The 71,877-nt window shown below is 36.6% G+C and overlaps 3 protein-coding genes and 1 non-coding gene across 5 annotated transcripts; 2 read left to right on the top strand and 2 right to left on the bottom strand.

The window, feature by feature from the left end:
• Positions 1 to 221: 221 nt before the first annotated feature.
• Positions 222 to 30,238, top strand: LOC103704778 (dolichyl-diphosphooligosaccharide--protein glycosyltransferase subunit DAD1). The gene is given in 7 exon segments (XM_088712355.2): positions 222 to 572; positions 12,223 to 12,319; positions 12,458 to 12,505; positions 29,548 to 29,610; positions 29,612 to 29,636; positions 29,724 to 29,767; positions 29,848 to 30,238. Coding segments are annotated over 6 exon segments (348 nt in total). The 5' UTR covers positions 222 to 572; positions 12,223 to 12,235; the 3' UTR covers positions 29,932 to 30,238.
• A 10,437-nt stretch (positions 30,239 to 40,675) lies between these two features.
• Positions 40,676 to 52,506, top strand: LOC103723966 (dolichyl-diphosphooligosaccharide--protein glycosyltransferase subunit DAD1). 2 transcript variants are annotated; one of them, XM_039114723.3, is made up of 6 exons: positions 40,676 to 40,848; positions 49,093 to 49,189; positions 49,328 to 49,375; positions 51,854 to 51,941; positions 52,029 to 52,072; positions 52,152 to 52,506. In XM_039114723.3, the coding sequence occupies exons 2-6, from the start codon at positions 49,106 to 49,108 to the stop codon at positions 52,233 to 52,235; spliced, it is 348 nt and encodes a 115-aa protein (XP_038970651.3). In that variant the 5' UTR covers positions 40,676 to 40,848; positions 49,093 to 49,105; the 3' UTR covers positions 52,236 to 52,506. The 2 variants fall into 2 exon arrangements, with proteins under 2 accessions (XP_038970651.3, XP_088568541.2); XM_088712415.2 differs by lacking the exon at positions 40,676 to 40,848 and adding an exon at positions 46,066 to 46,183.
• A 1,071-nt stretch (positions 52,507 to 53,577) lies between these two features.
• LOC120104162 (uncharacterized) lies at positions 53,578 to 58,845 on the bottom strand. The gene is made up of 4 exons (XM_039114719.3): positions 58,565 to 58,845; positions 55,689 to 57,155; positions 54,077 to 54,169; positions 53,578 to 53,725 (listed from the first exon to the last, which is right to left on the bottom strand). The coding sequence occupies exons 2-4, from the start codon at positions 56,847 to 56,849 to the stop codon at positions 53,639 to 53,641; spliced, it is 1,341 nt and encodes a 446-aa protein (XP_038970647.2). The 5' UTR covers positions 56,850 to 57,155; positions 58,565 to 58,845; the 3' UTR covers positions 53,578 to 53,638.
• A 12,476-nt stretch (positions 58,846 to 71,321) lies between these two features.
• LOC120104364 (small nucleolar RNA R71) lies at positions 71,322 to 71,430 on the bottom strand. The gene has a single exon (XR_005506771.1). It is a non-coding gene; the product is annotated as a small nucleolar RNA R71 (small nucleolar RNA).
• Positions 71,431 to 71,877: the final 447 nt, after the last annotated feature.

Here is a 71,877-nt window from a genome sequence, read left to right as displayed (position 1 = left end):
GGATTTTAGGGAGGGTAGAGTTTTCTCTCTATTATCTATTTTTAATAGGTACGGAAATAGAGATGTGAGAGAGGAAATATATATTATATGCAAATTTTGAAAGCAACTCTAATTCTTAAATGAAGTATGCCGTGACGCTCTAGGTGTATATTCTTACCATACGTCATATAATGTAATGTGTAACCAATAAAGTTGTTGCAATCCATATCATACATAGGAGTTCAATAAGAGAAATTATTTCTATTGTGGCGGCTCATAGAGCATTGGTATTTCTCCATTACTTAATTATTAATTACAAATTTTGGTTTCGCCCAGACCTCAGTTTCTTATCTCTCGATCTCTGCGGATAGCCGCCGTGGATCACCATCATCGGCCACCTCGTCACCATTCTCTCTCCTTCACTAATCGCCACCAGACGTGGAAGCCGCCAGCCATCTCCTTCCGCCTCGCCACCGGACGTGGCCGGCGTTGCCGTGGTTTGAAGCTTCGAAGGTCTCCGTAAATCTCTCACCTCTTTTGTTTTCCAGCCAGCCATCCACAGGCTGAGGCAAGCGCTTTTGCCCGGCCCTCAGGTATTGTCCCATACCCAAACCCCTCGACCTTTCCTCTTCCCCCTCTCTTGTTTTCCTTGTTTCCATCCTTATAACTGATAAAAGTTTGATTTTTTACCCATTATTTTATGTCCGGGATCGAATTTTGCCTTTCCTCTAGTTCCATGAACAAATTTCAATGGTAGGATTTCCGTAAATCTTTCTTTGTAGTTGACAGGAACAGTTTGTGCTCTTTCGAATCCCGTGCTGTTTGTCCGCTAATAGTTTGTGGAAATGACTGGAATTTTTTTGGGTGTTATTGTTTGCCTGATATTTGGGAGTTTTAGGATGTTTTTTCTGTAATGGTGTTAACTGAAATTCTGTAACTTGATAGTGGGCGAAGAAAGTGATAAAATGTTCTAGTCTATAGTAATGCTGGTAACTGAGAAGTCCAGGAATTATTGCGGAAAAAAAACCTAGAAATAGTCATCCATCGGAGGAAGGAGCTACTATAACCAGATTATTGCTATTGTGTCTGAAAGGTAAAATAGTTAAGTTTAATCAGGGTGGTGATCCTACATGTCTTATGAGGAGTATCACAATGCCTGGAAGGGAATCTGAGATTATATAGACTGGTTGTTGAACAAGTTCATTTGAGGTCTAAGGAAACTCAGAGACCTTGGGTATAAAAATGATAATTATATGTTAAGAGAATAACTTTGCAGGGAAAATTTCCGGTTCACTGGAATAATGAGGATAACTAGAAGGATAACTAGAATGACTTTGCATCGAGGAATTTAAGCATGACTGTTATGGGTATGGGACTATGCGAGTTTTTCAAAAATTTAGGCTTTTATATATAATATTGGTCATATTCCACCTCTCTGTAGGCGTTGGTAGCGAAAGTTTTCTTTTGGGGATATCTGGAAGAATCTCATTCTTAACCACATTGGGAATCTGTTTTGGGTTGATTGGCCATATCGACATGGAAGATGAACAAAATGGAATGCATGGGTGTCTGTATACGAAGAAATAGGCCTTTGCTTTTACCAAAATGATTGATGTGCTAAGTTGATCTGTCATCTTCTTTGATATAAAACGATCATGATCTGATTCTGAAATGTTTGGCCCTTCTTGCATCGAATCTGAATGGCTAGAGCCTTCAAGTTTGGATGATTCTCTCCCCAGAATTTATTTGCATTTCACATTCAGTTGTTTTGTGATGGTGAATGTTTCCTATCATGCTACAGAAGAAATAAAACAAAGAAGGTTTGCAGGGATTCTCATTTGTATTCATAAATGGTTGATATTGGATGTCATGTGCTTCTGAAGGGTTAATTTGATGTATAATTGTTATACATTTTTGTGGGTTAGATTCAAATGCTCGAATCCAGATGGAGCAAAATAGCTTCCTTTCAGGTTAGGCAGGATCTGAATTCAAACTTGATAAATTGATCACATGCAAATTGGAAGTTAGGATCGTATGTTGAGTAGATGGAAAGAACCTTTCTATCTTTATGATCGAGCCAAGTTGGAACCGGCCCCTACTAGTCCTGGTATATGATCCATCCATGCAAGCAGTATAAGCAAATCGGAGAAAAGTTGCTGGTGCTTGAATTATATCAAAGGAACAAAGATGAGGATTACTTCTATCTTGCTGGAATATGACATGAAGCTTTGTCTCAATCAATTGGTAGAGAAAATTATCCAACTCACAGAGCTTGTAACTTGACTAGTACCTTTAGCTTCAACGTCTGTAACTCTAGTCACAAACTGTCTCCAACATTTGGTAATGATGAGAAGTTTGTTAGCTAACTCTCAAAGAGATAAGTACATCACAATATTGGATGAATTTCAAATTAGAAAGCTAAAAGGTTTAGCCACATGATGGGAAAACAATCATTTTTCCAAGTTTTCATTTAATAGCAGCTACATTTTGCAAGCAAAGGGAGATCTGGTCTAAAAGGAGCACCTAACTTGCATGAACCATTTTTCTGATTCAAGTAGGTCTAGACAAGAGGTGGGAGCAAGATCTACCACAACTGGGACTTAATCATGAAGAGAAATATTAGGAAGTCATAAACTTTAGTACAGGATAAATTTGGTAATATGATAGAAGGACAAATTGATGTAGGAGTCAAGTCTAGATTCTTTCAAAAGTTAAACATACTTTTGTTTTGAAAAATCGGTCTCATTTAGGAGAGGAATCCAACTTGGAAAATGGTAGACTTCGCTAGTATAAATAGAGAGATTGGACCATAATATTGAGGAGAATAAAGTAAAAGAAATTTAACTTTCTTTCTACTCAATTCCTCTTTTTAACTAGAAGAGGAATCCAACCCAAATTCAAAAAGGTGGAACTTGCTAGTGTTGAGGCTTGGTGTATCAAAATCCTACATTTATAAATTATCTTAGTTTATTATTATTATTTTGAGAGGTTTGAGTTAAGTAGATTAAAAAGAAAATTTCTTCTCTATTTGATCAAATTACAGTACTTCTGCTCTTTTTCTCCAAAAAAGCTGTTTAGATTTCTGGCAAAGCTAAAACAACTTTCCGAAACTTTTACCAAACACCTTTACTTATCTAAAAGTGCTTTTTGGCCCTTCAAAAGCTCTGCCAAATGGAGCCTTAATCAATAATATTAGGTTGAGACATAAATATTCAAGTTTAAGTTCAATCTATTAGCATATTAATACAACTTAGATCACTATCTTTAAAACTTCACCTGACAGCTTAGTCCGCTGAATCAAATGATGATACTTGTCTAATGAACTCAACGACCCATCAAATCTCCAAATAGGTTACAACTTGATGTGAATTCAATCTGCCTCAAAATGAATATCTTAACCAACTAATAGATAACGAAAGCGCTTAATCACAGCACACCTGAAAAAGAATATACTCATTACCCCGATCAGCGAATATGGAAAGAGCTCAACTGCTCGTCCGCAAATCTAGAAAAGCATTTTCTCATCCTCTTCTCTAATAATATCAGGCTTAGGGATCCCCAGGTATGATGAAGGAAACTTCATCACCATATTCTAAAACTTCTACTTCTCTTTGATCTCTTCTATTTTCTCTCAAAACTTTGCTTGACTTAACCATCGAAGGGTCCCTAGCCGAATACGTTTCGACAATCTCCTGATCATTTTCTGTAGTTAGAGATAGCTCTAGCGTCGTACTTCGCTTCTCCAACTGCATCGAGCAAAGCAGTTCATCTGTCAGTTTGTCCGTCAGTCAGATCGAGTTTTAACCGGCAACACATATAACTGAGATTACTTTGCCATATTGTTTTACTACATATGTGCAAAGTCATGTAGGAATTTTTTTTTCTATTTTTCCAAGATATATGATCCAAGATGTTTGGCCCATCGGTTCTTTTAATGCATAGTTGTTCATACATTTAATATTTTCTTTTAAACTTATGAGTTTAACTTAGGGTTTAGTTGTATGTCCAAGAATTTTATGGGTTTTTTAATTTTCCTCACTAAATAGGATTAAAGATTTAACATGTGATTAATGGGTGCAACCATAATGCGTATTAATTTGATCTCCAGACATTTTATTTTTTTGGTCCATAATTTGATATCATCTTTTCATATACTCTTTTAAATGGTAAGGCATGGCTCTAAATAATTGTAACATGATTTAATATTATTTATAGACTTAAAAAGAATCTAAAAGCATAGTAGTTGAAAGATAACAACATGAAAATGAAATAAGAAACTTCATGAGATGGAGAAGCCCTCTCTGATGCAAAATTCTAAGTCATAGCTTGTGTTAGATGTTGTTGCACAAAGGTTTTTCATCTGATAGCCATCTCCAGTATTTATAGAGAGATTTATTGGTAATTTTATTTCCACAAATAGCTAACTTTAGGTAATTTTTTTAGCAAAAACTACTTTCAGATCATTATATTCGGCAAAACCTACCCTTGCTATATTTCTTAGTAGTAACTCCATATTTGAATTATTTAGATAGTTTTCTTAAAGAGAATCTTTATGGATAGCTTTTTTGCATCCATAAATTTACACCCTAATATTGTCAACCGATCAACCAAACAATTTATTGATCATAGATTGAAAATATTCTGATTGACTATATTGTTCATTGATTAGTTTATCATTTATTTGGATGATCCATTTATGTGACAAGTGTCATTTCTAGAGTTTGAGAAGCAGTCTACACGTAAAAAAGATATTTTTGGAAATTTTCTACTAGAGATTTTTTTCATAAAACCTTAATAAATTATTGAAATAATAATATATGTTTACAATATGGTTGTTATAAATAATTTTGTTATATTACTATAATAAATATGTTTGATGATTACTATGCAGTAATTATTATATAATAGTTATTGCAATATAATTTTGAACTTTCATAATATTATATTCAGATTATAAGAAGGATCACTATGATGAAATAATAATTTTATTAGTATATTATAATCATAACAACCATATTTGTATTATTATATGATTATTTTATTAAATATATTTTTATAATAATATGACTATAATAGTTAATTGATATCTAACATATCAATATTTTATAAATTTAAATTATAACTTTCATCTTCTCTTTTTTAGCAAAAGTATTGAGAATTTATTTTGCAAGTGCAAGGAGAAATGAATAGGAGAAAGAAAAACATTAGCCAGTACCAGTACCTGAATAAGCAGCAGTTGTTTTGACAGCTTGGATTGGAATCTCAAATTCTCAATGGTAATCCCCCTCTATTTTCATCTCGACATGAAAAGTCAGAGGGACTGAAAGCGGAATCCATCGGCTAATTAACATTGCTGCATATGAAGAATCTTTCATTCCGTGCTTTGTCCCTCGAGGTACCTGCTAATGCTTATGGATGGAAACTAGCCTTTCGGTAAGCTTGGTAATTGAGGGAGGAGAATCCACTCTTTACGTTACGGCTAGCAGTATCTGTTTCTGTATCGGCTTTATCTAGCGAGTGGATAGGAGTTACAATTGGGAAAGATAAGTTGGTGAAAGAGTGAGAGCATATAAGATGGATAGCACAGGATTTACAACTTAAGTTTGAATTGAATTGGAGGCAACCAAATAGTTGTATTAGCTACTTTCAATTGTAATTGCTGCAATTGAATTTGCAATTTGTCTAATTGCAAAAAGCCAACCAACCCTAAATGATATATATTTGAGGCTAAGTAATTTGGAATAGTGAATGGCATTAGATAAGTTACTTTGTCTTTATTTATTTGAATGAAAATTTACAAACTATCTAATTATAAGATGCGTAAATATGTCAAATCTCAATGTCTAAAAGAAAGAAGTATGGCTAATTATAGTTGTTATGCCCCTCTACTTAAGAACCAGAGATTTTGGTTAAATTCTCGAATGGTCCACATAGAAAAAATAGACAGGTAATATTTAGGGGTGGCAATTTTAAACCGTACCTATCTAGTCAGCCAACCTAACTGTAACCCAACTTGTTTGGTTAGTAGGTCAAGTAACCCTGACCCACTTATAGGTTAGGTTGGGTTCAAGTCAAGACCATTCAGCATGTCGAGTTAGGAGATATTTGTATATTATAACTTAAGTACTGAGTAAATATGAGCCATTTGGGAGAGAGACTAGTTTAAACATTGGATCGAGATATAATATTAACTTAGGAGTATGTAGTTTATATTATCGTTTTGCTTGATTTGTTAAATTACTAGTTCATGTAATTAGTTGTTAACTACCAAATGATTTTCCTATCTTAGTTTTGTCACCCCTATTAATAATTATAGTCCATGTGGGTCTTCCTCTATTTCTCAACAAAAGATAAAGTTACAGGAGCGCTCTCTCTACTTTGACAATTTATACTCTTATTGCCGTTTGGCTTTAAAATTTTTTAATTTGATCCTTTGAGTTATCATATCGACACATTGTGACCCAGTATGATCTAGCAGCCCATCCATCACTAAACATTGATAGTGTCTCATCCCAAAAAATGAAATTACCATCCTCAGCTTATTCGAAGTCCTTTCCATTTTTCCTTAACTATCCCATTCTATTTTGATCCTTCGCTCACATCTTTCATTCTCCAAATCATCCAATGTTTATTCACATTCATCCTGCCAAATGTCTGACAATTTGTAGTGATCTTCCAACTAATCATATGGCCATCCCAAGAGGCCATATGACCCCCTCTTCAAGATGTGAAGAGCGTGACACCATGCCTTCTTTGGGATAGAGGCAGTGGTGTTTCTTCAAGGCCTTTCTTCTCTTCTTCCTCTCTCTATCTTCCTTTTCTCTCACAAAATCATGAGACTTTCTCGCTTGCTTATAGGGAATGTCTCCTTGCTTGCCTTGTCCTAAAACTTTCCTACTATTTCTAGTGCTCCAGCACCGGAAGAAAGTGTCGTTTATGGTACCAGTGCGGTGGTTGGGGTTGCAGTGGCCTTCAAGGGATAGAAGATAAGTAATTTATATGCTATCTTTGGTCTCCAAAAGAAGTGCTCTGACATTGAGCTCCAAAATGCTTACAAGAAGTACATCATCGTATGATCTTAAACTCCAAAAATAAAATCTCTTTTTCCCCCTCTATCTTTCTTTCGACCTTTGTAGATCAAAGTTAAGAAAGGTCATAACTTTTGAAGAAATGGGTCGATTTGATTCATGGGTCCCCAAAATTTTCAATTTTTTTCTTGTTTTCGAAGTATTTCTTTTGATTGCTTTTAATAATTATTCCCTTCTGGAGGAATGTCATCCAAGTTGCCCTTTCTTAGATAAAAATTGAAAAAATTGAAATATTGTTGCTTTTCTTCCAATATCATTTTCTTGGATTCCTCAGCTTGTGAAAGCTCTCTCTCTTTTTTTTCTCTAGAATATTCTCATTTTTGGCCTTTTTTTTGTAAACAATCACTCATTTTTGATGGAAGTTTCTCAATTTTTATTCCTATTTGTTACTTGTATGAATGATGAAGATGCCATCCACGTAAGTGTTTGTCACTAGGCAACGCCTGATAGCTGAGGAAGAGGGCATGGGGGTTATGGTGACGAGGTCCTTGGATTGGAGGATGAGTGGACTTCAAGGTTGGTGACATTAAAGAGGAAGGATATGAAGGAGAGCCATTAGACTAGGGGTTGAGGGCCAGAACCATGGCATTGGCGACAATGGTTCAACCACCCATTTTGAGGAAGAGGGTGTGGGGGTTAGGGAAGCTGGCATGGGCAAAGATAGAGAAGGGACCGCATTGCATCAATTGAGTGCCAGGAAGCCATTGACCTTATCGGAGGCATGTTGCTGCCCTATCCATCCCATTTTAAGTGAGCCTAAGAACTCAAGTTTCTAGGGAATTCAGTTAGTTCATAGAAGGCGTGTTGCTAAGCTTGTTTGGGCAGGGGGTAGATGCATGCGCTAGCATGCTATCGGCGTTGAACTAGCCGAAATAATGTTGATTGAAAGAAAAAATAAAGAGTAGTATGGATCCAGATGCCTTGACCTCCAAGAACATTCGCCACCTTCATACTACCATTCAAAGAAGATGGAATTGGATAGGGGTGCAGCGCTAGATCACGGTAGAAGGATGTCTCGCTGGGCTATGGTAGAAAATATGAGTAACACCTACTCTTAGGATAAAAGATTGAGATAAAAATAAAGTAATTTGAATGGATTGATTATTGAAGAGTCTTTTTATAGAGAATCCATTTTTTTTTGCTGGCATGGATCGTCCCTTTGACCCTTCTTCTCCCTTCTTTTTTTTGGGTCCCATGGACATCATCATTGTCTTGATTAAGATCAGCAAGTCGTCGGATTATTCTTGAACAGGGCTCCCCTATTTTGGCTTATATTCCATGTTTTCTTTTTGTTTCTTCCACCACCAGTGATCACTACTTGTTGCCGAGGCTACGACCACCCTCGACTGCTCCTTAACGACACGGCAAGGTATTGGCTGCCGGTCATTGAGCTGACTGTGAGCATAGATGATTTCCATCCATCCCCTATTTTTCTACTTTTCTGTTTCACTTCCGCGGACCAATCACTATCACTAGTGATGCTACGGCCAAACGCCGCTCTAAGCCACTGCCATCGACAAACCGAAACTCCCATGCCCTTCCTCTCTATTTGAGAAAGAGAGAGACTCCATGGTCTTCCCTCTATTTGATTCTCTCTTCTCTCTTTCTCTCTCCTCTTTCTCTAGTTGATCCAAAGGATTTGTGGACAGAGATTTAGGGGGATCAATGGTGGACCCCTGGTGGATTTTAGTAGAAGGTTTTAGGTTGTTGATTTCCACTTTATGATTTTTTGTGTGATTCTATAGGGCAGCAACAATTTGAGTAAGAAGGTGTTGAGTAGGTTTCAGAGTACTCTGCACCATAGTTTGTAGATCGAGGTATAGTAGGTACTTATTGTGTGCCTGAATTTATCGTTTGGTAGAGATAAGAATTCTTGTACACTATCACCTATATCGATAATATGTATTTTGTAACATATGTCTATGATTTTGAGTTTCGCATCATTTACCGCATGACTGCTGATTGATTTCTGATATGAATATATAAATATATGTTTCTTTATTGTATAGACATATCAAATATTGAGTGATAAAGTTATTAGTTAGAGAGCTGATTTTTCTTCCTGATACCAAATGAATATTTGAATTTTGTAATTGACTAAACTTTTTTAATGATGGATCTATTTACTTAGGCTATTATGGTTAAATTTTTTAATTAATTTAATTATTTTGGAGCTATTAGCAACTTCATTCATCTTATTGGCCTTGCATGATCTCTAGGGCTTTGCTCTAGAGTTTATGCGGCCGTGTCATGTGATCAACCTGGGTGTTGTGTTTGAGGTATGACAAGTATAAGTATAATTCTTATATTTATATTAGAGACATAACAACTGAAGCATAACTGAAATGAAATAAATACAGTATAATCATTGATCCCTGTAACCATCGCTATCGCCACGATTTTCAATAGTTTCGACAGTTCGCTTCCATGATCTCTAATGTGATGTAACCGCAAAATGAGTTATTCCATGCCCTTCGACTTGCTACTTGTACGGATATATAATTTTATGCCTTTAGCCTGCTTGTCCATATTTTGGCCGAATCCTATTTATTCGATCTTCATCTCCATGCTATGCGCAATTCGTCACAACCAAACTCCATTCTGTTTGGCAAAGGTCACGTAACTTTTGCTTGCCTAGTTACATCAAATCTAATCCACATGATGATTGCTATTATTCACAATCTCGATTATTATGATGGGGTCTAAAAAAAGTGGTGGATGCTCCTCCAACTCAAGTTGGGGAGGTTCGAACTTAGGATCTCCATACAATGGATGCCAAGGATATTTTAGTTTTAAAAAATTAAATTAATTAGGTCGGTATGGCAGCTCAAAGGATGAGACATGTAAGTCCAAATCGATGGAAGTAAAGAGGTGTTCCCATAAATTTTAAAAATAAATAAAAACAAAGCCTTTATTTTAATAAAGCTCTAGGACCTCTCGGTAAACCCTCGATTCATCCGAACCATTAGGTTTCGACTCTCTCCACCCCAAGGCGGCTGTTGACACCTGGTAGGCGATCTCTCTCCCCCTCTCCCTCACTCTTTTCCACTCTTTTGATTTTTAGTTCTCTTTGGATCCCTGTTGGGGTTTCTCTAAATTATCGAGATGCTTTCTCTTCCCTTCACTCTGCTATCTTAGGATTTTGATTTGATATTTTCCTCTCTTCTACCCTTTAGATTAGCGAGGTAACACTGTTCATGAAATGATGCAATGAGGATGTCTTTCATTATTTGTGAGCGATCAAGCAAGGAGTATAGAGATTTCCCGGTTTATTTCATCATCACTCATTTGTTTCATGCAAGACTAGTTTCGAGGACCTCCGATCTATGGTTTCCATGCACATTGGATGAGTTTTGCAAACTGCTACCTTCCTAAACTTCTTGGAGAAATGTTGTTGACAACTTGACCAGCTACGCCCGTCTAGAGATTACAAAGACCTTTATGGCTGCGTTTGGTTGGAGAAAAGAAAAATTGGAATAGTGAAAGTTATGCCTGTTGGGATAGTTATTCCACAAGTTATGCCTTTTTTTTTGCTATAATTCTTATTCTTATCTATCATAAGTAATTGCGCCATTTGGTTGCAGTATGAGGAATGAGATTGCTTTTTGGCATAACATAGGTTGATGACATTTCTACCCTGATCATCTATTGCTCTCCTACGTATTTTTCTAGGTATTTTGTTCCAATAAATAAACATGCAATCATTGAATGTGCTAATAATATGGATGTAGAAGAATGAAAAATTATGCAATGCTCACTGTTCAACTGAAAATATAAAAATTGGCAATTACCTTTACGCAATCCCAAACTAAACTAGTGATGTTACTCTAATAGGATGGGTAAATGACATGATCACCTTTGTTGCTTGTCTTTTTTCACAAATTTATAAGACAAAATTTGGAAGGTGTTCAGGGGAGACTGAATCAAATACACCTTCAGCAAAAAAAAAAATAATCAAATTCACCTTTGTCATAAGAAAATATACTATTGCTTTAGGCCAATTAGAAATAACAATTGTTTTATGTATTGCCAAAAACCTAAAAGTAGTCTAATTAGAAGGAGAGGAGTGAAGGATACTTTTGTTCGTTGCAAAACATAGGGCTGGCATAAATTGAAGTATTTCTGGCAGGAATAGCTTATGACAAAGTTCTTTTGGAGTAGTTATACCTATCGTAAGGATCTTTGACCGGCATATCTACTCCTCATCTATGCTATTTTTTTTAAAGGTTGTTTGGCAGGCTTTATGCCTTATTCTGGGCTTTAGGACTGCCTTATGCCTCAACAATACACAGCCTATAGGAAATTTGTTTTTGATAGTGTCATTCTCCTGATTTTTCAAATGTTAGTAATTGAATAAATGCCCTGCAGGACTTCTCTATATCACATCTGACTGCTAGCCGTTTATTTTTTTAACGATCAATATACATATATAAATAAACACATTTTTATTTATTATGTCAACCTTCTCTTTTCATGTTCTCTCGGCGAAATATTTCATTTAGTTCTTTTATATGCATTTTTGCTGCTAGGTTTTCCTTCGGGGTTAAAAGCTTAGCTAGTATTGTTATGGGTATATCTAGATATGCTTCAGACTTTCAGCTGTATGTTGTATGATACCATCTGACAGTTCCAAACAATTATATCTAAATTTTAGCCTATAACCCACACATCATATTTTGATAAGTTTTCTGCCTACAACTCACAATGCCCAAAGTCCGCTTTATGGCTGGGTGTGTCAAAAGCCCCTTCTTAGCTTTTGTCCATGTTGTAGACTATCAGAACAACTCTAGGAAACGAATACTTTAGGTGCTGTGCTTGGTAGAATCTAGGTTTTCTATTTCTTCAACTATTGAAGAAAATTTCCACATGTCTCAATGCTGATAAGTTATTTGATTACATCACTTTTGGCCTGTAGCCTCTACCAAGTTCACCTGTTCGTATAATAAAAATTCAATATTATTGTTAACTTTTATGAATTTTGGGGGTTTTTATACTTCATTTTTGCTGGGTATGTCATTTGGTAAAGTTTTATATTTGGGTTGGCATGTTCGAGAACATAACATCTCACCTGCTCTTTTAAATAATTCTTGTCTTTTGCTTAAAAAAATCTCGGTCATTTTTATCTCATTACTTCTACTGGTTTTATCAAAAACAGAAAAAGGTTGAGAATGGCAAAGTCCACGTCTAGTGATGCTCAGATGCTCATTCGTTCTTTGCGTATTGCTTATGCTGCCACGCCAACTAATCTCAAAGTATGTATTTCTGTTTCTATACGTAAATTTGTGTCATTTGATGTTTTGTCTGTTGTAATTTATCTTGCTTTTCCTTTTTGTTTCATTAAGATAGAGGATTTGACTTGCATCTTCTCTCTTCATTTATAAACAATGCAGATCATTGATCTTTATGTGGCTTATGCTATTGTTACAGCTGTAATTCAGGTATGAGCGGATACCATTCCACCATATATGATATGAAAAGTTAGGCTTTGCTCTTCATTTCTCTCAAATCTAGGTCTTGCTTATCATTCTTTCCAAAATGGAAAAAGGAAAAAATGAAAACAAATCTTGATTCTAGTGTTGTATATTATTTCAAACTTAATAGAATTATCTCAGAATATTAAAATCAGATATGGTACATGATGCTGAGGTTCCTGTCAATAATCCCATTGAACTCATAAGGAAGTGTATACTATTTATGGTTCACAAGATTCATGAAAAATAATATTCAGTACTAGTTCTGCAATGAGGTTTTGAATGCCATGATAGTGGTACTCTTTTTACTTTTCTATATCAGTTTGTCGATACAAAGAGCAGCACCTGACCATTGAAGGCGGCATCTTTTTATATGTTTCAGGTAGTCCAAAATGACTATCTTCATCAAATAACATGATCTCTTTGTATGTTAATCATGGGAAACCAAGTAGGAAATTGCTGCTTTTATGAATAGGTTAGTATTCTTCAACGTACAAGAATATATGAGAGTAAGAATTATGGTAGGTACTAATTCCCTTGGAAAAGAAAGAAATAGCTTGTTTTCAGCCATGTTCTAATAATCAAGATAACAACTAAAAGTTGTTAGTGAGAGATAGCTACCTATTATTAAATGACTTTGAAAGCTAACACGAGAATAGTTTAGTGAAGATGTGATGTCATTAAGAAGATTAAGCACTTCTCTATTGGTTGGCTTCTGCATAATTTTAACAGGCCAAGTTCCTTAACTTTAGATCTATGAATTATTGAAGATCATTTTTAACTCTCTGAGAAAAGATTTGCCTGTTGTGATGAAAAAGACAATCTAGTGGCAGAGTAAATGATGCAGAACCAAATCCGGGAACAAACAGCTGCAGCGGCGATGATGCACTCTTGAAATTATTGCCGTGAGTTGTAACTTTAAAATGGAAGCAGAAGAAGAGGGGGAAGAGAAGGAGGAAGAAGAGAAGAAGGAGAAGGGAGGAGGAAGAAAGGAGAGGAAAACGTGGGGGAAAGAAATTCTTAATTATTCGTTAAAATCCTAATCATGAAAATAGTCCCCTATATATAGGGCCAAATACACAATTTGCATAAATCCCTGTTGCCCAAGGTGACAAGCCAAGAGGGGGGGTGAATTGGTTTCTTCTAATTTTCGGTGCTTTAAACGTTTTCTCAATATAAGTGCGGTGGATGCTTTCTTAAGCTATTAGAATGATTTAAACTAGTGCAAAGATAGAAGATGATGCAAGAATAAACGGAAACACAAGCACAACACAAACACAACAATATATAGTGGTTCGGTGCTCTCCTTAGCACCTACGTCCACTCCCCAAGCGTCCCCTTGGGAATTCACTATAATCTCTCGGATTACAGTTGGATTGTTTTCCGGGCTCACAATCCAAAAACCTTTGTTGGTTTTACGGGCTCACCAACGAACCTATACACTTTGGTTTTCCGGGTTCAACAAAAACCTTTGTTGGTTTTGCGGGCTCACCAACGAACCTTTACACTTTGGTTTTCCGGGTTCACCAAAAACCTTTGTTGGTTTTGCGGGCTCACCAACGAACCTTTGTACTTGGTTTTCCGGGTTCACCAAAAACCTTTGTTGGTTTTGCGGGCTTACCAACGAACTTTTACAAAGTGTTTAACAAATGAAAAGAAAAGATTCAAACTCCTAAATGAGCATATGAAACAATATAAACTACAAAGAAGAGTTAGAAGGTATTTATCGCTTTGAAGTCGCTTTGCTCTTCTTTGTCAAGGATGCTTCACTCTTCAAGGGAGGATGGAGCTCTTGATGACTCTTTGAATCTGCTCAATCCCTTTCTTTGATTCTTGAATGAAGCCCTTGGATGAAGCTTGCCTTGCTAGGGTTCTCTTTTGAATGCACTTAATGTATTTTCCCAAAAGCTTGCTTCCTCTGATGAATACTCCCTCTTAAATACTTCTCCAACCTCCAAATAGTCCTTTCTGACCGTTGGATTGAAGAAACTAGCCGTTTATAGCCGTTGGGAGTCCAAAAAGCATTTCTGCACAACTAGCCGTTATGTTCAGCCCGTGTTTGGGTCGGCTCAACCTGTCCTTGGGTCGACCCAACCTTCACTTGGGTCGACTCAACCATTTCTTGGGTCGACCCTCTCAGAAAACACAGAAACTTGAAATTCAGCCTTCTGTTGCCTTGGGTCGACCCAACCTTTCTTTGGGTCGACCCAAGGTCAGCTTCAGAAAATTCAGAGCCTTGAATTTCAGCCTTTCTTCACTTGGGTCGACTCAACCTTTCTTTGGGTCGACTCAAGCTTGGGTCGACTCAACTTCATCTTGGGTCGACCCTCTCAGTAAATCCAGAGAACCATTTTTCCTTCATGTTTTGAGGTTCTTGAAGTTTGGGTCGACTCATGCTTACCTTGGGTCGACCCAACCAACTGTTCATCTGTGCCATTTTTGCAGGAGTGTGCCAAATGATTTCTTGATGTGCCGGGGTCGACTCAAACAATCTTTGGGTCGACTCAATCCACACTTTGCTGCATTCTCAAGGTTAGATCCATTCAAATGAACAAGAACATATATATATTTTCAATTTAAACAAATATACTGAGAGTAATGAACTTATAAATGAAGTATCAATTTAACTTATAGCATGCTCTAGATAATTGCTTGTTAATCATTAAAATAACACTATCATCCTCAATCTCCCCCTTTTTGATGATTACAAAATAAAGAGTATAAGCCTATTGATATTTGTCTTTAAAATCAGTTTATAAAAGGGATTAAGTTGCTGAATTTCAGCTTTTCATATATCCTTGTGAAATCTCCCCCTATATCATTCAAATATTGCCAATTTGACTTTTTGAATTGCTCCCCCTTTCATTTATAATTCATTAGCAATGAAACTTCAAAAATTTGAGATAAAATATGAGTTTCAGCTTATGTATCGGGGTGCTAGAGGTGCGTGCCAAATTCTGAATTTTTATTTGTCAAATTCTGAATTGTGATAGAAATTTTTGATTTGATGATTTTCATTGTTACAAATTGCTCCCCCTTAAATGTATAAGCTTTCTTATATGATTTCCAATTTGTTTGCCCATTTATTCCTCTTTTCTTAACATACTCTAAACACTATTTTTACTTCTCCCCTTTTTGTTATACATATCTTTACTTCTCCCAAAATTAATACTCTTTCTTTACTTCTCAAATGAAGTGCTCTTTCTTTTCTTAAATTGAATACTCTATCTTTTCTTCTCCCCCTTTATATACTCTTTTCTTCTCCCCCTTTATATACTCTTTCCTTCTCTTCTCCCCCTTTTTGTTATCATCAAAAACATATATATGGGAAAGGATGCAATAAGGAACAAACTTCAGACTTCATTGATCAAAATAGGAACATTTTCATACATTGATGCCCAAAATAAAGATAAGTACAATGTTCCTCAATCAAGATTTAAAGATATAAGGGAAAAAACAAGATACATATGGGAAAAAGCAAGATACATATGAGAACTAGATATCTAGCCTAGGCTCTAAACATAGATCGTGAGACTCTCTCGGATTGCTTGGCTACGGCTCTCTCGGGTCCCATTTCTCCAAGATATTGAAGTAATCTACTGTTTGGAGATGATTGGAGAAGATTTGAGAGTGGGAAATAGGGTTTTCGGAAGAAGACAAAGGGTAAACAGTGCCCTAGATAGCTCACGGGTCCCCCTTTTAACAGTGGGATCCCGACGTTGGGTCGACTCAAGAAACTTCTTGGGTCGACTCAACGTTGGGTCGACCCTATTCTGGGTTGGGTTGACCCAAGTGCAGAATTTTTCTTTTCTCTTCCTTTTTGCTTCTAAAAATTTTTCTTGCTTCCGATCCTTATAAATTCTTTCTGGGACAATGATACATGAGTAAGGAATCTATAGATAACAAGTTTGACTCATGTTTCATAGATTTTTAGAAATTGGAGGAATGTATCATGAGACTACTTGCTCCCTTTTATATTTCTTTAATAAAAAGGATCACATATACCTAATTCTCTCCTTAGCGTGCAGAATCTATCTTCACTCAAGGGTTTTGTGAGTATGTCGGCTAATTGTTTTTCAGTGCATATATGCTCAACACATATGTTTCCATTTTGCACATGATCCCTAATAAAGTGACATCTTATTTCTCTTTGTTTGGCTTTAGGAATGAGATATTTACGATGTAAGCCGGAAGTGATCTCTAAATGTAGATTCCAAGGATAGTTTTGAAATCAAGTGTAGATGGAATCTTTTTCAAGTTATTTTAGGGAGTATCAAGAATAATATTCAAAGAAAGGCACGGATGAAAATCCAACATTTTTTTTTTTTAATATATTAAGTATATAGCAAAATGAGAGCAATCTAATTAATTTTCAGAGTATAGTATAAGATCAAATAAAGATCAAACCTTATATACTTGAAAAACATAAGATTATGTTGAATCCTTAATTCTTAATGACTTTAAAGTTCTTTCATGATATAAAAGTATTGGGGCATAGACACCAAGACATGAATTTATGCAATGTAGGATATATAAAATTCAGGGCTTTGAAAGTTCTTTTAAACCTCTCTTAAAGACTTTCTTTTACTCCTTTAAAGATCATAGCATCAAAATCAATTAAAATGAATTGGCTCATGATTGAAACACTAAAGTGCAAGCCAATAAGAACTCATTAGTAGATTCCAAAGTAAATTTCCAATACTAAGACAAATGGAATCCTTTTCACTTAGTTTTCAAAACAAGTGATTTACCAATTAAGTACAGATAAAAATCCAACTTTCAAAAGATATTCAACGAAGCACAAAGTTTAATACCACTTCACATTTAGTATTCTTTCTCTTATCTTTAGTTGAATTTCAGATTTTAATGATAAACGTGAATAAAACTGAACCTTTATGATATCAAGAATGTAGAGTGATCTAGAATTATTCAAAATTTATAGCAATTACTCTTTTTAATCTTTTAAGAACAAGTTATGCTTCCTCTTAATCTTTGAGAAAATGTACTGAAATATTAATCAGAAAATGATTCATTTGAAGCTCAAATTCTTTCAAAAGCATTTACATTTTCTTTCTTTTAAGAATCATTTGAGTGAGCTGAAATATTTCTAGACTTGAGATCATTCACTCTTTTAATAATATATATACATATATATTTTGATGAAAGTCTTTAACAATGTAGGAGAGGAAAAAATATATAGATGATCATTGAAGTATATGTATTTATAGAACTCAATTTCTTAATCAAGGTTTTTCAGCAATATAATATATGAAGCACAATAAATCTTTTCAATATCAAAATAAAATCATATATTAAAAATATTTGTTTGCAATCAAGATCATCAAAAGACACATCATTCAGACCAATATTAGTACACTTTGAAGATAAGAAATGATATGTTTCAGATGCGTATCGGGGCAAGCAATCAAGGCATCAGAATTATTCTATTTTTCTTAAGCTGTAATTTTATCTAGAAATTCATGTTGAGTTTAAGCTTTTATATAAAATCAGATTCTGAATTTCATAAAGATTCTCAAGGAGGCTTTCAAAGTTGTAATTTGAGATATGTATCTTCTCATTGTAGCTCATCTTAAATCATTACAATTGAAAATACATATTTCAAGAACATTAGAGCACATCCAGAATCTTTGTAATTCATATTAAATTTTGGTACAAATTGGAGGACATGATGTTCTAATGTTAGGCAAGATAAAAGATAAATCAGAATCAATTCATTTTGCCTAATTTGCAAATTCAAATTATGCTTTTCTTTTATTTTTCAAAATATATTCATTAAAACAGAATGATGTTGTTGTTGGTAGTAATATGTTTCAATCAAATTTTATAGGCATGAAGCATTACAAGTTATATTCAGGAAAGATCTTTGGTATTTGAATATTGAAGACACATAATTCAAAATATCATGTCACATGCAAAACATAATATGCATTAAGTCATAACATCATGTATTAAAACATTAAGAGCAAGCATGTCAAAGATCAAAATTTATTCTTTTCAAATAAACTCTCCCTATTTATATATAATTCTACACTGATTTTATCCTTAAGGTGTGTTTTCAAGTGATCGAAACTTCATTTGGCTTTTCACAAGCTTTATATATACTTTTATTTATCTTGTCATTCATTTCCGTATTTTTGAATTTCTTCTTTTAACCATTTAGTGAACATTCTAATCTTCATTTCTTTTGGTATTACTTTTCTATGCTCTATACTCTATTTGCTCCCTATCCGGTGGAGTTGGAAGGGGCACGAGGTACTACCACTAGCCTCCCTCTTGTGCCGTCCCTAATATGCCCTACACCGAATAGTTGGGTCAAATAGTGCCGGGTACTACCACTAGCCTCCCCATTGACACCATCCCTATAATGAGCAATGTAGAAATGTTCAACTGTTTTCTTTAGCAACAAGATATTCACTCCAAACTCTCCCTATTTAAATATAATTAATTACGGATTTTATTCCTTCCAAAAGAATGTTCACACAAGTCTCACAAATATGCTGAATATATTATGCTTGCGCTGCTTTTACTTAAGATTGGAGTATTTACTTAGCTTTTACTTCTTCTGAGCAATGTTCATTTTCTTTTTCTTTATCTCTCTCTCTTTTTGTTATTTTCAAGTAGTTACATGAAAGAGCAGAATAAAGAATTAATCTAATATGCTGCATATAAATATATATCATGCAAACAGCATTTTCATTATGCCCAATGATTCATAGCTTATCACAAGTTATTTTGAATTAGAAACTTGAGGCATAAACTTGTGTATTTCATGGTTATGCATTATACAGGCAAAAGTGAACTTCAATTTAATCATACCATGAAACAATTATCATTAGCATGAGAATGAAGCATGATATCAAGAAGATTAGCAATTAAATGTTTAATCATGCTACCATATAATTTCAGACTATTGATTTTGCTCAACTAACTCACAAGAGAAGAGTTTAGATTACCAGTGCATTTAGCATTCTTCAAGCCAAATACCTTTTAGATTCTTTATTCCCTTGGCTGAAGAAAATCTTCTTTTTTTTTTGTTTCCAAGGGAATGTTTATTGTATCTTTCATCGAGGTGTCCTTCAAGTTGAAATTTCTTGCTCACAAATTCTGTATCATTAGCAAAATCTTTTTCTTTTCTTGAAGGCAATTCATTAGGTTCTCTAGGATACAAAAACATTCATACAACATATTTCTTAACTAGATGACTCAACATGAGACATGACAATAATTGAATTTGAGTCACTTTACTCAAGAGATTGCCTAAATATAAGCAAGCACAAGTCACTTGAACTAAAGAGATAACTTCATTAAGTAAAATGGTTCAAGGACAAGCATGTGAGGCAATAGAAAGATTCATCAAGATCAAATCAATTTCTTATTGTCAGAAGCAATTTAGCTTAGATTCTATTTGCTTAAGATAATTATTAATAAGATATACCAGTTAAGTTTTAATCAAATTATCTTAAATAGTTGTGTCTATCAAAATTCTGATTGTTACATAGAATCAAAATGATAAACTATATTCTCAATAAAGGATCTAGTTTTAATAAGAATAGTATGAATTGATATCTCTACAGCTAGTATCTTTTCATTGAATATTCTATATGCATTGCTTGAAGAGTAATATCCAAAGGAATATTTGTTTTACCAGATTTGACATTATTTTCATAAGAATATATCAAGCATGACATGTATGACTGAAAAATATAAAAGATATACAATATATCATTTTCTATTTTTCAGACGATCAAAAGGAGTTTTCTAATAGAAACCATATGTATGACAAGCAATGATGATAGCTTTTAACAGAAATCATTTAAGTAGATGACTATCATACAACATTGTCTTTTTCATTTCTTCAAGGATTCTATCAACTCTATTTTATTTATGGTGTTCTTGGTGTAGAAACAATTGTATTCAATATTATTTTCTGTGCACAACTCAATAAGAAATTGGTTTTCAAAACTATGCCATGATTTCATAGTTTGCAAACCTTTTTCATTTGAACCCTTTTTGTGAGTTTGTGCCAATGCAGAAAATATTTTAATTTAAGTGCCAAGAACAAAACCAATATTAGCTTTGAGAAATTTTCCACAATTACAAAATCAGAAAGCTTATCTCCTGGGTTCACAATCCTAGAGATCCAAATAAGTTCTTATGAAGAGTTTTCAAAGGCTAAAAGGTGAAAACAATATTTTCAGATTTAGAAATGATTCTAGTTTGTTTTTCTAGATGACATACATAGCAAACTTTGACCTTGCAAAAATTAATCTAAGTGAACCAATGACAAGGTCTTTTGAGATTAAGTCCATACTAGTATGAGTTGATTTTATATGCCAAAACTAGACTCTTTAATCTTGGTATTCTTAATACATATATTTAAAAAAAATACCAAGTAGACATTCTTATGTTTATGATCAATAAAGGATAATGCCATGGATAACAACTCTCAATCAAGCATATAGATAATTCAAAGAGTTATTCTAAGAGTATTGATTAAGCAAATTATCCATCAATAACTGAAGCATAATATAGGAAGATGGAGTGATTTGGATATATTTTCATTTCATACCAAGAGTATCGCCTATATCACAGAAATGATTAATACTAGCTACAATTTCAATATGAGAGGATGCAAGGATTACTAATTTCATTATTTCTTCCATTTTGGTCACTCTTCTTAATTATATTTTAAGTTCTATTCTTTAACACGTGTCTAGAGAACCCATTGTCCAGATAACATCTTTCATTGGAATCTTGGGTAGCTAGACACATTTGCTAACAATGATCATGTTTTCAACTTAGAAACCCAAGCTCTTTTGGGTCCTTGCAGGTTAGCTATAATTGTTCCTTTTGGAACCCATATTCTCTTAATTACCATTTTGTCTATTAGTTTGCAGGTTTTAGGAGTACAAGTAATATACTTCTGCATACTCTTGCTAAATTTAAACAACATAGATTTAGCAAAAATAGATAATGAATTTTCAGTTTTCTGTTTTTGTTTATTAGTTTCACCAGATTTGTGAAAAATCGTTTTAGGATGAATAGTGGAGGATTTAAGAAATATATTCTCGAAAGATTTTTGAGTGTACCAAGGTTGATATCCCAATCCAGCTTTGTCATATACAGCTCTTGAGTTTTCTATCATTAAATTCAGTTTTTCAGAGCTGGGAGTGAATCTTTCAACAGTAGGTTTCAAATTATCAACTTCTTTAGTTAATTTTTCATTATCTTCTGAAAGCAATCCATTGTTTTTCTTAAGTTTATCATGGCTTTCAGTGAGAAGTTGATTTCTCTGATTTAGTTCTTTATTTTCTTTAATTAAGATTTCAATTTTATTATTTAGTTTTAGTTTTTCATCTATTAGAATTTGATTTTCATTCTTCAAGTTCTTGTTCCTACAAATAAGTTTCTTATGTTCTAAATACAAATCAGAAAAAGCATCATGAAGTTCATCGAATGTAAAATCATCTTCAGTTTTATCATATACTTCATATTCAGAAGAGGAGACACTTTGTGTTTCAACACATACCTCGTTCTTGTGTCCCACAAGGCATAGATTTTCAATATCTGCTTGCCTCTCATCTTCTTCAAAGCTAATTTTTGATTTGCTAAAAATGTTAGTGCTTTCATATTTAATCTCTAGCATATTCCATATGTCTTTAGCAGTTATGCAAGAAGATATGTAATTAAATTCACTATCATTTAATGCACAAACTAGCACATTCATGGCTTTTGCATTTTGCTGAGCCATTTTCTTATCATGATTAGTGCTTGTGTGTGGTCCATTGACTATGATACTCCATAAATCATAGTCATGTGCTTGAATGAAGATGCGTATGCGTGCTTTCCAATATGTGTAGTTTATACCATCAAATAGTGGTGGTCTATCAATTAGTTGTCCCTCACTCATAGAACATCCCACTTGGGTTGTCATGATCTTTAACTCTTGATTGTGAGATCAATGAGTACTATTAGAGCACCTCGCTCTGATACCACTTATTGCCCAAGGTGACAAGCCAAGAGAGGGGGGTGAATTGGTTTCTTCTAATTTTCGGTGCTTTAAACGTTTTCTCAATATAAGTGCGGTGGATGCTTTCTTAAGCTATTAGAATGATTTAAACTAGTGCAAAGATAGAAGATGATGCAAGAATAAACGGAAACACAAGCACAACACAAACACAACAATATATAGTGGTTCGGTGCTCTCCTTAGCACCTACGTCCACTCCCCAAGCGTCCCCTTGGGAATTCACTATAATCTCTCGGATTACAGTTGGATTGTTTTCCGGGCTCACAATCCAAAAACCTTTGTTGGTTTTACGGGCTCACCAACGAACCTATACACTTTGGTTTTCCGGGTTCACCAAAAATCTTTGTTGGTTTTGCGGGCTCACCAACGAACCTTTACACTTTGGTTTTCCGGGTTCACCAAAAACCTTTGTTGGTTTTGCGGGCTCACCAACGAACCTTTGTACTTTGGTTTTCCGGGTTCACCAAAAACCTTTGTTGGTTTTGCGGGCTTACCAACGAACCTTTACAAAGTGTTTAACAAATGAAAAGAAAAGATTCAAACTCCTAAATGAGCATATGAAACAATATAAACTACAAAGAAGAGTTAGAAGGTATTTATCGCTTTGAAGTCGCTTTGCTCTTCTTTGTCAAGGATGCTTCACTCTTCAAGGGAGGATGGAGCTCTTGATGACTCTTTGAATCTGCTCAATCCCTTTCTTTGATTCTTGAATGAAGCCCTTGGATGAAGCTTGCCTTGCTAGGGTTCTCTCTTGAATGCACTTAATGTATTTTCCCAAAAGCTTGCTTCCTCTGATGAATACTCCCTCTTAAATACTTCTCCAACCTCCAAATAGTCCTTTCTGACCGTTGGATTGAAGAAACTAGCCGTTTATAGCCGTTGGGAGTCCAAAAAGCATTTCTGCACAACTAGCCGTTATGTTCAGCCCGTGTTTGGGTCGGCTCAACCTGTCCTTGGGTCGACCCAACCTTCACTTGGGTCGACTCAACCATTTCTTGGGTCGACCCTCTCAGAAAACACAGAAACTTGAAATTCAGCCTTCTGTTGCCTTAGGTCGACCCAACTTTTCTTTGGGTCGACCCAAGGTCAGCTTCAGAAAATTCAGAGCCTTGAATTTCAGCCTTTCTTCACTTGGGTCGACTCAACCTTTCTTTGGGTCGACTCAAGCTTGGGTCGACTCAACTTCATCTTGGGTCGACCCTCTCAGTAAATCCAGAGAACCATTTTTCCTTCATGTTTTGAGGTTCTTGAAGTTTGGGTCGACTCATGCTTACCTTGGGTCGACCCAACCAACTGTTCATCTGTGCCATTTTTGCAGGAGTGTGCCAAATGATTTCTTGATGTGCCGGGGTCGACTCAAACAATCTTTGGGTCGACTCAATCCACACTTTGCTGCATTCTCAAGGTTAGATCCATTCAAATGAACAAGAACATATATATATTTTCAATTTAAACAAATATACTGAGAGTAATGAACTTATAAATGAAGTATCAATTTAACTTATAGCATGCTCTAGATAATTGCTTGTTAATCATCAAAATAACACTATCATCCTCAATCCCCTTACATAGAAATAAATCCTAATAAGCCCACAAATAACACAAATAACCCACAAATAAACCCTAAAATGCAAACAAGCCCAGAAATAAAATAATAAAATAAATATGTAAATAAACGGGTCTGACTCAATTTGGGGGCTCAGGATCATCTGGATAAAGGGCTCTGATGTCCCCATCAACTTCTCCCGGATGAGAAAAACTCGATCCCGTCGAGTACAGGTCTGGCCGGCTGTCGTACTGCTCCAGAAGATCGGGGTCAAGGTGCTGTAACTGTGCTCTGAAAATCCACGTCACATCAGACTTTGGTTGACCTTTCCACCGAACAAGGTAACGTTGGTAACCACCGTTCCTGGTTGAAATAACCTGCTCATCCAATATATGTTCTATTTATTCTCTGCGTGCATGAAATTTGGGAGTTGGTGGCTCAACAGCAGGTAATAGGTCAGGTGTCCAACATGGGCAGGTATATCAATAAAGGGGTCAGAAGGCATGAATATTATCTTTTTGTATGGGACTAAATCTTCAATATTAAATGTCGCACTAATCCCATAGTCATCAGGAAGATCCACAACATATGCATTCGAACTGATTTTCTTTAAGATTTTGAACGGTTCTGCACTACAAATTTACAATTTCTTAAACGTATCTGAAGAAAATCGTTCAAGCCTAATTCTTATCATGACGTAATCTTTTTCACTTAACTCTTTATAACGTCTGTGTAAATTAGCAAAGGATTTATATTTTAAGTTATTAAAGTGACTACAAGTGCTGATTTCTTAATGCAATGAATGTGGATGTGATGCAATTGATTGTGCAGACTCAAAGACTCTATACTGATGAGACATGAAAAACAGGTCTATGGATTGTCTAGGTTTGTAATCATGCACCACTTCGAATGGACTCATACCTATAGATTTGTTAACCGAACTATTACATCAAACTCAACTGTCGGTAACATTAAATTCCAGGTCATAGCAAATGCATTCGGTCTGAGCCTATGATGTAGAAGGTTGGGCAGAGATGCTTCGGGAACTAGATCAATTGCACGTTGGATATCACGCATTGGAGAAAGTGCATCCGAAAGATCATCAGGGACTACATCATGAAACTCCTCTAGAAGGGAAACTACTATAGGGGAATGTTCAAGATTGGACGCCACATGGATATCTTTAGCTACAAGTGCCAATTCAGGTGACTGGCTCTCAATATCTGTCACTACCTCTTCGATAGTAGTGATGTGAAGTGGCTTGGTTGTACTTAGATCAATAGTCTCCTTTTGGGAATCATTTTGGACAAAGTCTAATTCTGTGAGTTCGTCTTCAAAGTCTTCTATATTTGGTTCATAGACTTCTTTGACATATTCGACCTCTTGGCTCCTAACTTCTGGTTCAGTAATCAGGTAGGTTCTAATGGAATATTGGGATGCTATGTGGTCGAATTGTTGACACCTTGAGCATTGGGTTTGATGCCCAAGAAAATGGGGAATGATTACAGGTGGTGCAACCAAACCGATTTTAGGTTGGGCTGCAATAGGGGTTGGCGGCGTAGGGGTCCTAGAATTTTGAATGAGCTCACGGATCTCTTGTTTGAATTCCTTGTATGCAGCCCGCATGGCAACGATCTGTTCTAGGAGAGACCTCCAAATGTCGAAATTCATGGTAGCTACAGGGGTTTTAGGTTAATTGAGATAGTGCTCCATATCACTACAGGTTGGCTTGCAATAATGACACTGGGTGATGATGTAAAATGCAGTGTCACTAATGAAACCCTTATAAGTATGATGCAGGACCAGATTTGATGCAGGACAACCTACTAATGCAATCATGCAAGAGAACTAGAACATAATTAAATAAACAAATCCAAGAAAAGTGGAAACCTATCACCTGTCGTGAAGTAGACGACCAGAGTCGTTCGCTCGTGGGCGATGATCAGGAGTGCGGTTGTAGCTGATGGACCCTTCAAAGAGCTCCAATTGGATTTGTGTGTAGCAACTCGTCGGGCTTGCTGTGAAAATGGGCCTGTCGAACCCAAAATAAAGAAGAACGGCTGTGGTGGGGCCGGATGGGCCTGATGGGTCTTCGAGCCAACAAGAAAGAGGAAAGAGGGGGGGAACCGGGGAATGAGCCAGATGAGTGTGGAGAAGGTTTCACTGTTGGAACCCTTGATGAAATGAAAGAGGGAGGGAGAGTTGATGGGCAAAGTGCCGTGAGGAGTGGTCGGGACAGATGAAGAGGGCGGGGGGGGGGAAGAGAAGGCGGCGGCGGCGGGGTGAGGCGACGGGGCGGTCGGACTTAGGCGGCAGCAGAGGAGACGGAAGCGGTGAGCGGCGACGGAGGAAGAGGAAGGGGCGAAGTGCGGCAACGGAGAGACAAGGCGGCGCTGCAGTGGAGGCGAAGGCGGTCGCAGCACGGGGGCGGCGCTGCGTGCGGGTGGCAGAGGAAGAGAGCGGAGCTGCGTGCGGGCGGAGGGGCAGCGAGCAAGCGCGTGAGGCGGCGACGGTGAGTGCGGGGCGGCGGAGGCGGGAATGGCGACGGCGAAGCAGCGATGACAGCGGCGGCACGGGCGGCGTGCGGTTGGGGAAGATGAACAGAGGTAATGTTTTTATTTTTTTTTTTTGTCTTTTTTTTTTAACTTAGATCCGTTAGGATTCGGGTTATCGGGTTTGACCCGACCCGATATCCGTACGACCCGCACGTGCAACTCACGTGCACTGCTTTTTTTTTCAGTGGCGGATCCGGGCTACCGAGTTATGGGTTAACGGGTTTAGGCCTTACCCGTTAATCCTTTCTTCAACCTCCCGATGGGTTCGGGAGGATACGCCGATCTCCACGGCGGTGGCTGCGGGCAGGGGCGGAGGTCGCGGCGGCTGTACTGGCGACGGGAGACTCCGGCAGACGGCGCCGTTCGGTGGTGAGCCAACGGCCAGGCGGTCACGGCTTCGGCAGCGGCCCCTCTGCGGATCCGACGTAGGTGGCTGATGGTGGTGGTGGGCGCAGCGACGGAGGACCTGAGGCGACGGGCTGCAGCGATGGGAAGGAACGGTGGCGTTGCCCCTTCGGGTCCGGCCACTGGCGGTGGTCACAGAGGCGCGGCCGATGGCTCTCGTGGGGTCGCGGCGTCTTTTGTTGGCGGGCCAACGGCGGGACGTTGCTGCGAGGTGGAGGCAGTTGGCGCAGACACGGCGACAGGCAGAAGGGGAAATCTTCCGGCGGAGCCCTTCCTTTGTTCTCTGTGACAACCGAGAGGGAGGGAGGGACCTTCTCTCTTTTTTTTTTGAAGTGTGTGTGTGTTCTTCTGGTGAGCACCGAGGGGAAGAGACAGAAATGAAGTCTCGGGGGGGATTTTGGTGGAGTGAATGACTAGGGCAGTGGACCGTGGGAGGTTGAGAGAGAAAATGCTCGATCGTGGCTTTGGCAACGGGGGCAAAGCCGGGGCTCTGATACCAAGTTGATGCAGAACCAAATCCGGGAATAACAGCTGCAGCGGCGATGATGCACTCTCGAAATTATTGCCGTGAGTTGTAACTTTAAAATGGAAGCAGAAGAAGAGGGGGAAGAGAAGGAGGAAGAAGAAGAGAAGGAGAAAGGAGGAGGAAGAAAGGAGAGGAAAATGTGGGGGAAAGAAATTCTTAATTCTTCATTAAAATCCTAATCATGAAAATAGTCCCCTATATATAGGGCCAAATACACAATTTTTATAAATTCCTTTGCACAAAAATAAATCCTAATAAGCCCACAAATAACCCACAAATAAACCCTAAAATGCAAACAAGCCCAGAAATAAAATAATAAAATAAATATGCAAATAAACGAGTCTGACTCAATCCGGGGGCTCAGGATCATCTGGATGAAGGGCTCTGATGTCCCCATTAGTAAATCTCAAACTGGATTGGCCTTTTCTGGGAAATCTTTGTCCTTCTGATTTCCGTGAAGTTATGTGAGATGCTAATGGGGGCGATTTATGTTGCTTTCTTTGTCCTAGTTGAAAATTGAAAAGAAAAATCAAAAAGTGGATTATTCATTGAAGACATGGACTGCTTTTGTGACAGGTTTTTTCAATCATATATGGACATTGTGTGTCTAAAGTTCTACTCATGAAATGTTGATAGTAGTACTTTGTTCATGATTGATCAATAAATTGTAGATGCCATGGTTGAGTCATGTCAAAATTCTACTCATGCAGTTTTAATAATGGTGTTTTATGCATAAATTGGTCAATAAATTGTAAATGGCATTATTGTTTCAAGTGATTATTGATTTATGACATTTGCTAAACTTTTGTTGTGTATTCAGAACCAGGGCTTGAAAGTTAGAACAATACATTTGTAGTTAGCTTTGCTGCTACTTCTAAGTTCTCTATCCTAGGCATTCAATACTAGTGCTGCTGTGCTTGTGATTTTATTTACACTTGTTGGTAAGGTCCATAATAAAAATTCTTTCCTTTTAAAAGAAGAGGAAGGTTAGGTCATGGTACCTAACTGTTCATGTATTAAATGCGGGATTTTCATGACTTTTTTCCATAAAAAAGAAAAACCTTTTACTAACTGTGCTAGTTACCTTTGGTTGTCTACTACCCGTCTCCTCCCTTCCTATTCCTTTGATGTATCTTTTGGACAACTTGGTGTAGTTGCCTACCGATGCGTTTCTTCTTGCCTTTCCTTTTATCCATCTGCTGGCTGCACACCCAACCTGAGGTTAAACATATTGAATTAGGTCTGAATTGAGTGGGGCCTGATTCAATCCCAGTTGACCTCTTGGATCTTTTGTGTGGATCTTTTGTGTTCCAACGACACCACCTTAACTCTTCTGTCATTAAATGGATTGGGTTTGGCCCAGATACATGGATCTGTATCTCAAAAGGCGCTGGTTAGGTGCCTGATCTTGACTTAGCATTTCTTTTTTGGTCTCATTCATTTTTTTCTAGGGACGCATAATCCTGCAAACATGTTGAACATGACATACACTTCCGAACATAGAACATCAGACTGAATTTCAATATTCATCTTTCCTCCATATTTTGATTTTGGACTAACCGAGTTGTTCTTCAAAAGCCTATGTGAATTAAGCCCACTAAGGGTAACCCATTCGTGTTGGACAATGAGTCATTCTTAGGTACCTTGGCAATCTAGGATCGTAGAATTGATGCGTAACAGACAACTGGTACTGATAAGGCAAAGCAATCATCTGTAACAGATCATGCACTTCATCTTTTATAGGCTTTTCCCATGTATGATGACCCGTTTTCCATGTTCAAATAAAGGGCACAATGAAGTTTTAATAATTATCAACCATGAATTCATTGATCACACTTGGATTATCAAAACAAATGTACTGCATGATAGTAATGCTGACCGGTTCAATTCATATGACTGCTTATTATGGTGCTCTGTGATGCAACAGGTTGTCTACATGGGAATAGTTGGATCATTTCCATTTAACTCTTTCCTCTCTGGAGTTCTCTCTTAGTGTAGGTACAACGGTTCTTGCAGGTATGAAGTGTAACTCGGATACCTTTTTTCTTGCTACTCTATTTAAGATAATTAATTGTTCGAGCATTCTCGTATGTGATGATGCAGTTTGTCTCCGCATTCAAGTCAACAAAGAGAATAAGGAGTTTAAGGTAACTACTGCTGGTAACTTAAAACTTTCACTTTAAGCTTCACATCACTCTATTGACTAATCGGTAACGATCCATCTCAGGATCTACCACCAGAGCGAGCTTTTGCTGATTTTGTTCTCTGTAATCTGGTGCTTCATCTGGTCATCATGAACTTCCTTGGGTAGGAGAAACCATGCCTTGGTGCACCGAAGCATAGAATTATGTTTCTGGCGCTTCCTATTGAACTTCAAAGTGATAGCACAACTTACAGTTTTGCCATGTATAAACCGAATGATCTATATGCTCTATAGTTTGCACCTTTTGTTTCGTGAATTGATCATCGCTGCCTTCGAGAGGCTGTCCTTTTTGGGAGACGTTCTTGCATCAAAGTGGCGTCATGTGACAGCTTATTTATTCTGCTTTCAGGTGTTTTTACCAGAGTGAAGATACTTGAAAAGTTTGCATAATGTTGCTTAGCTTTGGAGATGATAATTGTGGAATCCATCGACAGACTTTGCTATGCAAAATATTAATCGTGGATATCAACTAATAAGCTTTGACTGATTTAATTGAAAGAGGAAGGGAAAGGGGTGATCTCCCTTGAGAGTTTGAGGACAGGAGAAGCAGAGAAGAGAGGAAGATGAAGGGACTTGCTTTCTGTTTCCAAGCTTCAGAGATATCCCCTTTCTCTGTTTCAATCTATCCACTGGGTATCCATGCAAGCATTGCCATCTCAACTGTCCCACTGAACTGTCCCATGAATTGGTTCAGCTAGCAGTGCTTGTTTATAATGGACAATAACCTTGTACATGCTGGTTAGCTGCATACAGAATATTTCTAACAAAAAAAAGGATAAATTGGTGAAGTTATCCCAAATTATTTCTAAAGTGTGGTGCCTTCGGTGATAATGTTCAACTCAAAAACTCGAGTTGATAGGTGGATGGGCTCATGAGTATTTAAAGGATCCCTACCACTTCTCAAAAATTCGAGTTGATAGGTAGATGGGCTCATGACTGCTTAAACACCACAAGGATCCCTATCATTTTTGGTATAGTTTTTCAATCATATTCCCCGTACTCAAGTGTGCTTACGCTAACCAACATACATGATCCCCATTACTAAGCACTAATCTAAGTGCGAATCGAACATGGAGAGGAATCAATATATGATGCAGTGCAATGCTATGGGGAGAACTTAGTTTGCCACCGCATTGTGAGTGACTAATTCTTTGGTTCAGTCCACCTTATGACTATGGTTAGTCCCAAGAGTTTGGTTTGGTGGATCTTTGAAAAGTCATAAGATTTAATAAAGATATGCCACTGGCTTTTTACAAAAATAAACTAAAACATACATTTAGTCAAAAATAATTAACCAACAACTAAAGACAGAAAGATGATAGGTTTATGGTTTGTACACCTTTTTTTTTTTTACTCAAGCTAAACACTACAGAGTTTGACAAGTAAAACACCTTGCAATTATTACTCTTATGAACGGCCTACACTCCCCACAAGAAGACTGGCAAGAATTACATGATGGCAGTTATTTATAGTGGCAACATCTCAGCACGGTAAGCTATTACAACGGCGGAAGGCATGATCAGTTTTTCCTTCATTGGTACTTTCTTGCTGGTCCATAGATTTTTGGAGCTGCTAGCAAAAGCATGAGAGTTGTGAGTTACTAATTTTGGGAACTAAAAATTGGTCAGAAAGGCAATAACTTAAATTCATAAGGAAAGATTTAGAGAAACAACCAAGATCCTCTATGGTGCGGTTGTGCATCCTTGCATGGCCGCTATCAGGAGATGGACGACCATCAAACAACGTAAGCCCTATATGACACAATATGTGTTTGTCGACTGTCTTGTTTGATGGCCATTCATCTTCTGATAGTAGCCATCTAGGGGTGCATAGCACCCTTTGGTACTGCATGTGAACCGCAAAGGATCCGTGCTCTTGAAGAAAAGGGATGGTGGTAAAAATCATACCGTTCTTGTTCTTAGCTCCTCGAGATCCCTCTTTAATTGGGTATTCTCATTATTAAGTTGATTAACCCTCCATTCCAAATCCATCTTGTAAGCCTACGTACATTTCGCAAAGTGAAGGTCAAAAACAAATAAAAAAAAGTACACAATTTTACTACAAAAAGGAAGCTTCTTAAGAAGCAGGCAGTCCCATAAGCCCTCTTGAAGAGCTTACATTCGATAAATTATTACTCCAAAAACTAAAGATATCTCGGCACTTACCTTTCCTTCGAAACTATTGGAATGAAGTATATGATGCAACAGCTCTAACAACTAATGATTAAAATATATACAACATACTATTTCCTGTATTTTTTTGCTCCCTTAATTAAGACTCTAAAAGGAGAAAGAAACCTCTTCTATTTCCTCATGAATGTCATCACATGAAGCCACGTCATGCAAATTATTTTTGGAGTAGCTATGCATTTGGAGACTCGTTCCACCAATGGGAGAGTGACCGCGCACAAAACAATTGGAGTGCATTGGCATTATATGTAGCTTATAGAACTAAGAACGGCGAGCAAGAGAACAAGATGGAGATCAAGGAAGAAAGCTTCAAAATTATAGATATGATAATGGGAGCTAGGGATATTCATAGTTGGGAGTTTTCTAAATATAGTGTAGTTTTGAGAAGAGAATTCATCTGGTTTGGTCTTGAATACATCCCATATTATTGACTGTGATATGAATAGGAGATAGCAAATGGGATAATGGTCAAGGAATGCTATGTGCTAAAATCTTTTAGATTTATTTAGGTTATAGCCTTTAAATGCTTTCAAATATAATAGATTTAGGAAGGTTGATGGATTCAAACCCCTTGGTTTGCTTTTCACATACATTCTTAATGCAAGTAGGACAGATTAGCTTCTCGTCAAGCCCCTCACTTTTTTCTGGAAAGAAAGATAAGAGATATATATGCTTTTAATTTAAGCACCCCATAAGATAAGTCTTCATTCTTGCCCAAAAATGGCAGTAAGAAAACACAATCCCACTTCAAAAGCTGGGCTTTGGTAGGTAATTAATACTTCTCCCTAGAAATATTAGATTTGGTCAATATATGCTAGGTCTCATGCTTGACAAGTAGGGGCATAATATATTCTAAGAATAGAGGAATCCGTATCTTATATATTATGAGTTCGATTTTAGAATCCAAATGCAAGTCCTTTCGAAATTGAATCTACTTCACTACTTGAGAGAATAATAATTTTCACTAGTAATGGTGTCATTGAACCCACCTTGAGATGCATCCTAGGAGGCATATAATCCATGCTAGTACTCTAATATAACAAACATGCATCTCGAAGTGTATCTACATCTCAAAATGAGCTAGGTAGCAATTATTTGTAGCAAGAAATTACTGATGTTATTTGTTGGCCAAATCAACCATATTTTTTCATTTAATTGAACAAGTATGGATACCGAACAAAAATTCTTGAAAATCTATTATAAACCACAGGGTTTGAGAAATTATGTTGGAAGTATGATTATGCAACAACATTATGTGTTATTAAACTGCATCAAGAAAAGAAATGTATTATTTTCTTGATTTATTAAAGAATAAGCTCATACCTCCTTTCTAGCGCGAGAGCGGAAAACAGACTCCCGATTCTTGATTTTGTCTTTCATCTTTTTCTCCATCTCCTTCTCTTTTGTTTTGTACACCATGCGCTTTCGTTTGCCACTCCTATCCCGATCCATTCCCTTATCATCATATGTTTTAGGCTCAATAATTAAACTATCTATTGATATTGGGGTCACTGATGATCCCATACTCAATTGTTGTTCCTCGATTCTTTTGGTCCCTATACTCCCTACCCCACTAAAGCACATCTCTTCTAGGGATATCCCTCTATGGCACTTTCAAGATGGCCTCCATTCTCCATCTTAGTTTGTTGTGCTCCAATCCCTGTGATCCCCATCATTCCTCCTGTATTATAGCACATTTTTGTTGGGCATGCCTTAGTCGTGATGTTTTCAAGATTTTGATGGTCCACATCCCCCACCCTTTGCTCATGCCCTTCGATCTTCGTCATGCCCATCCACCCTTTCTCATAAAATATCCCTCCTGGGCCCACACTACTCATAACACTTTCTGGGCCCCAATGGTCTCCATATGTCACCGTCTCTACTTGGCCAAAAACTGTCCATTCTAGACCCATTTGGAGGCTAGATGTATCATATATAGTTGGTGTTGATGGGTGAAAAGAGGTTTTACAGGAGCTTTTCCCTTCTAGAATTATCCCGAATTTCATAAGAAAATCCTCAAATGTTATCTCTTCAGGAGAGGATCGATAAGAGCTATTATGAGCATTCTCACGGTGTTGTCTCCATAAAGATTGTTGATCACCCTGATTTTCTACTAACAGTTCACCCATTTGATGAATTGGAAAGCTAGATATATTGTGCATATTTGGTGCTGATGACTGGCAAGAGATTGAGCAAGAGCTATGCCCTTTCTTAACTATCCCCCAACTCACAAGGAGATCCTCTAAGGTGATCTCATCAAGGGAGGATCGATTGGAGCTGTTCTGAGCATTCTCATGTTGTTGTTGCCATAAAGGTTGTTGATTACTCCAATTTTCCTCCAATATTTCATTCATAGTTTGTTGAGTTGGAAGGGTGAGTGAGCCATGGTGATGGAGCGGTGATGGGATAAAGTTGCTAATGGTGGTAATAGCAGAGGCTTCTTTATTAGACCAAAGGTTGGTAGAGAATTTGTTCATATTCATTGAATTGAAGGTCTTGCCAAGTATAAGTATGGTAATATCTAAATCACATCAACTGTATGGGAGAAGATGAATGATTATATCTTTAGACTCAGCACTTGTTTATGCACCTAGTCCTCTCTTTAGCTTCTCACTCTTTACTCTTTCAATGTTGCGAGGGCTTAGACTTTTTATGCTGGGATGATGCCTTTACCTTATCCAATGTGATTGTATTGATGCATTGCTAAATCAAAAGAAAGTGCGTGTGGGCTTCTACCGATTTTTTTTCTTAAGTACCTCCTTTTCTTAAGACAGAGAATTTGGTTTTTGCTGCATAAAAAGATGAAAGGAGAAAAGTATAAGTTAGTTTTAGGAGAAGCATAATTTTTGGGCTAATAAATGAGAGTAACTAGTTTGAAAAGCTATCATTATAACTTTCATTGTTGGTCAAATTTTCATTAGAGTAAAACTTTTAACAACCAAAAAGTAAAAGAAAAAAGCTAAATACTCACACTCTTTCTCTTTCTATGAAATATCCATTTAGTATGAATTAGGGAAGATCCATACATGAGCACTGAAGGTGAGAAAATACATATACATATTAGACTTGCACAATCTACCAATTTCATGGTGATATTTATAAAACAACTATAACGTTTGATATTGGACTCCAGCACAAGATAGTGCATACCAAAAGATTGATAGAACTGGGGGACATAAGAATGGAAAACTTATATTACTATACTGGTTACATGAACTATACTCAAAGTACCTTGAAACTTAGACTAGCTAAGACATTCATAAATGTATGTATAGAAATATTTTTTTATCTTATATATTGATAAATTATACGTGCAATCAATAATGTACACTTTATATTATCCAAAATCATGCATCATCCTCTTATACAGAATGTCAAGCCTAAAAAGTAACATTTATAAAGTCTAAAAATTATCTCAAATGGATGGAAAACATGTGGAGATCGGAGGACTGGCCATATTCTCATGAGAAAATGCTATTTGCATTCTTGTGTAGATATTTTAGATAAAATAATTATTTTTGGAATGGTTTAAAGGCGTAAAAAATACTAATATTTGAAAAATAAATAAATATAATATATCATGAGGAAGTTTAATCTTGTACATATATTTGAGCTCTAAGAAGGCCATGAACCTAAATTTTCTGGGTTTTTTTTCTCTCTACATTTTTTCGCTATAGAAAAGATAGTTGAATTGTTATAATGAAATATATGTTCTTGAACATAATAAAGCTTACAAATAAAAATAGCCTCTCTATTTCTGATTCTAGTAGAAGATAATCATAATATAACAAAAAATTTTGATCACTTCCTAAATGATTTGACATACTTTAGTTAACCAACCAATAATTGATGTGAAAAATTAAATTCAGGAATGCTCAAAATTGGAAAATCAATCATTCATTTCAAAAAGATTAAAATAATACGAGTGACAAAAATGTTATATGAAATCTAAAAATATGAATTGTACAATATATAGCATGAAATTTCGGACTTGTATGGATGAAGAAAAAAAATTCCATTGATTCACAAAAATAAACAAAATAGAAGACCTTAAAAGTTTAAGATAACAATAGTAGAAAGGGGTAACAAACTCTTGAAAAGTAGTACAAAACCTTGAATCCTAAATCTATAGATCCACATTTAAGAAATTTTGGAAAGCCCCATATGATTATTTGGGATTGCGTTTTTAGATCTAAAATTCAAACTACGCATGCAAAACTACAATTAATTGAAATAAAAATCAAACCTGTTAAAATAGCCTTCATTGCCTCATGTTGAACTTTCTTTGAAGAGAGTAGCATGAGATAGAGGTTAGTAGAAGAATGGAGGAAGGAAGTCATAGGTGGGGTGTGGGAGAGAGGATGGGGGGAGAGAGAGAGATAGAGCAGCTCTTACCTATACCTTTTTTGTTCACTCCCACATCGCTCCTTACCACGTATATATAAGATTTATTTCATTAATTGTCTTATTAGTTTAATTTTACTTTAATGAAACTGCCATTATTGTCATCATCTCTAATAGGACTACCCATAGATTGGAGCTCAACTTAACTGCTTTGAACAGATTTTTGAAGTCCGTGTGTGAAGCTGTTGGATATAAGTATGTATATGATTTAATTGTTTTGTTCTATACGTACTAACCTAATATTTCAACTAGTGGTGTTTTGGCACAGTATTTTCAAATTAACACCATATATATGCAAAGTTTAGGCCGTTACATCTTGTGAGAAATACTTGAAGTTTTAACAATATCTATAAGTGTGATTTTTCTTCTACACTTAGATTTAATTTATGGACTCTCTTGCTTTGTATTATTCTATTCAACTTTATCTTCATTAAATATTTTTCAGAATTAAGATTTTATTGTTCTATTAATAAAAGTCTATTTCTTTATTATTTTCTTCTTTGGTATGAAAGGTATTGATGGTATTAGATGAATCAGAGAAATTACTACTACCAATTAGAAAAAGATAATAAAATTCTTCTCTTTCAACCAAAAAGATGCATATGTCATATACGTGTAGATAAGCTATACATATAAACCTATTATTGAGAGCTCCTATATTGAAAGGTAATCGTTTGCTTCCTGTACTACTATTATATCAATATTATAAGGTAATCTATAATTAGTGTTATAAAATAAAAAGCCCAAGTTATTTTACTTGCTTTGATTTCTAGTGATTAAAAATTGAAGGGGACTTTACACATGCTTCTACTTATTTATCCTCAAGTTGTTGACTGTTATATATTACTAATATAGCATTAATCTTTTACAATTAATCAATTCAACATTTATTAGAAATAAGAAGTAAAAATATAAATTATCAACCGAAAAATCAAAAATTGGAGAGCTAACAACATTGTTATTAATAATTAGCAAGAAAATATTTTGATGGGATATAGATGCTAGTATTAAATATCCATGAATTTTTTTTCTAAAGATGACAATCAAATAGGTAACACACTTGTCATAGTAATATCCTAGTAAAAATGTGTTATCCATTCATGATAAGGGCAATTTATAAAAAATATAAATTTTTTTGTATGACAAGAGAAAAAGTAATGAAATTGAATTTAAAATGACTATTTAGTTTATTTTTCATTTGATTATACAATCATACATATCTTTTTTAACTCATGACCAAAAATCTAGTACTATATGGATGTGGTACGTTTTTAAAATATTGAGTCCTAAGATTTGTTTATGACCATACTATGCCACTCCATATAAAAATTAATTTCTTTGGTCAAGTGAATCGCCCTAAACAAATGCTAATGCATTGGTGCTAAATTAATAGGTTGATCAAATTTAGGGTCTTATATATATGTAGATCATTAATTTTAAAACAAAAAATAATCTAGTTGAAGGAGAATTAATTGAGTCAACATATTTAATAAATGTAATAAATATTTGCCAGTCGCCTTTTTTATAGGTTCTGAATGTAATCTAAGGGTTTCAAGAAAATAAAAAGTTAAAATTTAGATAATTATCTTTAATGAATATCTTAATTCTTTCTATAAAATTTTGACTTTGAACCATGACTTATAAATTGACCACGAATTGGTATTACGTGATACATTCAACAATGTTTATTTTTTTCACTATCTTAAATAAGAGGAACTTGTAGTGTGAGGACAAAGAATAAACACTTTTTATGATTTCTAATACGATTTTTATATTTAAATGTTACTTGCATTATTAAAGAGAACATATACTTAATCAATTTACTCAAATGAATTCTCTAAGAAGTCCTTGGTTGATAAATATACAAGTTGAATTTGACTATTATGCATCTAAAGAAAGAAGAGAATATTTGTTGGCTTATTTGTAAAGCAACATATAATGTATATATTTGTGCGGTTAAGTTTAATAATTTCTCCTTTATATGCAAAATTTATGTAGGGCGTTGGTTATCTTTAATAGAAGACTATTCCATTTATGGGAGCAAAATAACTTGATATTTTTTATATTTTTCTAATTCTATAAAAAAATACTTCTATTATTGAATGTGTTAATTATGTATGTTGTTTCTTTATTTTTATAATATAATAGTTGATATTATAATATAAGATATTTGAAATTTTCTTATTCAGGGTGCGTATTGATGGCATTAATTTTTTCCCTTAATGAAAAAGAAACATAGAACCTCTAATTTATTTTTGATACAAATAACCTAGAACTCTATACATAATTAAACTATCTATTAAGGACGTGTACACAATTTATATTTAATCCATTCTACATGGAGACTACATTTGTGGTCTTTACATGAAACTTTTAGTTTTAAAATGTAGTATATTATTAGATTTTTAATTAAAGATTGTTGCCCAAATATACAACCCAAGAAAGGGGGGGGGGGGGGGGGGGGGGGGGGGGGGGGGGGGGGGGGGGGGGGGTAAATTGGGTTTTGAATAAAGACTTTGGTTTCTTTTCGAAATATCAAATGAGTTTATAAAAGCTTTCTTGATTTTAATCTAAGTGATGAATCTTAACTATAAAGAAAGCAATATAAACGAGTATATGCCTTTTGCTTGGGATCTTACCTTGATATAAATTTTGGGTTGAGATAAAACAAAAATCTTCCTAGATTCAGGATTATTATGGCTTTATTGGTTCTGCCTACATCTAAGTAACATAACCACATCTACCATCAATATGAAAGAATATGAAAGATTATATTTTCCCAAAGCACAAAGAAAGTGGTAACATCTGACCCGGACCCGACTCGGACCCAGATCTGGACCCGACTCGGACCCGGACCCGGACCTAACTCAGACCCAAACCCGGACTTGACTCGAACCTGACCTGATCCGAACCGAACTAGATTCGACCCGATCCGAATGACCCATTGGGTCAAAAATTGTAGGCATGGACCCGACCCGATCCGATCCGATCTTCAACCAGATCGGGTTTGGGTCCAAAATTAGGATCCGAACAAAAAACCGGATCGAGTCGGGGTCACTCAGGATCCGACCCATTTGCACCCCTAGAGGGAGTGGCCATCAAATAGAGGGAGGAGCGATGGAGGACAATCTGAGTCATGGATAAGTTAGGCAGAAAGGGTGACTCAAGTTTGCAGCTTGTGATATGGTCATTTCTACCGCGATACGAGTTATAGAATTTTGTACTCGAGTTGTATAGATCCTACAACTTGACCTGTTGGCTTTAAAAGTGTTCAATGGGCTTTCCCTACAACTCAACCTGCAAATCGATTAAGTTGTCAAAATTCAAATAACATATAGAAAACTTTGCAATCCACTTTCAAATTAGACATTTACAAATAATTAAATACTCTAGTAAGCACCTATAGGTAATTTTTTACCAACTTATCCTTATAGTGTTTATAGGCTATCTATTATATCTATATGGAACTTGCAATCTAACACTTAATTAAGTACCTCTAGTTAAATTTTTTCTTAATTCACACCATATAGAGACTACAAAAATTTTGCCATTTGTATATAAAACTTGTAAGCTAGAAGCTTATAAATATTTAGTGATTTGATGAACTTTTCCCCTTAACTTACTCAATTATTATATATATTATAACTTATCCAATAATAGTTTGCTCTTGTATTCAAGTAGGCCCTTTATCATCACATAGGACAAGCATTGATAAAGACTAGAGTTGAATTCAATTTCCTCAAAAATGGATCCGAGTTCAAAGATGAGTTAATAATTGGATTTAATCTCAAAGTTAAGTTCAATTATTAGTTTGTAATGATTGTTAAATAATTCCAGTCTCTCGACCAACCAACTCAAAATGCACTATAGTGGTGGTCAAATTATAAATTTTTTTGTGAAAACTTTGGTCTGATTTAGATGGAATAGCGCTATGCACAAGTGGAATGACATTATAAATCCAAGTTGTAGCTCGTTAGATCTAGTTGTAGTTTAGAAAGGCTTACTTTTTGTGTTTCAAATTTCGGAGTTAATAAGAGGCTTTTTGGATGGCCAATTTGCCATTTCTTGTTAACTTATGGTCAAAGTTTATCTCTATTTGAAGAAGGTGAAAGAATTTTACACCAAGTAAAAAAAAAAAAAGAATGAACTAGTGAACCGGAAGAAGAGTCCAGCTAATTTGGAATTCCTGACATGGTTTATTTTTATAATTTTTTTAAATAAATTTTAGGGGCGCAGAGCTTTCTCACTCCTATCTATTTTTAATAGGTTAAGAAATAGAGATCTGGGAGAGGGCCCCCGTCTCCTTCCGCCTCTGCTGTGGTCGACGTTGCCGTGGCTTGAAGCCTCGAAGGTCTCCGTAAATCTCTCTCCTCCTTTGTTTTCCAGCCAACCACAGGCTGGACGAAGGCAAACCCTTCCGCGCGGCCCTCAGGTCTTCTCCCATACCCAACCCCCTCGACCTTTCTTCTTCCCCCTGTCTTGTTTTCCTTATTTCCATCCTTATAGCTGCTAAAATTTTGATTTTTTTCCCGTTATTTTTATGTCTGAGATCGAATTTTTGCATTTCCTTTTGTTCTATGAACAAATTTCAATGGTTGGATTTCCGAAAGTCTTTCTTTGTAGTCGATAGGAGTTTAATTATGGGATATGTGCTCTTTGAAATTCCGTGCTGTTTGTCCACTAACAGTTTGTGGAAATGACTGGAATTTCTTGGGGCGTTATTGTTTGGCTGACATTTGGGATTTTTAGGATGTTATTTCTGTAATGTTGTTAACTAAAATTCTGTAGCTTGATAGTGGTGAAGAAAGTGATAAAATGTTCTAGTCTATAGTAATGCTGGTAACTGAGAAGTCGAGGAATTATTGCAAAAAAAAAAAAAAAAACTAGAAATAGTCATCCATTGGAGGAAGGAGTTGCTATAACCAGATTACTGCTATTGTGTTTGAAAGGTAAAATAGTTGAGTTTAATCAGGGCAGGGGTGGCCCAAGCCTTAGGCTACCGCCTCGGTCGCCTAAGGCCTCGGCCCAAAGGAAGGCCTCCGGGAGTCTCCTACGAGCCAGCATAGCTGCCTACGAACCGAGTCGAAGTCGGAACTCGGAAGCTTACGAGCTGCTCCAGCATGGCAGCATAGCTGCCTGCTGCCTACGAGGCTACAATCTAGACGTCTTAGCCCGTTCTCTGTCCTCCTGCCGGCTGCTGTCCATAGCCCATGGGACCACCATAGCCCGTCTTCTCCATCCGCCATAGTCACCAGAATCCCAGTCTTCCCAGATAACCAGAGTCCAGGGCCCTCTAAAGTTCTAAACTCTTCTTCTTCAATCTTCGGTTCTTCCTTCCTGTTCCTACTATCTAGTTCTTCGGTTCACAGTTCACTTCCTCCTCCATCCTCCTTAGTTCTTCACTTCTTCCATCCTTCGCCCGTTCGCCGTCCTCTCCAGCCTCTAGGTGGCAGGTGCTCTTCAGATATTTCCCTGTAAAGACTTCAGTACATGCTTTCCTTATTGTGCTGCAGTAACCCAAGTTCCTTGATTAACTTGTTTCATGTTTATGAAGTTCAAGTTTTTTTGTTTTTTTTTGTTTGAATTTCATATGCATGTACTGGTGGTATCGGAATGCCTGTTGGACTTTTTTGGAGCTTGTTATCTGTTAAGTTGTTGTCCCCGTTTAGTAGTTTTGATGGCACGCCATCTGTTTGATAGTTTGACTGTGAGGATTTGGAGCTTGTTATCTATTAAGCTGTTATCCCCATTCAGTAGTTTTGATGCCACGCCATCTGTTTGACAGTTTGACTGTGAGGATTTGGAGCTTGTTATCTGTTAAGCTGTTATCCCTGTTTAGTAGTTTTGAAGGCACGCCATCTGTTTGACAGTTTGACTGTGAGGATTTGGAGCTTGTATGAACATGTGAATGTGATGTTATCCTCGCTGTTCTTTATGAACCAAAAAATAGAATGCTAGCTTTGGAGAAAGTAAAGAGCTTCATAGGTTATGATGTTGGTTTTTCGTCGTAATATAAATTGCTACTGCCACTCAGGCAATACTAATGCCGATCCAACAAGAAGGTCCTTGCTGATTGAGAAGCTAGCTAAAGCTCCCAAAGTTCCTAATTACTCTAGATTTCACTTAGAAATTAGGACCTTAATCTTCATCCACACATTAGCAGCTTCAGCCATTATTTGACACTATGATTATTGTCATATATTCAATAGGTTCTGCAATTGCAGTTAAAACAATTCTTCTAGGTTATAGCAAAATATTTGTTCCAGTTTTGGTTTGTAGTTCTGACTTGCTTATCTTGTTTAGGTTTCTTTAAGGCCCAGTACTTTGTCATCTAAATTTGTATTGTGGTGCACTGTTATTTACTAACTTCTAGTTATGAAAGCCTGCTATCATTTAGTGACTTCACATTTTGTTAATGAATCCTCTCATTTGTTAAGGTTCAAATATCATCAATATTGTAAGATTGTTCTGTTGCACTTACAATCTGTTAAAGATTCTTCAAATATCATCAATATTGTAAGGTTCAAACAATCTGTTAATTTCTTCTAGAGTGCTAGTCTGCTCTTTCTTTTAAAGAATGTTATCCTTTCTATGTTACAGTTATAACGGGTTGTAAATGTGCTTGTAACTCGTATTGCCAAATTTTGTAGAATTAAGTGTAGTTGGTAGAATTAAGTTTGGTTAGTAATTTTGCATCTCAAAAAGCTTGAAGAATTATTTTTAAACAAGATTTTAAAGTATTTTACACTTATTAAAATTTTTTATTATTTTTTTAAAAAAGGCCTTTCTTAATGAGTTCGCCTTAGGCCTCCAAATGCATTGGGCCGCCCTTGAATCAGGGTGGTGATCCTGCATGTCTTATGAGGAGTATCACAATGCCTGGAAAGGAATTTGAAATTATATATACTGGTTGTTGAACAAGTTCATTTGAGGTCTAAGGCAACTCAGAGACCATGGGTATAAAAATGATAATTATATGTTAAGAGAATAACTTTGCAGGGAAAATTTCCCGTTCACTGAAATAATTAGGATAACTAGAATGACTTTGCATCGAGGAATTTAAGCATGACTGTTATGGGTATGTGACTATGCGGGTTTTTCAAAAATTTAGGCTTTTATATATAATATTGGTCAAATTCCACCTCTCTGTAGGCGATGGTAGTGAAAGTTTTCTTTTGAGGATATTTGGAAGAATCTCATTCTTCACGGCATTGGGAAACTGTTTTGGGTTGATTAGCCATATCGACATGGAAGATGAACAAAATGGAATGCTTGGATGTCTGGCTATGAGGAAATAAGCCCTTGCTTTTACCCAAATGATTGATGTGCTAAGTTGATTTGTTATCTTCTTTGATATAAAACAATCACGAACTGACTCTGAAATGTTTGGCCCTTCTTGCATGAAATCTGAATGGCTAGAGTCTTCAAGTTTGGATGATTCTCTCCCTAGGATTTATTTGTATTTCACATTCAGTTGTTTTGTGATGGTGACTGTTTCCTATCATGCTACAGATGAAATGAAACAAAGAAGGTTTGCAGGGATTCTCATTTGTGTTCATAAATGATTGATATTGGATGTCATGTGCTTCCGAATGGTTAATTTGGTGTATAATTATTATACATTTTTGTGGGTTAGATTCAAATGCTCGAACCAGATGGAGCAAAATAGCTTCCTTTCAGGTTAGGCAGGATCTGAATTCAAACTTGATAAATTGATCATGTGCAAATTGGAAGTTAGGATTGTATGTTCTTTATGAATTCAAAATGCATGACTGATATTTAGTGCCGCGGTTATAGGAATGTCCCACTGGTAAATAGATAGGCAGTTGAATCCAGTTTTCTGCATTCCCAGAAGTGTCTCAAAACCTTAGTCATCTACCTTCTATATTAATGATCATAGGTAGCAAGATGCATAACCGAAGAAGAAACTGCTAGTTTTCTTGATTACCCTAGGTACGCTACCATAAATATTACCTTCTACAGCATCTGAAAACCACCTATGAACAAGTTAAGTGATGTTTTTGTGCCATGTAAGATGGAATATATCAAGGCAAGTGAGGAAGATACACGTATCAATGGTAGGGATTATTTATCTTGCCATTGGAGGTTGTATTCATTAGCTAATAAAGTTGTATCTCATATGAAAGTAATAGCTGTCATAGCCGGCAATCAATGCCATCTATGCTGCTTTCTTTGATGTCAGAATCTGTGAAGAAAGGTATCATAACTCCTGCTGGCTTCCTTGTCTTTTGAGTGCTCTGCTGTGGGTTTAGATTGAGGTCTTGGAGATAAGTGGAGGCAATATTCTATAATGAAGTTGATGCTCGAAGGGATGCTCCTCGTGAGATCTTTGCTGAGAATTGAGGAGGGTATGCCAGCTTTTGTGATGGGAGGATCAGGGTGCTGTTTATGAACTATTGACCTTATGTTTGCAAACAAAAGCAATATTCTTTTAAGCTTTTGTTTACTTTACGGAGTAGATTGAAGAGGCTGATGTAATCTTTTGCTTTTGTTTCTTTGAGGGGGGGCTCTACCACTAATTTTCTTTTGTTCTAGACTTCCAACTATGCCCAGACAAGTGGTATCCTTTCATGGAGTTTTTGAACCTCAGTTATGGTAACAAACAAAGCTTTGGACGTTGGTGCACCCAAAAGTTCAGTGTAGAGACAAAAAGTATCTGAGTTTGTCATGAAACCTAGGTTAAAATACTTTCTGATTTTATGATGAGTGTTAACCAATTGTACTACCAGATATAGTCTACACAAAAACATAAAGTTTTGAATTTCCAACATGTGCATTTATATAATAAAAATCAAGTTAGACAAATGAGAACTATGACAAACCGAAGGAAACTTGTCTAACGGCCCTTGACCACATACCCTGGTTATAGTTGAATTAAATATCATGCTGGTCTACATACACACCATGATAAGTAAAAACCAAGTAAACCAAACAATGAGGGAGAGAACTTGAGGAGACAAGAAAAATGTACCAAGAGAAGACAAAATCACAAGGTGGCAAGATCATAAATTTGCTAAAACATTTGAAACAATAAACATGAATTATACAAAGTTGAGTACCAGACACCTCATTTGCTCATATTCATTATACAAATTGGCTAGTAATAAATAAAAATGGTGAGTAGGAAAGATAATTATTGATCGAAAATCTTAATAGTAGCGGAAGATAAGATTTATGAAACCATTGTTGAACAAAAGTTTTAGATTGATGATATATTTGATATTTTTTTTTGAATAAGATGTATATTTGATGATGTACATTTGTATATTTATATGGGTCTATTTGAGCTATGCTGAATTATAAGTATGACGTTTTATGATTTTTTTCCCGCATTTTGATATGGTTTATAGTTAATCTTTATTTTAAATTTACTTTATGTATATTGATGTGAGTATGGGGGATTCTTGTTGGGCTGTAAAGCTCACACCACCTGTTTACTTTTTTCTTTCAAAGTTGTAGGACACTTAGTCTTGGATGGGTTGGGCATGGAGTTTGAGTGATAAAGTTATTAGTTAGAGAGCTTATGTTTCTTCCTGATACCAAATAAACATTTGAATTTTGTAATTGAGTAAACTTTTCTAATGATGGATCTATTTGGGCTAGTATGGTTTAATTTTATAATTAATTTAATTACTCTGGAGCTATTAGAAACTTTGTTCATCTTAATGGCCTTGCATTATCTCTAGGGCATTGCTCTATGGTTTATGCTGCCTTGTCATGTGATCAATCTGGGTGTTGCATTTGAGGTATGACAAGTATAATTCTTATATTTATATTAGAGACATTATTACTGAAGCATAACTGAAAGAAATAAATGTAGTATAACCATTTATCCCTATAACCATCCCTATCGCCTCAATTTCCAACATTTTCGATTGTTCGCTTCCGTGGTCTTTGATGTGAGGTAACCGCAAAATGGGTCATTTCATGCCCTTCGACTTGCTACCTATACTAATATATAATTTTAAGCCTTTAGCCTTCTTGTCCATATTTTGGCCAAATCCTATCTATTCGATCTTCATCTCCATACTATGCGCAATTCGCCACAACCAAACTCCATTCTATTTAGCAAAGATCACGTAACTTTTGCTTGTCTAGTTCCATCAAATCTAATCCACATGGCGTTTGCTAATATTCACCATCTGGATTATTAAGATGGGGTGTAAAAAAAGTGGTGGATGCTCCTCCAACTCAAGTTGGAGAAGTTTGAACTTACGATCTCCGTACAATGGATACCAAGGATATTTTAGTTTAAAAAAAAATAAATTATCATGTGATGGGTATGTGATACCATTCTATTGATGGAGACAAGCGACAAGATTATATTAGGTCGGTATGGCAACTCAAAGGATCTAATTAGAAATTTTTAAAGTTGAGACATATAAGTTCGATGGAAGTAGAGAGGTGTTCCCCTAATTTTTTTTTTTTTAAAAATGAAGCCCTTATTTTACTAAAGCTCTAGGACCTCACGGTAAACCATTAATTCATCCAAACCATTACGTTTCGACTCTCTCCACCCCAAAGGCGACCGCTGACACCAGGTAGGCCATCTCTCTCCCCCTCTCCCTCTTGCTTTCTTCCCCTCTTTTGATTTTTGGTTCTCTTTGGATCCCTGTTGGGGTTTCTCTAAATTATCTAGATGCTTTCTCTTCCCTTCACTATGCTATCTTTGAATTTTGATTTGATCTTTTTCTCTCTTCTATCCTTTAGATTAGCGGAGAGAACACCAGTGGGGGCTCATTCTCTTCTTCCTCCTCTCCTCTTCTTTCTATCATTTGGATGATTTGCTTATAAAGGACGAGATCTTGGAACGTCTAGTAACTGAAAGCCTGAATTTTGCTCAAGATACCCACCTGATCTGTGGCCTCCCTCATTTGTATTTGCTGAATCCAATGCAAAACAAACTAGCGAAGAGATTTGCCCCCCATCTCGATCTATATGCTTACAACTGACTCCTGCGTGTGGATTTCTTGCTTGGATTGAGTAAATAGCATTAATTTCTTGAGAAAGATAATTTTTTTGAAAAGAAATGCAAATTTAGACCGGAAATTTTCAATAATTTTCTTTTTCCAGATGCAATAAAAAGAAATTAGCATAGAAAAATTTTGTTTGAGCTAGAATTTCTGTTCTTTAGCTGGTAGCTTGGATGTTCGATATGAGAATTGAAGCTATGATGGGACGAGGAATTGAATGAGATGTAGATATCTCTATCGTCTAGGTAACAATGTTCATGAAACGATGTAATGGGGATGTCTTTCATTATTTGTGAGCCATCAAGCAAGGAATATAGAGATTTCCTGGGTCATTTCATTGTCACTCATTTGTTTCATGCAAGACTAGTTTTGAGCACCTCCCATCTATGGTTTTTATGCACATTGGATGAGTTTTCCTTTGCAAACTTCTATCTTCCTAACCTTCTTCAAGAAATGTTATTGACAAGCTGACTAGCTACGTCCGTCTAGAGAGCACAAAGACCTTGTGGCTGCGTTTGGTTGGAGAAAGAAAAATTAGAATAGTGAAAGTTTTTTCTGTTGGCATAGCTATTCCACAAGTTATGCCTTTTTTTTTTGGCTAAAAATACTTATTCTTATCTGTCATAAGTAATTACGCCATTTGGTTGCAGTATGAGGAATGAGATTGTTTTTTGGCTTAAGATAGGTAGATGACAGTTCTACCCTGATCAACTATCACTCTCCTATGTATTTTTCTAGGTATTTTGTTCCAATAAATAATCATGCAATCACTAAATGTGCTAATAATATGGATGTAGAAGAATGAAAAATTATGTAACGCTCACCATTCAACTGAAAATATTAAATGACAGTTACCTTTACGCAATCCCAAACTACACTAGTGACATGTTACTCTAATAGGATGGGCAAATGACATGATCACTTTTGTCGGTTGTCTTTTTTCACAAATTTATAAGACAAAATTTGGAAGGTGTTCGGGGGAGACTGAATCAAATTCACCTTTGTCATAAGAAAATATACCATTTCTTATAGTCCAATTAGAAATAACAATTGTTTTCTTTATTGCCAAAAAACTAAAAGTAGTCCAATTAGAAGGAGAGGAGTGAAGGATACTTTTGTTTGTCGCAAAACATAGGGCTGGCATAAATTGAAGTGTTTCTGGTAGGAATAGCTTATGACAAAGTTCTCTTGGAATAGTTATACATACCGTATGGAGCTTTGACCGTTATATCTACTCATCTTTGCTATTTTTTTAAAGGTTGTTTGGCAGACATAAGCCTTATTCTGGGCTTTAGGACTGCCTTATGAGTTATGACCCAACCATGCACATCCTATAGGAAATTTGTTTTTCATTGCACTGTCATTCTCCTGATTTTTCAAATGTCAGTAATTAAATAAATGCCCTGCAGGACTTGTCTATATCACATCTGACTGGTAGCCGTTTATTCTTACCAAGTTCACCTGTTCGTATAATAAAAATTCAATATTGTTGTTAACTTTATGAATTTTGGGGGTTTTTATACTTCAATTTTGCTGGGCATGTCATTTGGTAAAGTTTTATATTTGGGTTTGCATGTTCGAGAACATAACATCTCACCTGCTCTTTTAAATAATTCCTATCTTTTGCATAAAAAATCTGTCCTTTTTATCTCGTTACTTCTGCTGGTTTTATCAAAAACCAGAAGAAGGTTGAGAATGGCAAAGTCCACCTCTAGTGATGCTCAGATGCTCATTCGTTCTTTGCGTACTGCTTATGCTGCCACGCCAACTAATCTCAAAGTATGTATTTCTGTTTCTATATGTAAATTTGTGTCATTTGACGTTTTATCCATTGTAATTTATATTGCTTTTCCTTTTCGTTTCATTAAGATAGAGGATTTGACTTGCATCTTCTCTCTTCATTTATAAACAATGCAGATCATTGATCTTTACGTGGTTTATGCTATTGTTACAGCTGTAATTCAGGTATGAGCAGATACCATTTTCGCCATATATGATGTGAAAAGTTGGGCTTTGCTCTTCATTTCTCTCAAACCTAGGTCTTGCTTATCATTCTTTCCAAAATGAAAAAAAAGAAAAAATGAAAACAAATATTGATTCTAGTGTTGTATATTATTTCAAACTTAATAGAATTATCTCAGAATATTAAAATCAGATATGGTACATGATGCTGAGGTTCCCGTCGATAATCCCGTTGAACTCATGAGGAAGTGTATGTCATCCTACATTTTAAAGCAATGTCTCCTATTTATGGTTCACAAGATTCATAAAAAAATAATATTCAGTATTAGTTCTGCAATGAGGTTTTGAATGCCATGATAGTGGTACTCTTCTTACTTGTCTATACCAGTTTGTCGATACAAAGAGCAGCACCTGACCATTGAAGGCAACATCTTTTTTATATGGTTCAGGTAGTCCAAAATGACTATCTTCATCAAATAACATGATCTCTTTGTATGTTAATCAGGGGAAACCAAGAAGGAAACTGCTGTTTTTATGAATAGGTTAGTATTCTTCAATCTACAAGAATATATGAGAGTAAGAATTAAGGTAGTTACTAATTCCCTTGGAAAAAAAAGAAATAGCTTGTTTTCAGCCATGTTCTAGCAATCAAGATAACAACTAAAAGGTGTTAGTGAGAGATATCTACCTATTATTTAATGTCTTTGAAAGCTAACACGAGAGTAGCTTAGTGAAGATGTGATGTCATCAAGAAGATTAAGCACTTCATTATGGGTTGGCTTCTGCATAATTTTAAAAGGCCAAGTTCCTTAAGTTTAGATCTATGAATTATTGAAGGTCATTGTTAACTCTGTGAGAAAAGATTTGCCTGCTGTGATGAAAAAGAAAAAATCTAGTAACAGAGTAAATCTCAAACTAGATGGGCCTTTTCTGAGAATTCTTTGTCCTTCTGATTTTCGTGAAGTAATTTGAGATGCTGATGGGGGTGATTTATGTTGCTTTCTTTGTCCTAGTTGAAAATTGAAAAGAAAAATCAATAAGTGGATTATTCATTGGAGACATGGACTGCTTTTATGACAGGTTTTTTCAATCATATATGGACATTGTTTGTCTAAAGTTCTACTCACGGAATGTTGATAGTGGTACTTTGTGCATGATTGATCAGTAAATTGTAGATGCCATGGTTGAGTCATGTCAAAATTCTACTTATGCAGTTTAATAATGGTGTTTTGTCTATAAATTGGTCAATAAATTATAAACGGCATTATTGATTCAAGTCATTATTGATTTATAACATTTGCTAAACTTTTGTTGTGTATTCAGAACCAGGGCTTGAAAGTTAGAACAATACATTTGTAGTAAGCTTTGCTGCTATTTCTAAGTTCTCTATCCTAGGCACTCAATACTAGTGGTGCTGTGCTTGTGATTTTGGTTACATTTTAGTGGACTATATTATTTGAAATAGGCTAGCTATCACAGGTGTAGCCCAGTTAAATTCATGAGACCAGGAAACTTAAACCTATCGATAAGGTCCATAATAAAAATTCTTTCCTTTTAAAAGAAGAGGAAGGTTAGGTCATGTTACTTAACTGTTCATCGATTAAATGCAGGATTTTCCTTGCTTTTTTCCTTAAAAAAGAAAAATCTTTTACTAACTGTGCTAGTTACCTATAGTTGTCTACTACCCAAGTCTCCTCACTTTCTGTTCCTTTGATGTGTCTTTTGGACCACTTGGCGTAGTTGCCTACCAATATGTTTCCTCTCGTCTTTCCTTTTAGCCATCTGCTGGCTGCACACCCAACCTGCGGTTAAACATATTGAATTGGGTCTGAATTGAGTGGGGCCTGATTCAATCCCGGTTGACCTCTTGGACCTTTTATGTTCCAACGACACCACCTTACTTAACTCTTGGTCATTAAATGGATAGGATTTGGCCCAGACACATGGATCTATATCTCAAAGGTGCTGGTTAGGTGCCTGATCTTGACTTAGCATTTCTTTTTTGGTCTCATTCATTTTTTTCTGGGGACGCATAGTCCCACAAACATGTTGAACATGACATATGCTTCCGAACATAGATCATCAGACTGAATTTCAATATTCATCTTTCCTCCATATATTGATTTTGGACTAACTGAAATGTTCCTCAAAAGCCTTTGTGAATTAAGCCCACTAAAGGTAACCAATTCGTGTTGGACAACGAGTCATTCCTAGGTACCTTGACAATCTAGGATCGTAGAATTGATGCGTAACAAACAACTGTTACTGAGAGGGCAAAGTAATCATCGTTTATAGGCTTTTCCCAAGTCTGATGATCCATTTTCCATGTTTAAATAAAGGGCACAGTGAAGTTTTAATAATTATCAACCATGAATTCATTGACGACACTTGGATTATGAGAACAAATGTACTGCATAATAGTAATGCTGATCGGTTCTCAATTCATATGACTGCTTATTATGGTGTTCTGTGCTGCAACAGGTTGTCTACATGGGAATAGTTGGATCATTTCCATTTAACTCTTTCCTCTCTGGAGTTATCTCCTGTGTAGGTACAGCGGTACTTGCAGGTATGAAGTTTAACTCAGATACCTTCTTTCCTGCTACTCTTTTTAAGATAATTAATTGTTCGAGCATTCTCATATGGGATGATGCAGTCTGTCTCCGCATTCAAGTCAACAAAGAGAATAAGGAGTTTAAGGTAACTACTGCTGGAACTTAAAACTTTCACTTTAAGCTTCGCATCACTCTATGGATTAACCGATAATGATCCATCTCAGGATCTACCACCAGAACGAGCTTATGCTGATTTTGTTCTCTGCAATCTGGTGCTCCATCTGGTCATAATGAACTTCCTTGGGTAGGAGAAATTGTGCCTTGGTGCACCGAGGCATAGAATTATGTTTCTGGAACTTTCTATCGGACTTTAAAGTGATATCACAACTTACAGTTGCGCCATGTATAAACCGAATGATCTGGTTTGCACCTTTTGTTTCGTGAATTGATCATCGCCACCTTCGAGAGGCTGTTCTTTTTGGGAGATGTTCTTGCAACAAAGTGGCGTCATGTGATAGCTTATTTGTTCTGGTTTCAGGTGTTTTTACCAAAGTGATTATAACTGAAATGTTTGCTTAATGTTGCTTAGCTTTGGAGATGATAATTGTGGAATCCGTCAACAGACTTTGCTATGCAAAAATAAATCGGGGATATCAACCAATAACCTTGGGGTGATTTAATCGGAAGAGGAAGGAAAAGGGGTGAGGATCTCCCTTGAGAGTTTGAGGACGGGGGATGCAGAGAAGTGAGGAAGATGAGGGGACTTGCTATCTGTTTCCTAGCTTCAACGATCCCCTCTTTTTCTGTTTCAAGTTATCCATTGGGTATCCATGCTAGCATTGCCATATCGGCTGTCCCACTAAGCTGTCTCATGAATTGGTTTAGCTAGTTGTGCTTGTTTATAATGGACAATGACCATGTACATGCTGGTTGGCTGCATACAGAATATTTCTAACAAAAAAATGATAAAATTATTAAGTTATCACAAATTATTTCTAAAGTGTGGTGTCTTTGGTGATAATGTTCCACTCAAAAATACGAGTTGATAGGTGGATGGGCTCATGAGTGTTTAAAGGATCCCTACCACTTCCGATATTGGATTGTGCTTCAGCTTCTCGAAAATTCAAGTTGATAGGTAGATGGGCTCGTGAGCGCTTAAACACCACAAGGATCTCTATCGTTTCTGATGTGGTTTAGTTTTTCAATCAACATGTATCTTCTCCGTACTCGGGAGTGCTTACGCCAACCAACACACATGATCCCCATTACTACGCTCTAATCCAAGTGTGCAAACAGACCATGGAGAATCAATATTTGATGCAGTGCAATGCTATTGGGAGAACTTAGTTTGCCACTACATTGTTAATGACTAATTCCTTGGTTCAGTCCACCTTATGACTATGGTTAGTCCCAAGAGTTTGGTTTGGTGGATCTTTGAAAAGTCATAAGATTTAATAAAGAGATGCCACTGACTTTTTACAAAAATAAACTAAAACATACATTTATTCAAGAACAATTAACCAACAATTAGGGATAGAGTGCTGATAGGTTTATGATTTGTACTCCTTATTTTTTTTCTACTCAAGCTTAAAACTACCGAAGTTCGATAAGTAAAACACCTTGCAATTGTTACTCTTATGAGCTGCCTACACTCCATACAAGAAGACCGGTAAGAATAGCAGGATGGCAGCTATTTGACAGTGGCAACATCTTAGAACGGGCAGCTGTTACAACGACGACATGCATGATCAGTCTTTCCATCGTTGGTATTTTCCTGCTTGTCCATAGGCTTTTGGAGCTGCCATCAAATGCATGAGGGACCAATTTCTTTAATGAGTTACTAATTTTTGGAAACTAAAATTGGTCAAAAAGGCAATAACTTAAACTCACACCGAAAGATTTAGAGAAACAACCAAGATCTGTTATGGTGCGATTGTGCATCCCTGGATGGCCGCCGTTAGGAGATAGATGACCATCAAACAATGTATGATATCTATGACACGACATGTGCTCATGGACTATTTTGTTTGATTGCCATTCATCTTCTGATGGTGGCCATCTAGGGATGCACAGTACTCTGCGGTGCTGCATGTGCACTGCAAAGGATCTGTTCTCTTAAAGAAAAGGAATGGTGGTAAAGAAATCATACCGTCTCTGTTCTTAGCTCCTCGAGATCCCTTTTTAATCGAGTATTCTCATTGTTAAGTTGATTAACCCTCCATTCCAAATCCATCCTGTAAGCCTATGTACATTTCGCAAAGTGAAGGTCAAAACAAATTAAGAAAAAAAACGTAATTTTACCGCAAAAAGAAAGCTTCTTAAGAAGTAAGACATCCAATAATCCCTCTTGAAGAGCTTACATTAAATGAATTGTTACTCCAAAAACTAAAGATATCTCGTCACTTACCTTCCCTTCTAAAGTAAATATGATGCAACAACTCTAACAACTAAAGATCAATATATATATATATATATAACATACTATTTCCTGCATCTTTTTTTTTGTTTTGCTCTCTTAATTAAGACTCTAAAAGGAGAAAGAAACCTCTTCTATTTCCTCATGAATGTCATCACATGAAGCCACCTCATGCAAGATTATTTTTGGAGTGGCCTTGGAGACTCATTCCACCAATGGGAGAGTGACCACACACAAAACAATTGGAGTACATTGGCATTATATGTAGCTTAAAGAACAAAGAATGGCGAGCAAAAGAACAAGATGGAGATCAAGGAAGAAAGCTTGAAAATAAAGGAGATGATAGTGGGAGCTGGGGATACTCATAGGTGGGAGTTTTCTAAATACAGTGTGGTTTTGAGAAGAGAATTCATCTGGTTTGATCTTGAATACATCCCATGTTGTTGACTGTGATATGAATAGGAGATGGCAAATGGGATAATGGTCAAGGAATTCTATGTATTCAAATTTTTTAGAATTCTTTAGGTTATAGCCTTTAAATGCTTTCAAATATCATAGATGTAGGAGGAAAAATTGATTCAAACCCCTTGGTTTGGTTTCCACATACATTCTTAACGCAAATAGGGCAGACTGGCTTCTGGTCAAGCCCCTCGCTTTTTTCTGGATAGCAAGATAAGAGATATATATATATACATGCTTTTAATTTAAGCATCCCATAAGTTAATTCTTTATTCATGCCCTAAAATAGCAATAAGAAAGCACAAGCCCACTTCAAAAGCTGGGGTTTGGTAGGTATTTAAAAATTCTCCCTAGAAATGTTAGATTTGGTCAATATATCCTAGGTCTCATGTTTGACAAGTAGGAGCATATTATATTCTAAGAGTAGAGGAATCCATATCTTATATATTATGAGGAACCCAAATACAGTTCCTTCCAAAATTGAATTTTCTTCACTACTTGAGAGAACAATAATTTTCACTAGTAATGATGACATCGAACCCACCATGAGATGCATGCTAGGAGGCATTTGATGCATTCTAGTCTCCTAACATAACAAACATGCATCTTAAGATACCTAGTATGTATCTACATCTCAAAATGAGGTAGGTAGCAATTATTTGTAGCAAGAACTTACTGATATTATTTGTCGGCAAAATCAACCATGACTTTTCATTTAATTGAACAAGTATGTATGCCGACCAAAAATTGTCAGAAATTTATTATAAACCATAGGCTTTGAGAAATTATGTTGAAAGTATGATCATGCAACAACATCATGTGATATTAAAGTGCGTCAAGAAAATAAATATATTATTTTTTTATTTAATTAAGGATAAGCTCGTACCTCTTTTCTAGCGCGAGAGCGTGAAGCAGACTCCCGATTCTTGATTTTGTCTTTCATCTTTTTCTCCATCTCCTTCTCTTTTGTTTTGTACACCTTGCGCTTTCGCTTGCCACTCCTATCCCATACCATTTCCTTATCATTATATGTTTTAGGCTCGATAATTAGACTATCTATTGATATCGGGGTCACTGATGATCCCATACCCAATTGTTGTTCCTCGACTCTTTTGGTCCCTATGCTCCCTACCCCACTGAAGCACATCTCTTCTAGGGATACCTCTCTCATGGCCCTTCCAAGATGGCCTTCATTATCCATCTTATTTTGTTGTGCTCCAATCTCTGTGATCACCATCCTTCCTCCTGTATTATAGCACATTTTTGTTTGCCATGCCTTACTCATGATGTTTTCAAGATTTTGATGGTCCACATCTTCCACCATTTGCTCATTGCCCTTAATCTTCGTCATGTCCATCCACCCTTTCTCATAAAATATCCCTCCTGGGCCCACACCACTCATAACACTTCCAGGGCCCCAATGGTCTCCATATGCTATCATCTCCACTTGGCCAAAACTTGTCCCTTCTAGACCCATTTGGAGGCTAGATGTATCATATATAGTTGGTGGTGATGGGTGGAAAGAGGTTTTATAGGAGCTTTGCCGTTCTAGAATTATGCCAGATTTTATAAGAAAATCCTCAAATGTTATCTCTCCAATAGAGGATTGACAGGAGCTATTATGAGCATTCTCTCGGTGTTGTTTCCATAAAGATTGTTGATCACCCTGATTTTTTTCTAATAGTTCACCCATTTGATGAGTTGGAAAGCTAGATGTATTATACATATTTGGTGGTGATGGCTGGCAAAAGATTGAGCAAGAGTTCTGCCCTTTCTTAACTACTCCCCAACTGACAAGGAGATCCTCTAAGGTGATCTCATCAGGGGAGGATTGATTGGAGCTATTTTGAGCATTCTCATGGTATTGCTGCCACAAAGGTTGCTGATTACTCCAATTTTCCTCCAATACTTCATTCATAGATTGTTGAGTTGGAAGGGTGAGTGAGCCATGGTGTTGGAGTGGTGTTGGAATAAGGTTGCTAATGGTCGTAATAGCAGAGGCTTCTTTATTTGACCAAAGGTTGGTCGGAAAATTGTCCATGTTCATTGAACTGAAGATCTTGCCAAGTGTGAGTATGGTAATCTCTAAATCACATCAAATGTATGGGAGAAGGTGAAGGATTATATCTTTGGAGTCAACACTTGTTTATGCACCTAGTCCTATCTTTAGTTTCTCACTCTTTGCTCTTTCAATCTTGCTAGGGCTTAGTCCTTTTATGCTAGGATGATGCCTTTACCTCATTCAGTGTGATTGTATGGGTATATTGCTAAATCAAATGGAAGTGCGTGTGGGCTTTTATCGATTCCTTTTCTTAAGTACCTCCTTTTCTTAAGATAGAGAATCTGGTTGTTGCTGCATAGAAAGATGAAAGGAGAAAGTATAAGTTAGTTTTAGGAGAAGCATAATTTTTGGGTAAATAAATGAGAGTAACTAGTTTGAAAAAACTATCATTATAAAGTAAAACTTTTAACAACCAAAATGTAAAAGAAAAAAGCTAAATACTCCCATGCTTTCTTTCTCTTTCTATGAAATATTTATTGAGTATAAATTAGGGAAGATTCATACATGAGCACTAAAGGTAAGAAAATACATATACATATTAGATTTGCACAATCTACTAATTTCATAATGATATTTATAAAACAACCATAACATTTGATATTGGACTTCAGCACAAGATAGTGCATACCAAAAGATTGATAAATGTACATAAGAATGTCAAACCTATATTAGTATGCTGGTTACATGAACTATACTAAAAGTCTCTTGAAACTTAGACTGCTAAGACATTCATAAATGTATGTATAGAAATATTTTCTTATCCTATATATTGATAAATTATACGTGCAATCAATAATATACACTTTATATTATCCAAAATCATGCATCATTCTCTTATACAGAATGTCAAGCTTAAGAAGTAACATTTATAAAATGTAAAAATTCTCTCAAATGGATAGAAAACATGTGGAGATCGGAGGATCGACCATATTCTCATGAGAAAAAGCTATTTGCATTCTCATGTAGACATTTTAGATAAAATAATTATTTTTGGAATGGTTTGAAGGCATAAAAAATGCTAATATTTGAAAAAAATAAATATAATATGAGGAAGTTTAATCTTGTACATATATTTTTCTCTAAGAATGCAATGGACCTAAATTTTCTATTATTTTTCTCTACATTTTTTTGCTATAGAAAAGATAGTTGAATTATTATGATGAAATATATATTCTTGAACTTAGTAAAGTTTACAAATAAAAATAGCCTCTTTATTTCTTATTCTAGTAGAAGATAATCATAATATAACAAGAAATTTTGATCACTTCCTAAATGATTTGACATACTTTAGTTAACCAACCAACAATTGATGTAAAAAATTAAATTCAAGAATGCTGAAACTGGAAAATCAATCAATGATTTCAAAAATATTAAAATAATACAAGTGACAAAAATGCAATATAAAATCTAAAAATGTGAATTGTACAATGTATAGCATTAAATTTTGAACTTGTTTGGATGAGAAAAAAATCCCTTAATTCAAAAAAATAAAAAAATAGAAGACCTTAAAAGTTTAAGATAACAATATTAGAAAGGGGCAAGAAACTTTTGAAAGTACTACAAAATCTTGAATCCTAAATATGTAGATCCAAATTTAAGAAAGTTTAGAAAGCTCCATATGATTATTTGGGATTGCGTTTTTAGATCTAAAATTCAAACTACGCATGCAAAACTACAATCAATTGAAATAGAAATCAAACCTGTTAAATAGCCTTCATTGCCTCATATCGAACTTTCTTTGAACAGAGTAGCATGAGATAGAGCTTAGTAGAAAAATGGAGGAAGGAAGTCATAGGTGGGGTGTGGGAGAGGGGATGGGGAGAGAGAGAGAGAGAGAGAGAACTGCTCTTGGCTATACCTTTTTTGTTCACTCCCACATCCCCCCTACCACGTATATAGAAGATTTATTTCATTAATTGTCTTATTAGTTTAATTTTACTTTAACGAAACTGCCACTATTGTCGCCATCTCTTGTAGGACTACCCATAGATTGGAGCTCAACTTAGCTGCTTTAAACAAATTTTTGAAGTCCGTGAGTGTGAAGCCGTTGGATATAAGTATATATATGATCTAAGAACTGAAGTGTCATATTGTGCATGTCTCTTCCAGTTAATACGTATTATATCGGGCCAGGCCGTTGTAAAGTTCAGGTCAGTTTGGTTCTATACCAACCTAATATTGCAATAGTGAGGTTTCGGCATAACATTTTCATATTAACACGATATATATGCAAAGTTTAGGCCATTGCATCTTGTGAGAAACACTTGAATTCTTAACTATACCTATCAGTGTGATTTGTCTTCTAGGCTTGAATTTGATTTATGGACTCTCTTGCTTGTGTATTATTCTGTTCGAGTTTTGGTAACTAAATTTTCCTCTAGATTAAAATTTAATTGTTCTATTAATAAAGCTCTATTTCTTAATTATTTTCATCTTTGGTATGAAAAGTATTAATGGTATTAGATGAATTGGTAAAATTATTGCTACCAATTAGAAAAAGATAATAAAATTCTTCTCTTTCAACAAAAAAGATGCAGATGTCTTATACATGTGAAGAAAAGCCATAAGTATAACCTTATAAATGAGGGCTCTTGCATTGAAAGGTAAAGGTTTATTTTCTGCACTACTATTATATCAATATTATAAGGTTATCTATAGTTAGTATTATAAAATTGAAAGTTGTTTTACTTGGTTTGATTTCTATTTACTAAAAATTGAAAGTTAGAATTTGGTACCCTATAGATAATTAAAGAGTTAATCAAGGACAATTTATCTCTATCTCTATGGTGATGTCTTTATACAAAACTAGTGATTACAATCTTATAAATAATTAAATTCTTTATTAAGGAGCTCTTGCTAAGTTTAATTCACTCCATAAAAAAGACTACATAATTTATATACAACTTATAACTTAAACATGTAAATAGTTAAAATTTGAATCAAGGATAAATATGTAATTTTCCAATAACTTGATTCACATAGGTTTTGTTTGAAATCTTATAAGTAAGATACATTGTCAACGCAAAATGCAAGAGATTAAATCTCGCTATTATGGAGGAGAGGTGAAGTTAGATGACAAGGGAACAATGGAGACGAGAGGGAAAGAGAAGAGAAGGGGGTGCTAGCTTTGTCATTAGAGGTCCAGACTCTAGGGTGGTGGTTGCAGGAGGCTGCCAGATCTTTGATATTTCAATTTTCGGAGCAGAGCTGAGGGTGGCATGGGCCGGCCTAAGCTATACTCGGTGTGTGCTGCAGGTCTCCTTTGTCATACTCGAGGGAGGCTCAGCTATTATGATTGGATGGATTCAGGATGATACCAGCGGAGGTGGAGGGGGCCAACCACTACTTCGGAACATTCGGGCTATATCGAGTGGAGGCATGGCCCTCCAGGTCAAATGTATTTTTAGAGAGATAAATGGGGTCACGGATTGGGTGGCTTCGTATGTGGCCAGTCACTCTAGAGGCACCTTGTGGGTTGGAGAGGGGGAGTTGCCCAGAGCGCTCCGAGATCTGCTTTTTTTCTGAACCTATTGGATGTATCTGTACTAGAATTGTATGATTCATCTGCTTCAAAAAGAGAGAGAGAGAGAGAGAGAGAGAGAAGGAGGCGGAAGAAAGTGGATAGGGAGGCGAAGGAGTGGAAGGAAGTGGAGACGAATGAGGTAAAAAACAGTGATAATTATGGAGGTTATTAGTGATGGAGGAGAAGGAAAGGATGAAAGAGACAGAGGGGAAAGTGAAGAGGGAAGGTAACTGGTGCAGAGGTGAAGTAGAAAGGGGAGGGAAAGGGAGATTGAGGAGGAGAAGGAGAGGGGAGGGGGAAGCTACGAAGAGAGGAAAGTTGTAGAAAGGGGAGCATGGAGGAGGAGGGAAGATGGAGGCAAGGAAGGAGATCGAGGAGAGAGGGGAAGCTACATAAAGGGGATAATGGAGGAGGAGATAGAGAGCAGGCGAAGATGGAGGTGACGAAGGAGAGGAAAGGGATGACCTGTAGAGGGGGTACCCATCAAAGAGAGGGCGGAGCAATGGAGGATACTTTGAGTCATGGATAAGTTTGGCAGAAAGGGTGACTCAAGTTTGCAGCTCGTGACATGGTCATTTTCACCATGACATGAGTTTTAGATTTTTGTGTTTGAGTTGTATCGGTCCAACAACTCAACCAGTAGGCTTTAAAAGTATTCAATGAGCTTCTCCTGCAACTCAACCTGTAAATTGATTGAGTTGTCAAAATTCAAATAACATATAGAAAGCTTTGCAATCCACTTTCAAATTAGAAACTTATAAATAATTAAATGCTCTAGTATGGACCTATAGGTAATTTTTTATCAACTTATGCTTATAATATTTGTAGGTTATCTTGTTGCCCAAATGTGACAACCCAAGAGGGGCGGGGGGGTGAATTGGGTTTTTCCAATTTTAACTCTTGATGGTGCAGCAGAATGAAATTAATCCTAAGTACTTGCTCAAATATAAAACTCAAAGATAGAGATAATAGTCACACACACAAAGATACAAGATTTTATAGTGGTTCGGTGTACTCCAAAGCACCTACGTCCACTCCCCAAGACTCTTCTTGGGAATTCACTATAATCTGCCTGATTACAGTTGGATTGTTTTCCCAGGCTCACAATCCAAACCTTACAATTGGTTTTCCGGAATCACCAATTAACCTTTCCGTTGGTTTTGCAGGCTCACCAACAAACCTAACCGTTGGTTTTCGCGGGATCACCAACAAACCTAACCAAAAGTTAAGGGATTGAAATGTATACAAAACAACTATTGCTCAGTTTAAAATAAAAGCAAACTCAGTAGGTTGAGCAATGGTTGATGGCATTTTAGATTTTTGTTGATGAGAGAATTGTGCCGAGTTGAGCCTGAGATTGACTGTTGGTGGATCTCTTCTTTGAATGCTTTTCTAATTTGCTTAGCTCCTTACTCTAATAGCTCACAAAAAAACGAAAAATCTATTTGACTCAAGCTCTTGATTGTATTCTTTGAACACTCTTTTTCACTTCTTTTTCTTTCTTGTTGTTTTTCCTTGTTGAATCCTTTGTTTTTATAATCTCTGAGTAGGAGGGAATGCATTACTATTCGTTAGACACAAAAATATAGCCGTTACCAATCTTTTTCCTCCATACTGTTCTTTTGAAAATGTATCCGTTAGAGCTTCTAGTCGATTTGGAGTCGACTCGTGTAAACTTCGAGTCGGCTCGTATAGACTTGGAGTCGACTCAAACTTCTGAGGTGTCTACTCGAGTTTGGGTCCTTTATAACTGATCTTCTGTCGTTCATCAGTGGAGTCGACTCGGGCTTTTCTAGAGTCGACTCGCCTAACTGTTTATCTGAGCTTCTTTCTTTGAGTGAGTCGGCTCGATGATTTCTGCAGTCGACTCAGCCCTTATTCATCCGAAAAATCGCTCTTCTGTTGTTCTCTCAGGGAGTCGACTCGATGTATCCAGGAGTCGACTCGACCACTGATCATCCGAAAACCAAGTTTCTGTCTTTTTCTCAAGGAGTCGACTCGGCCACTATTTTATCCGAAAACCAAGTTTCTGTCTTTTCTCAGGGAGTTGACTCGATGTCTCCTAGAGTCGACTCAGCCACTCCTCAACCAAAAACTAAGTTTCTGTTTTTTCTCAGGGAGTCGACTCGATGTCTCCTGGAGTCGACTCGGCCACTGTTCAACAGAAAACTAAGTTTTTGTCTTTTCTCAGGGAGTCGACTCGATGTATCCTAGAGTCGACTCGGCCACTGTTCATCCCAAAATCAGATTTCTGTCTTTCTCTGAGAGTGTGTCAGAGAGTTGATTCGAGCTTCTCATGAGTCGACTTGGCCATTGTTTCTGATTTTAGTCTTTTAGCTCATTGTGAAGGGAGTCGTCTCTTGATCTTTTGGAGTCGACTCGCACTTTGATGGAGTCGACTCGAGCTCAAACATGAGTCGGCTCCTTAGCGTGCCAGAAGTGTGCCGACATTCCTGTTTGTGCCAGAGTCGACTCGAACCCTTCTTGAGTTGACTCGAGGACTGTTTCTTGGCTATTTACTGATCTAAAGTCTTTTCAAATTAGTTCTTGCTAATTTATCTTGAATTATTTCGACATTTTTCTGAAACACTGAACATAAACTCATTAGTACAATAACATGTCCTTAATGGCTTTGTAAACATCAAAATCACACTGGGATCATCAATCTCTCCCTTTTTGATGATTACAAAACATTAAGTGTAAGCCAGATATTGTGCAAGTGAAGTGTTATGTAGAAGATAAATCAAGATAGTATATAGCAATTTGAAATTGAAGTGATCACTAAAACATAATTATGCATTAATAATCAGATCAATATTTAAATGTTCCCCCTTACTTTGGTATCAAATTATTTGTGTCAAATTAAAATTTTCTGCCTCCTTTTGCTTTCTTTCATTTTATAAGGCTCCCCCTTATTTGACCCCTTGTTTATGTTTCTTCTCCCCTTTTTTGTTTTAACCTTTTATTTGAAGTTTTTTTTTTTTATAATACTTGTTAGGTTAGATGCTTATAACCATTCATATCTCACAAAAGCAATACCAAAAACAATTTGCTAAAAGAGATAGTACTGAAGGTGAGTCTTGTATTCATTCAAAACATATTACAAGATTACAAAAAGACTTTTCAGCACACTTAGACTATTCTTCATTGGATGGGATGTTCACATGTTTGGAAGAAGATCATTTCTTAGTGGGTCGAGTAGGCTGAGTAGGCTGAGCTACTGCAATTTGTAGATCTAGTCTTCCTATGATACTGCTCAAGGAGTACAATATGTTGTTGAGTGTGTCTCCTTGTGCAAGTGTGAAACCCTCTATGATTCTTTCAATTCTTTGAAGGCCTTGTTCAATTTTTCCTCTCAAAAGAGCTGCTTCCCTAGCAAGATCAGACATATCACTCTGGTTAGTAGCAGTAACCGTCTCAGAGATAAGTGTAACCTCATTAAAGATGATCTTTATGTCCCTTTCAATCAGAGTAATTCTCTCAGACAACTGGGCATTCTCAGCCCAGCTTCTAGCATTTGCTTCGTCCATAATGAAGCTAGCCAACATCCGTAGTTAATCTTCCTCTAACCTAAGAGAGGATGTAGCTGGCTGGTCTGTGGAGGTAGGGGGTGGAATGGATGCAGCTGGAGTGGGTGAGGAGGATCTGCGTGAGCTTTCCGGCTGAGCTCCACTAGGTTCTCCTTCAGTTAGTGGGTGCTTCCCAAAGTCTCTCCTCTCCCATTTTTCTTCTATTTTTTTAAAACCCATTCTGCGTGGTGACTTTCTAGTGTAGACATCAGTGTTGTACAAAAGTTTTTTGGGTTCCTCATTAGATATTTGGACCTCAAACTCCCTAAATATCAATGTAAGTGCCATTCCATAAGGTAAGCTAGCCTTGGCCTTACTAGCCGCTTCACTCATATACAGCATCATCATCTTGGGCAAATTCAAAGGCATACCCTCAATTACACAACGCATTACAATGATTTCTCTTTCAGTAATAAAGTCAAATCTACCAGTTTTAGGGAATAGGATTCTACCAATAATGTGATGTAGCAGCCTTATTTCCTCTGACAATTGATTGGCAGAGATGACCTCTAATGGATTCACCTCGTCTCTCCCTAGGATTGCCTTTAGAGCAGATTCCTTTTTCCCATGCACTGTCGGGGCTGGACCATCAGTGGGCATCTTCAAAACTTGGGAGATTAGGTGCTCATCTACTAATATTTCTTTCCCCTTCACTGTGCATACAAAACCTCTTGAGCCTCTTTTCAGGGAACCGTAAAAATCTCTGACTAGATCCGGGTAGGTTGAGCTAAGATACCCCCTCCCAAGATCCTTAAGTTTTTGCCCTATTTGGAATCCCTCTTGCTCTAAGAACTCAAAATCAATCCTTCTACCGGTCATCGCTACTTTTCCCGCACAAGATCTTGGTGATGGAGCGGAAGATGGGACTAGAGATGAGGGTGTTGCGGCAACCCTAGGTTCTTCACGGAGCGGAGCATCATTTCTATGCTTGGTTCTTCTTTCCTCAGTCAGTGCCCTAGCGGATCTCTTCTTCCTCATGGCGAGTTGTTTTCTTGGACCTATTTTCGTGAAATCTAGGGAGAATTGAGAAGACAACTAAGATGGATCCTAGGGTTTTTTGCAATGGTGAGCTATGAAGGGTTTGTGGGCTAGAGGAGAAGGAGTTGAAATAAAAAAAAAAACGCTTTGAGTCGTTCCGCCTTTATGAATAAGTCGTCTCGATCTCGAGTCGACTCATGCTTTTACCGCGAGTCGGCTCGACCCCGAGTCGACTCAACTAAGTCCTTGAGTCGGCTCGAGCACAGTCTCACCCATAATTTTTCCAAATTAAATTTGACCCATAGGATCAACAATTCTGATGAGGGAAGTTCAATTTTGATCATTTGAGCATCGTTTAGAATCTCATGAGGAATCTTAGAGATAAGAGAGGTGCCTTATGAACAATTGAACTTTTTTCTAAGCAAAGGGGTCACATACTCCTAATTTTCTTCTAAGCATACAAAATCTATCTTCACTTAGAGGTTTTGTAAATAAATCCGCTAGTTGTTTCTTAGTGCTGATAAACTCAAGACTTATATTCCCATTTTGTACGTGATCTCTAATGAAATGGTGTCTTATTTCAATGTGTTTAATTCTTGAGTGTTGTACAGGATTTTTGGATAAGTTAGTTGCACTTGTATTATCACATTTTATGAAAATTTTATCAAGTTTGATTCCATAGTCTTTCAATTGCTGCTTGATCCATAATACTTGTGCACAGCAACATCCAGCAGCAACGTATTCGGCCTCAGCCATTGACAATGCTACTGAATTTTGTTTGTTACTGTACCATGAGATTAGATTAGTCCCTAAAAATTGGCATGTGCCACTAGTGCTCTTCCTATCTAACTTACATTCCGCAAAATCAGCGTCTGGGTAAGCAGTTAATTCAAGACATGATTCCTTAGAATACCAAAGGCCTATATTGTATGTTTCTTTTAAGCACCTTAGAATTCTTTTAACAGCATTAAAATATGATTCCTTAGGTTCTGTTTGATATCTAGCATATATACACACGCTAAACAATATATCAGACCTACTAGCAGTAAGATAGAGCAATGATCCAATTATACCTCTGTAATATTTAGTGTCAATGCTCTTACCTTTTTCATCACGATCAAGCTTGCTAGAGGTTGCCATTGGAGTTCCCTAAGCTTTGCTTTCCTTCATCTTATATTTCTTAAGTATTTCTCTTGTATACTTAGCTTGGTTGATGAAGATTTCCTCCTTGGTTTGCTTGATCTGAAGTCCGAGAAAGAAATTGAGTTCTCCCATCATGCTCATCTCGAACTCTTCCTGCATCAACTTAGCAAAATCCTTGCAAAGCGATTCATCAGTAGCACCGAATATAATGTCATCTACGTATATTTGGACTACTAGAAGATCTTTATCTTTTTTCTTTAAAATCATTGTTTTATCTACATTTCCTCCATTAAAATCATTATCTAGAAGAAATTTACTTAACCTTTCATACCATGCTCTGGGTGCTTGCTTTAAGCCATATAGTGCCTTATGCAACTTAAACACATGGTTTGGAAATTCATGATTTTCAAATCCGGAAGGTTGCTCTACATATACCTCCTCTGATATGTATCCATTTAAGAATGCACTTTTTACATCCATTTGATAAATTTTAAATCCATGTGACATTCAAATGCAAGTAGTAGTTTAATTGCTTCTAACCTGGCAACTGGGACAAAGGTTTCATCAAAATATATTCCTTCTTCTTGATTATAACCCTTAGCTACTAATCTAGCTTTGTCCTTATTACTACTCCATTTTCATCTAGCTTGTTTCTAAAGACCCATTTGGTTCCAATGACTGTATTATTTTTAGGTCTTTCTGTTAATGTCCATACATTGTTTCTTTCAAATTAGTTTAGTTCTTCTTGTATTGCATTAATCTAATTTTCATCATTTTCTGCATCTTCAAATATTTTAGGTTCTATTTGTGATACGAAGGCTAGATAATTATTAACATTTCATAAAGAGGATCGAGTTCTCACCCTATCTGATGGATCACCTATTATTTGATCTTTAGGGTGTCCATGCGCATACCTCCGTTCTTTAGGTAGGTCTTGAGATTGAGGTGGATTTTGATCATCTTCTTTTTCTTCCTCATCCTCCTTCGATGCTCCTTCTTTTTCTTGATTTGGTACATCATTAATGTTCAGCTTTTCAATCTCAAGTATGCCTGTATCATCATTATGAATATTTTCTCTTCTAGAGAATTCTCTATCAGTCTCATCAAAAATAATATTAATTGATTCTTCAACAACCATAGTTCGCTTGTTGAAGACTCTGTATGCCCTGCTAGATGTTGAGTATCCTAAGAAGATACCCTCATCTGATTTGGCATCAAATTTGCTTAGATTATCCTTGCCATTATTTAAGATAAAGCATCGACAACCAAAAACTCTAAAGTGTTTGGCAGTTGGTTTCTTATTTTTCCAAAGTTCATAAGGAGTTTTCTTTGTAATTGGACGAATTAAAACTCGGTTTAAAATATAGCAAGCAGTATTAATGGCTTCAGCCCAAAAGTACTTTGGAAGATTTGACTCACATAACATAGTGCGAGCCATTTCTGCCAAAGTCCTTTTTTTCTTCTCAACAACCCCATTTTATTGAGGCGTTCTAGGAGCTGAGAATTGATAAGAAATACCATTATCATTACAGAAATCTTCAAAGTGTTGGTTTTCAAATTCGGTTCCATGATCACTATGAATTCCAACTAAAGTAAGATCCTTCTCAGTATAACATTCTTGTAATATTTCAAAAAGGTTGAAAACACTTCATTTTTATGTGCAAGAAATGACACCCATGTATATCTAGAGAAGTCATCCACAATTACAAAACCATACTTTTTTCCTCCTAGACTTGTGATGAGAGCACAAAAGTGCGATTTACACATCACTTAAATTAGTATTATTGCTAATAAATAATGATAAAAGTGTTGAATTATTATTATATTTTTGTGGGGTGCAAGTGATCGTAAATCAAAGCAAAAATGCGCATTGGGTCCAAAAAGATGCATCACTGCGGATGACTAGCCAACCGTATGGGTCAACCCCAGTTGCACACTAGAAGGAGGCTAAGTTCAGCTGCTTAGTTCACTGCAACCGATTCCCAGTAGCCCGTGCATCTCATTCCGATGGAGCCCTCGTGCAACCCATCCTCCCGCAAGTGAGTCACGGCATCCACGAGCCAACGTCCAATCCTCCTTCCGTTCGCAAGCATCTCCATCCCAGCGTGCGTCCAGATCTCACGCGTTGGATCATCCCGCATCCGTCCGCTTCTCCTGTGCCAACCAGCCGTCCGCGAAGCAATTCTTCCACATCAGAGCTCCCAGCATCATCCCGTGCACAATTTTAGGGTCCACATTCACAGCATGGTGGTCTCCTTCCGTCTCACGCGTCTCCATTTCCGCGATCAACGTCTTCCGTGATCAAAGCTCCTTCTTCTTCAATCGATTCCAGCTGATCAGCTCCTCTCGCAATGCATCCACTCCATCCACCCCTTCCGAATCAGCTTCCGGATTAGCAAGCAATCAGTCGTCCATGAGCAACCTCCCAGCTCTTGGAATCCACGATCAGCTCCCTCCCAGCCTTCCGTTCGTGAGCAATCCTCTGCTATCAACTTCTTCCCATGACACATGCCAAAGATCCCGCCGCAACCTTCTTCTCCAGCCGTCCACGATGCTTGTGGAGCCCGCGATGCATGCCGAGCCCGCGATCACCGCCCGGTCGTCCGCCTCCGCCCAGCCTTCCGCCTCCTCGATCACGTCCGTTCTCAGCATCGGATCCGGCCGTGATCAGCTCCCTTGCTTCCGGATCCGCCGCCCAGCTTCTTCTCGGCCGTCCGCTCCTCCCGCATCCCAGATTCTACCATCCGACTGAATCTCCCACACATTCACAGCAGCGGATTTCCAGCCTTCCAACAAAATCCCATCCGAATCACAGCAAATTTGATTCGGATTTCCGTTTGGTTTGTTTGGCTTTCCAAGAATAAACAAAGGGGGGAGAGAGTTGAGCATAAAGGAGAGGGAGGGAGGCTCATTCGGGGGATATCTCATTTTGAAAAAGAAAATAGAGAGCCTCAGCTGTTTTAAAAAGAAAGAAAAAAAAAGGGGAAGAAACAGGGGAGGCTCTGTTTTTCCGAAAAGAAAAGAAAAAAATGATGAGAGGGAGGATAATGTTTTTAATGAAAGGCTAAAGTCCTAGGTGATGGGGGAAGGAAGATCCTTTGATGTACCGAGTTCATGATGTAAATTCCAATCCTTTGCTTTATGCGATTTATCTTTTGATTATGTCATGATTCTTATATGTTGAAAATTCTTTTATGATTTATGCTTATTGATACATGTCTTCCTCAATTATTTGATTCATCGTTGACGTTATAAGGCACATTGAATACTTAGAAAGAGAATTCATGTTATCAAGAATATACTCCATAATTGAATTTTATCTGCTTATAATTCTTAAAGAAAACAAAAGAATCATAGAATTTATTGCATGAATTTGATATTATCAAAGGAGATTTTGGATCCCTACACCATCTTAATCTATCCAAACTTCGATTCTCTACTTACTAATTTATTTTCTATTTGCAAAACATCATCTTAATCCACAAACTTATTGAATTAATTAATCTAAAATTATACTGAATAATCTCATATATATTTCGTTCCCTGAGGATTCGATCTCGGACTTCCGAGTTATACTACTTGTGCGATTCTCCTGCACTTGGGAGAGCATTTCTGTGACGCATCAAGTTTTTGGCGCCGTTGTCGGGGGAGGCTGAGTTATTAGAATAATTTTAGATAATTAGTACCTTAGTAGTTAGTCTTTTTCTTTCGGAAAAAAAAATTAAATCTTTACTACTGTTTTTATTCCCTGCACAATCTGCATCAAATTCTGATATCAGAGAAATTCACCATCTGATTGGACTCAAATTTGGTCGGCTGGTGCAAGACGCATTTTTCAATAATCGGAACGGTTTGATTGATATTTTGAGACTTTTAAGACCATTAGATTAATACGAAACCTTGCTGCTTTCTGTTTTGAATTTTCTGTATTTAAATTTTTTTTAGAATTAGAATTTTATTGTTATCATATCTTATTAACCCTTGTTGATAATTGAAAATTGAAAAAAAGAAAAAAACTTTAAGAAAAGATCAAGGGTGATCATTCAAAATAAAAAAAAAAGAGGGAATAAATAATTTGCTTGATCAACTATTCAATATAATTTAATGTCATGTCATAAAACATTAGAAGAAAAATCTTTTGATTGTTGCATATAGTATAAGGCATCAGCATAAAATATTTTAAGGGCTGAACCCATTTAAAAAAAATAAGGTTGGGATTTCATCACTCGTCCTTAGCCTAAAAATCACCCCAGTGCATAAATATCCTAAGCTTAACTAAAATCAACTAGACGTTGGCCCCTAAGGACATTCGAGCTCAATAGGACGAAGATCACCGAAAGTTGCACCAATTTTGCTCTATGACCCAGTCGATGTCTAGGCAAGCTTTGTCCCTCTAAGGAAGACAGTCTTTGTTCGAGGAAAGTGGGTTTTAAGTGGGATCTTTGCTAAACGCATCGTGACCCCTCCACTTACCTGGGAGCTTACCTGGTCGACTAGGTTACTAGACCGGATTGGAGGCTTAGGTGTCCTCTTCAAACCAGTTAGGAGCTGTCTAGAAATTTAAGAAAAAAACATTAGGAATTGAGCTGTAATGTTTTGATGCATGCTTGATTGTGAATAGATTTTTGTTTTACTGTATTAGGATGTCGTTTTAGATATCTTTAGGTGGTACTTGTATTTTTTTTAAAAAAAAAAAGAAAAAGAGGGGAAGAGAAATATTTTGCATGCTAAAGTGGAATAGGGACGACACCGATCGATTAAGTCGTATAACTTTAGATCATCCCTTAGGACACACCCCTGAAATTCCTTCGCAGTATCTCACACCTTGTGAGATGTCTAATTTAAATGAAGATGCGGGGAGTCACCACGATCGAGAACGTGAACCCCATGTTATGACTCTAAGACAATACCTATAACCGACTAGGACTAGTCAGCCTTCATGCATAATTTTTCCTGATAATGTAGGACATTTTGAAATCAAACCAGGGGTAATCTAATTGCTGCCCAAGTTTCACGGGTTAGAGTCTGAAAGTCCGTATCTTCATTTAAAGGATTTTGAAGAATTGAGCATTACATTTAGAGTGCCAAACGTCACCGAGGATGTCCTCAAGTTGACATTGTTCCCTTTCTCTCTAAAGGATAAGGCCAAAACATGGCTAAACTCCTTGCGACCTAGATCAATAAGAACTTGGCAAGATATGCGGAGAGAATTTTTGAAGAAGTTCTTTCCCGCACAAAGGACCAACTTTTTGAAAAGACATATCAGCAATTTCCAACAAAAAGATAATGAAACATTTTATGAATGTTGGGAAAGATTTAAAGACCTTCTTCTCTCATGCCCTCATTACGGGTTCGAAACTTGGAGAACTATTAGCTTCTTTTATGAAGGTTTATCTCTACAGTTGAAACAATTTGTAGAGACCATGTGCAATGGTAGATTTTTAGAAAAATAACCTGATGAGGCATGGGAGTATTTGGATTCTCTTGCTGAGACTGCCCAACTTTGGGATAACAGGGATAGAAATAATAAGTCTTTGCCTAAGCCTACTAGTGAGGCCTTTACAACCTCAGAACTGAGGATGAACTTCATGCTAAAATGGCAGTCCTCACTAGGAAGGTAGAAGAAATTGAGCTTAGAAAGGTTGAACCTATCAAGACTATAGAGCTTAGAAACAAGTGTTGTGGTATCTGCGACATGTCTGGTCATACTACTACAGATTGCCCCACCATATTGGCATTCAAGGAAGTCTTGCACGATCAAGCAAATGCTATGAACTCCTACCAAAAGTCTTATAACGAT

The sequence above is a fragment of the Phoenix dactylifera genome, chromosome 16, assembly GCF_051530095.1.
Source record: "Phoenix dactylifera cultivar Ajwa chromosome 16, Ajwa_hap1_PhDact_Kaust_v1.1, whole genome shotgun sequence".
Taxonomy (NCBI): domain Eukaryota; kingdom Viridiplantae; phylum Streptophyta; class Magnoliopsida; order Arecales; family Arecaceae; genus Phoenix; species Phoenix dactylifera.
The sequence above is the reverse complement of the archived record's forward strand: the minus strand, read 5'-3'. Positions and strand labels throughout refer to the sequence as shown.

Coding starts and splice junctions, on each gene's coding strand:
- LOC103723966 (XM_039114723.3), top strand. CDS start 49,106: ATGGCAAAGTCCACCTCTAGTGATGCTCAGATGCTCATTCGTTCTTTG. Junction 49,190..49,327: donor CCACGCCAACTAATCTCAAA/GTATGTATTTCT, acceptor TAAACAATGCAG/ATCATTGATCTTTACGTGGT. Junction 51,942..52,028: donor AGGTACAGCGGTACTTGCAG/GTATGAAGTTTA, acceptor GGGATGATGCAG/TCTGTCTCCGCATTCAAGTC.
- LOC120104162 (XM_039114719.3), bottom strand. CDS start 56,849: ATGAACATGGACAATTTTCCGACCAACCTTTGGTCAAATAAAGAAGCC. Junction 54,170..55,688: donor GCTCTCGCGCTAGAAAAGAG/GTACGAGCTTAT, acceptor AAATGTACATAG/GCTTACAGGATGGATTTGGA. Junction 53,726..54,076: donor AGGAGCTAAGAACAGAGACG/GTATGATTTCTT, acceptor ATTTGATGGCAG/CTCCAAAAGCCTATGGACAA.